Raw genomic sequence first — 72,089 nt, 5'->3', positions numbered from 1 at the left:
CTTCCCATCATGCCCACAGAGAGAGGACGGTTTATCTGTGGTCACTGATGCCCAACCTATCTCCCCACTGACCTCTGTTGGCAGCCGGCAGGGAAACTGCCATAAAGGCCAATAAAGCTCTAGCTGAGGAGGTCCTGCTGTAAAGGTGTGTGGTCTTACAGAAATATCAGTAATATCGCTGCCTGGGACCAAAGGGCAACAAATGAAGAAAAAAATGCATTGTGTGAATGAGCATACAGCGCAAAGAATTCCAGGAGTGTTTTTGCCTCAGCACATCAGTGTTATTTCAGAGATGATGTAATGTGAAGAAATATGTCTTTTGATGAAAAAAAAAATTGAAAAAAAAGTTGGGCATAATAGACTCAGCTGTCAACACAAATCCACAGCTGTCACCACAATATGGCTTCAAAGCAGCCTGAATACATTGCATATTGTCACCATATTACAAAGATGTGACAATCTGGGCCTTTTAACAAGAGAGACCAAGGAATCAGGGTTTTTTTTTTTTTGCTCTGTGAGACGTGTATATAACAGGCTGATATAAAACTTATCGCGGAACACCTTGAAACTTTCATTAGCAGAAGAAATGACACGGTTACATCCTATTATCAGGGACCTCGACCTTTATTGGACTGGGGTCACACCACTCTACATCGTCTCACCTCAGACTCAGTGACACAATTCTCCAATAACAGCCCATTAATTAGTTGAGCACATTACACTGTTCAGAGGTGGGACAGTTCTTTGCCTGGAGCTGGCCACCTCGTCTCAGGCGGATAGACACATGCAAATCTGTTTGTTTCATCAAGTGTGAATTCAATTTGCAACGTTCTTTTTAATCTAGAGCACCTTTGCCCCCAGCGCATAGGAGACCACAAAGCTCCCGTTTGGTAAAGTTTTGATGAAAGGAAGAAGAAGGGCAAAAGGAGAAATAGAGGAAGTCAAAAAGTGACAATGAAAGGCAAAGGTGGGCCTGTGTTATGGAGGGAGGAAGACTCAAGGTCCTGTAACCTTGAAGAGAGTCTACAAGAAATGTTGACAGGATTTTTCTTTCCCCGTCACCACCCATGGGAAACATTTGAACATTCAAATAGAACAGCAGATAATGCCCAAGACAAAATGACAAATAATGACAGATAGTAGAAGACTGAGACGGGAGGGGGGAACAGAAAAGACTGACGTTATCAGCATTTCTGTATCGGCGCACAGTGTTTGTAGTCTGTTTTGTCAGGGTGTTTCTCATGCTTGTCTGTAGAATGTGTTCTCTTTCCCCGGTGGACGCAGCCAGCTGAGAAAACAGGGATTTGCTACAAAGACAGAGCATCACTTTTTTGCTGGAGTGGGTAAAAGAGGGTATCACGGTCCCATGTGAAAAGTTTTTTTTTCCTGAAAGCATGAGAGGAGATGTGTGCTTGATTTGTTCACTGGCACATGTAAGAATGCTCACATATTCCCGACACATGCAAACATACTTTAAAGCATGCTTTTATTATTACACTCCTCCCACAAACCACTTTTTTCCCTCTAATTTATCCAGTCATGTAATCCCATACTGTACTACTGTCACCGTATTTGTGTATACACATGATCAATATGCACAACTCATACTCCAGACTGTTGTTTTGGTGATTTAGTGTGTTGGAATGTGTTTGGGAAGTGGAAAAAGAGGCAGATGAGGTTGTATCCTTGATGCTTCATTCTGGTCTGAGTAGGTGTAGGCCTGGATGTGTCATTGTGCGCCAGACAGTGTTGGCTATCAACACTGACTGCTGTCAAAGATGAGGCATGCAGCAGCACGATATAGTCTGTTATCACATGAATGTGAATCAGCCCCAAAAGCAACAGACTACAAATCAACAAGGCAACATTTTTCATTTTAGGAGGAGGGCAGCGGGATGAGTAAAAGGCCCCCAGGGCCAAATGGAGATTTTGTCTGTATATCTATTTTTTTGTGACAGGCTGAAGGTTTGTCATGAGAGCGACTGTAGTTTATGCAAAATGATATCACGGGCCGGCTTTTCATTATTCTTTTTTTTAAACAGTGTTTTAAGCTATTATCACGGGACTCTTCTTCTTCAGTTGGTTTTGGCAAAAGGACCTCAACAACGTGTTTTGAAACATGCTCTTTATTTCAAATTTAAATCCAGCTTGGCAAGTGCCACTACACAGACGACTACACTCTCCTTTGTGTTGCTGGGAACGAAATACACCCAAAAAAAACTAAAAATAAAAAAGAAGCAACTTCTCTTTTTTTCTTCTCTCCAATCCTTTTGACGAGGGAAGAAAGCAGGAGGAGTGGGAGGGGTGTAAGCTTGTTAGCAATATTTAGGGAAAAAAAATCAAACTTTTATTGGAAATGTCCAAAAACTGAAGCATCATAATCATGGATGAAGAAATGCTTATTCTGACTTTTCTCTTTCTTCTTCTTCTCTATCATCTCAAGCTTATGTGATAATTAGCTGGTGTTTGAATTTCCACTTTAGCTGCTGTAGTTTTGGTTTCCTCTCTTACACGCTAATGATGATGAAGATGAAAATACATTCGGTACAGTTTCTTGTAAACAATATTAGTTTGGTTTTTATTCTTTAAATTAACAAGGAAAATAAAGGTTTCTCTTTTTTACACATCTTGAGCTCACTTTGGTCCTTCCTATTTTGCTTTGGGTGTGAATGTTTGGATAGGCGTCCTTATCCTCCAGTGAGCAGTTATCTGCTTGAAAGCCCGGCCTGCATTCTTTTCTTTGGGCTTCTTAGCGAGAAAACTTAAATTGGATGAAAAAAAAGTCATCTTTACTTTGTCTGTGTAAAATAAAACTTTTTTTCTTTCAAATGAGAAGATGAAACACTGCAAATCCTTTGGGTTTTTTACTACTCTTTATTTTTACAATGGATATTCAGTGTGATGACCCCAATTTTTCCTCAGATTAACAGTGAAGCTCTGGGATCTGGCTTAGCTCCGTGTGGCGAACTGTTCAGATGACAAGTCCTCGCAGCCTAACGGGACGACTACTTGACACACACCACACCGCTGTACCGCAGCACCTCTGAGGGATGCAGTAATCCTACCGTATACCATTACACTGCACATAGACTAAACACAAAACCAGGTGAGAGAATGACAGAGTGGTGTGTGCATGTGAGTTCATAGCATGCATGTTTGTGTGCCAGAGCGTTCTTTCTTGTGTTCGTGTGTGTGATGTCAGTGTGTGTACATCCACATGTGCATGTGTGGGCCTGCTTGGCCAGCTCAGCCTGTGTCTCCAACACTACACGTTTGTGGTGAACAACATTGGATGTGTGTGAGAGCCTGCTCGCAGAACATAATGCAGAACAGCCTTGCCTCCCACTCCAACTTGAAACAAAAAAAAAGTCACAGCCAGGAGGCCACTTTGAAATACCAGGTGCTCATTTGGCAAATCCAGGCAACTGGGGTGTTTACATTTCAGCGACTGAGAGGGGAAAAAGACCAGATGCCCCCCTTGAGCAGCTCAGCAGCAGCGTCCATAGAGGCATCACTCACCTCACCGTGGGTGACAGACCTCTGCGTGTGTGTGTGTGTGAGTCACGGAAGGAGAAAGGGTATAGAGAGAGCAATGTGCAAAGTCATTAAGCACCATATGACGACCTGCAGCAGAGAGACATAAAATAATGCAACAATGCTGAAAATTGGCCACTCTGGAGAAGTTTGTTTGTTTGAACACCCATTCACTGGCCTTGCAAAACACGTGCACATCCACATCCCCTACACACGTGGCTGTTCTTCGGACTGTTTCTTTTTCCCCTCCTGTTACCCTGCTTTTATTCTCTCTGGCTCTTGAATGGCTCTATTGTCCTCTGTTGCTGTTGAAGCACTGTTTGCAAATAGCTCAAGTACTTCCTTATCAGTTAAAAAGGAAACAATGGGACATCAAAAAGCGAGCATGTAATGCTGGGATCCGGTGAATTGCAAGGCAATGAATCTCGTCCGCCACGCGCAGCACGTGCACGTGCAAATATGTGCGCACACAAACATCCGGCTACAGACCGTCTTGCCCTGGCTGGTGCTGCACACACTTTTATTGTTTCATTATGCCTACTATCAATTTACTGGCAGTAAATTTACTCTGTCTTGATAAAACATTGCCTGTCAATTTTCTTCACAGCACCTGCTCATAACAAATCACCGAGGCTCTCCTTCTGACTGATTGCTTCTTGGCAGAGCATTTTGTGTTGTCTGTTTGTATCAATGGCAGGCATAAGGCCGCTGAATGGTGGTTGTTGTGCGGGTAAGTGCTGCCAGTGACTGGTTTTTCATACATGTATCTGGGCTATAAAGACTGGTGGGATTGGAAATGTGGAGAAAGAAAAGGCTCTGTCTGCACGCATGTGTATTTCCACACATAAAAGAAGCGGAAGTTATGATATATTACATCAATTATATTCCTTCTAAATTAATTACTCTGTGCAATGTGAAACTAAATACCTTTATGCAGTCAGCTTCAAACATTTTCCATACCTGGTAAAATGTTTTCTTGGAGAGTCATACTATCATATTGTGGAGAAAGAAAGTGTGCTTGTTTGGGTTAATGTCAACCTGTGTGTCATGTAAATGTCACTGGGGATTGGAAAGTGGTTGAACTTGGCCACCTCCTGTGTGTTGCTGTCTGTCAAATGCTTGCTGGGTACAGTCGTGTGTGTGTGTGTGTGTGTGTGTGTGTGTGTGTGTGTGTGTGTGTGTGTGTGTGTGTGTGTGTGTGTGTGTGTGTGTGTGTGCAGGCACAACTGCATGCATTCATCCCTATTGCCATGTGCCATGTGCATACTGCACAGGCTTGCTTGTACATGGGTGCATGTTCTTGAATTACATATCCGCATTACCAAATTACTTTCTCTGCCAGGCATCTTGCTTTACTCCTCGGTCTGCCCCATTGGTTGCCACAGCATGAATACAGAACGTGAGAGTAAGACGCTACAGCATTATTCCAAGCATCATATTCACAGCAGTTTGCATTCAGCTTTTAGCTTTGGATTTATGTCCCATTTATCTTGCAGAAGCAAAGCAACTAAGAGCATAGAGCTTTAGAGCTGACTTTAGATTCTTGGGAGTTTGTGGTGTATACCTTTTAAAATATAAGAACATTCAGTCAGAGTCATCACCAGTCACTCTAAAATTAGGGGTTATTATAGTGATACCAGACAAAATACTATAGAGTGAAACCGATCCATCTGTTTCTATAACAGCAAAACGTGTTGTGACTCATAGGTGAGATGTTATGAACTCCAGCTGAGTAATGCTAGTTTTCCCAAATATTAACACTAGCATGATGTAATCAAGTGTAAGTGCACGGACAAGCCTTTACCCTGAGGCCAACGATGGAGCCGATGGAGGCCGGGACAACTGCAAAACAACTGGTTGGGTTTTTCCGTGTCATAACATCCTCTTTGAGGCGGTATTTACGCAAAAGCTGTAGCTTAGTTCGAAGAACATGTAACTTTATTGTCTTTGCAGAGAGAGAGAAAAAAAACTCGAGTTACCTGTGCATCTCTGAGCTCTGAATCAGTGGGGGTTTTTATCTTTAAAATACAGAGAGCTGTTGTGGATAATATGTGTATTGTTTAACAGAGACAACCTGATATTCACATCCACTACGTGCTGAAAATGATGCCTTTTTTGGGACCAGCCAAGCTATGAATGACTTTAGAACCTTTTTGGGAATTTTTTTACATTTCTAAACAATTCTGCCTCCCCCTCAGCTTTTTTTTCCTTTTAAATTTTACTCTGGCTTTGCATAACTACTTCTTTTTAATGAAAAGACTACAGTTCAATATGCTAAATACAAATTTTCCGTGTTGTGAAGGCACTGAATAAATTTCACAGCTCCCAAATGCACTGGGACTGAGTATTTCCTCCCACTAAATGAAGCCATTTCCATATACAGCTGTTTGCTTCCATGTGACGATAATAATTAAGGCTATTAACCTGCAATTTTTCCTTGTTCCCAGTGTTTATGGCGGTCATGAAAGAGTTACCGCTGTGCTTTCTGTGCGTGCTCGGTAGTGGTATATCATCTAGTGAGGAGGAAGAAGCAAATACACACATACACTATAAACATTAGACACTTAATGCCATGTCAGTGTATATGCAAAGGTATTAAGGTCTGAGCATGAATGCACAGACCACCACACACCCTCCCAAACTGACGTAATGAGGGCTTGACTTACAAACATTCACACAGACGCTACAGTATTCCACCATCTCGCCAGGTGCTCTTTTACTACATGCCTAAGAGCCAGCAGACCAAGCCAGTTGACCATCTGACTCCCTTTAGGCTCGCACTACCACCCTTACAAAGCAATTCGCTCTCATTTAGACATCTTTACCCTGCTTTCAGATGATTCACCAGAGCTCTCTTACACATACGAGCAAAGTCTTCGCAATTTACTCAGGGATACGGCTGACATTTCCTATCGGGTGCCCACATTTAGCAGTGGCGGTTAAGGCTCTCTGCTTCCCATTATGCATCCTTTGGGTTATGGTATGTCATATACAAGTGGTGTGATCATGCAGAGAGAGCGAGTGCAACCGGATGGGAGCCACATTGAATGGTAGCGAGAGCTAAACTGAAACCATGTGCTTTTGTGGTTAGAAGTTTTGTCATGACTAACTACCTCTGGGAGAGCAGACACAAAGCTGGACACAGAGGGGAAAAAAAAACCCTTTTTCATATGACTGACGGTAACTAGACAGGGACGATTTATTGTGATTTGCTGCTCATAAAAAGTTGACACCAAAAGCTACTGACCTCTGCTTCAGTCAACAAGCTAAAGTATTCGCTAAAAGAGAGGGCTGCAGCAGTTCCTATGCTATCACGGGCTTTGATGCGCTTTCAAATAGCGGAAATTTCCTCCAGGCCCGTTTAATGACTTCATTTTCAGGCTTTATTTCAGAGGAATTTTGATTGTGGCCTCCGATGACATACAGTAAGAGAACATCACACAGCATGTGCCACTGTTGCCAACCTTTCAGGTCATGGGCACGATGGATGATTGCGTTTTGCAGCTGGACATGCTAAAGTGTCAAGGGTCAAAGCGAGGACTGTGGGTATGGAGGAAAAATGGAGACCGCTGGGGGAGACGCTGTGTTGACATTGTGTTTGGACACTTTGAACATTGTTATCTCAGACAGTACGGGGCTATGGGCCAATCAATCATTCTGTTATTGGACCGGCTCTGGTGATTATTCATCCTGGACCTTTGATATCAGTCGATGTCAAACTGATCCCTCACGAGCTTCCTTTACTCGCTCACTGTCTGGACTTTGTCCTTGGGAATTTGTCACGGCTGTATTTCCTCAGAACATTTAGGTATTAAAGTGAATCGGGTGTTCATTTTCAGCCCAACGTGAGCGTAATCCACAGCTACGTTGGAAAGGTCCAGAATATTTATTCATCTAAAATGATTGTGTTGGCACAAGTTCCACTCAAGACAGTTCAAGCTCAGCCAAGGATGTAAGAAGACAGCATATTAATCTGTAATACACAGACAGACATGCCTCGGAAGCAGAGAGGGAATAGAACGCACTTTGAGAAGAATAAGCATTTACATTGTCAGTGATAGTAGCAACATCCAGAAGACATGTGTTGGAATTGTTCCACTGTCTTAATGGAAAAGCTTTGAAGCTGTTTCTCCTGGCCAGTGTACCTGCCTTGACCTCCTCCACCTGCTCTGGATACTCTGGCTAGAGAAAATACTGTAACACAGAGAAAACACACGTGTGGGAGTATGAATTAAAAAAAAAGAATAGTTTTAGAGTAATGTGTTCAGCTAATCAAAGGCACACTTCTCGAATTCACCACTATTATGTTTATTGCTGTGTGTTGTCTTGGTTACCCAGTTTTCTACATTTATTCTATAGTTTGGGGATTTGAATCTGCTGGTCATCGGGGTCTTTCTAAGTGCAGTTGGCTTACACTCCATATGTACACATAGGTTTTCTCTGGGTGAACATGAAGTTTGCATGTAATAAAATGTGCTATATAAACACAATTTCCATTTTTAAAAAAGCCAAAAACAGATCCCTGACCCACATGAAGTAATGTTAAGCAATAATAAAGTTTTTTAAGCTACAGCAGACGATTAAGGTAGTCATGTCACAGGCTTCATATATACAAACTCACACACAGTTTTTGTGATTGTAAACACAACTACGCTTTATTAGCTGCTTTTACAGCTGAGATTGGGATAGGTGTTTTTAGGGCAGAGTGTCTTGATTAACAGTTAAATTTTATTATCAATTTTTCGAACCATGTCAAACAAGTTTGTGTTCTCTGTGCATTGCTGCCATAGTGCTGAAGGGTTATTTCTTTTGCTTTTTCTCTGCACAGCGTATAATTAGCATGCTCAGGCAGTTTGTCAGCCGTGTATGCGTGCGCCTGCATGGCGTCATGATCCCCATACGTGTATTTGACTGTGCCCATCTAAAGAGACTCTCCCTCTATCTAAATGCCTTCCTGTCAGTGTCTCTGTCAGCGTACAAACAGCAAAATCAGGATGATGGCAGTTTGAGTCATAAATCTGCAGTCAGCTGAGACAGTGAAGCATATCTTTTCTCAGTTAGGTAAAGAAAGTGCCGAAAGGCGATAGATCACCAGAGACAGACAGTAGCTGATTGTGGCTGAGATTGGGCTCTCAGTCATGGTAAGGAAAGAGGAGAGAAGGTAGCAAAAAGGTGCCGATTTACAGACACAAGGATCTGGAACTGGTATCGAATGTGTGTTTGCTCCTGGTGTGTGCAGAAGAGTGTGGATGATGGTGGTCTTCGGGGAGTTCAGTTGGGACTATGTTTGTGATCCTGTGTTAAGTGCTGGGTCAGTGGTGAAGGCCTGGAGGATTAGACCCCCACCCTCAAAACTCTTGTGAACAGCCCTACAGTCTCCTACACACACACACACACACACACACACACACACACACACACACACACACACACATAACTCCTCTCTTCCTGGATTCCAGCTTTGAGCTTTTGTGAGATTCTCCAGAGCCACCAACACTACCAAGTCCTCCTCCTCCACCAGTACTACCAGTACACTTTGGCTGTTCACACACACATACATCAAAAGACACTCTAACATAACCAACAGCTCACCATTCCCCTAATATTGCCGGAGTAAAGCGATCCTCTCACACTCACATCGCATTAGTGCTGCTATTAGACCAGACCCAGACATAAGAGCTACAGTGTGTGTGTGTGTGTGTAGTGTGTGTCTGCATTAGTTTTATACATGCTAGAGGGGTGACCGTGCGTGTTTGTGCTTGCACCCATGCGTGTGATTTGTGAAGGAAGTTCATTGTGTATAATAAAAGGTCTTTTTTGCAATGCTTATGTGCATCTGTGCAGAGCTGCTTTAAAACAGAAAGTAGAGACACTGTTACCCTGGCACAAGATGAGTGGGAGGAAGGATGGATGAGGTTAGTGAGGGTCTGGCGAGGGCTCAGTAGGTGTAAGCTTGAGAAATTTCCATATGGCAGTAAAATGTCTGCCACTTTACTTACTGAGTTTCTAATGTGTGCCAGGTGCTGTTGTGACGCTCCCAGGACTTAGTGGACTGTTTCCTTCTTTGTTTGTGGAGAGTATGTCTGTATATGTATTTGTTTGAGGTTATATTTGGGAAGATAATGGACATGAAATTTCCCACTCGTGGGACTAATAAAGGTATCTTATCTTATCTTATCTTAACAATTTCATTTCAAAGAGGCAACATTGGAAAAACTGCGAAGTATCCTGCTATTATCCTGTCCTCAGTATATATATACATATATATATATATACATATCATAATAATAATATGGTAAATGGCCAGTATTTATATAGCGCTTTACTTAGTCCCTATGGACCCCAAAGCGCTTTACACTACATTCAGTCATCCACCCATTCACACACTGGTGATGGCAAGCTACATTGTAGCCACAGCTGCCCTGGGGCGCACTGACAGAGGCGAGGCTGCCGGACACTGGCGCCACCGGGCCCTCTGACCACCACCAGTAGGCAACGGGTGAAGTGTATATATATACATATATTAATGTGGAAAAAAACACCCCCTCCTCCAAAGTCTGTTGGTTTATATCAAGACTATATTTATGGTTTGACACATTTATCTTTATCTTTTTACATTGCCAAACACGAGGGTTCTCTAATACTTGCCCTGGCACTCTTTTGCTTATCGTAGACCACGATTTGTGCTCTGTGATCTTCAGAAAGAGAGAAAATCAACAGTGAAAAGTAGTACTTGTAAAATTCTTTAAAAATAAATGCAGCTAAACATTCATAATTTTGAAGTTATAGTTATGTTTTTCTTTCCTTTACAAAGTTGATCCTCATTTCCTGCAAAGAGAAGTTAGAAGCACATAAAAGTAACAAAGGTGGTAGTCATGAACTTGTGTGCTTCAAGTTGCCCATTAATAGCGAGCAGGCAGGAGAGTCTGGGCTTCAGTGGCTTTTGGTAATGAAAAGTCTTCTTTGAAGCCACCGCAGATCCTTCTACCCACGTTGCTAAACTTGTAAAATGATTTTCCTTTCAAATGGACTATGTCATTGTGAGGTATACAGGAATTCTTATTGGAAATGGACAAATTTTGTGTCAGTGAGCCCTAACCCATAACATAGGGAACTTTAAATGCCAAAGAAATTTTACTGCACAGAAATATGGAATATTTTCTTGCAAAAGTAAGTCTGACAGTACATGCTGGTTTAAAATTAACTTTCATATAGAGAGCATGAAGAGCATTTATTTTGCGTTGTGTGGATGTGTGGATCCCTATATGCTGAGTTGCTGTGTTACCAAAAGAGGAGAAACAAAAAATTATTAATAACTATCTGAAGGAAATATTGCAAAAGTCTCATATAGAGTTTTATTACTGTCTTACACGGAGTAAATGTAAGAGAGTATTCATACATAAATCCAACCCCTTTGTGAACTTTTTGTATTCTCATATAAACAACGTTTTTCTCATAATTCCTGAAAAAAAACCCTGAAAAACTGAAAATCAAAATTAAAAAAGTTAAACTTTAATTCAGTTTTACATGTTAGAACAATTCATTGAATAAATTATACATTAAAAACAAAATTACATTAAACAACAAAAGTAAAAGAGTGCTATGCTAACAGTGGTGTAAACTGCTGTTGTTTAGGTTTACAAGCTAAAGTTAAATTTTGAGAAAATGTCTAACTTCTAATTTCACAGAATATTGCATAATGATAAATGCTTAATTACCAAATAATTAAAATAAAATGTATTAGCTTTTAATGTATTCAACTGCTTGTTGATGACAACAGCAAACTTAAATTCCACAAATTCCAAAATATGTGGAAAATTAAGTCTTTAAATAAATAAATATACAAATAAATAGCAACAATCCCATCGACGCTGGCGACCTAACACACGCAGGAAAACATTGTCTCATCTGTCTGACTGCAGTTCTTAGGATATGGCAGACAATCGCTTTACAACTCTACACTAATGATGACAAACCCCTCATTTAGCTTCACTTTGGCTTCATTGTGTAGCAGCAAAAGCGCTATTAGTTCCGAGTAGAATAAACCAGTGTAAGCAAGATCACTCTCTTATCTCCAAAGACACGAGAGAAAACAGCGTGGTAACAACACTGTAGCTATTTAATCGCCCACTACATAACTGTTCAGTGGAGAACATTCTCTAACATCTCTGGCATCATATAATTATTACTAAGCATAAAATAACAAACAAGACACAGTTTTACTCACCTCTAAAGTAAGTACCAGTTTCCTATAATTAATCAATAAATCACAGTTTTTGTGCAAATGACCAAATGGCTATTTCCGTTAATTCAAAGTGCTGTAATGACCCCTAAAACTGACAAATGGGGCATAAAGGAAATCATTTCCCTGTGAGATAAAAAGCGATCTCACTTCCGAGTGGAACGTAAACTTATTTCAAACCCCTCTGTTTACTGGTGTTTGAAAATAAAACAACATGGTAGCAGCATGACAGAACGGCTGTAGATTCAGGGAGGTTGAGGAGAAAGGCTGGAAAAGCCCGCTCGTGACAGATGCCCTCTGCTTAACTTATCCAGGGGAGAGGAAAAGTAAATAGTAGCTCCGTGGTCCCGAAGGAAACAAAAACCGCTGCTGGCAACATTTTGCCCGACCAATTGACTTAAATGTCTCATTGAATTATAAACACAGAAAAGCGATTTACATACGGGGGCTGTTCAATGTTCAGCTCAAGTTAAGGGCTTCGTTTCTTTATAAGTTTTTCCATTTTTGTTATTATTTTAAATCTCAAAGAAAAGTCCGACGTTTCCTAAATCGAAAATTGGAGAAAAACTTTTATCACCTTTCCGACTTGAATATAATCACTAAATCGCTTTTTATTTATGTGTGTACTCTTTCAAATAAAAACCAAGATGTAATGTCCAAGGCACCGAATTTGAAAACAGGCGAGGTCCTTTTTAATATATCTGAGAAAAAAACAGTTAAAGTCCGACGGAAATTCCCCGGAATGCTTAAGTGCTCTGGAGTCAAATAATTGAGGAGAAAGAAGTTTTAATCAGACCCTATTCATCGAAACGGAAGCGACCCGCAAGGGGGCGCTGTGTGTCCATGCTTTTACATGCGCTCTAAGCCAAGTCAGTGACCCGCTGCAGAAAAAAGTAAACTAGAATTAAAAAAAACCCCATCAAGTTAACAAAGCTGCCATTGTATAGGACTGTTGAAGCTTCTTATAGGTAGTCACTACACAGTTAAACATCTGGCAGAGAAGCAGAGAAACCGTCTCCTGTGTTTGCTTTATTGTGGATGTGGCACAAACAAAGGCTGCTCCGGAGATAAGTGCAGAAAAATGCAGCGATGCATTCTTATTTGGAGCAGACACAGATTTTTATTTTAGAATAAATGTGGAAAGTAAATGATTGTCATGGTACAGTTTTTCAGTGCAGCTGCTTCAGCCGTAACCCCTCCTCTTGGTCCCCCCCCCCCCCCCCCCCCCAGGTCTCTCTCGCTCGCTCGCTCGCTCTCTCTCCTCTCCTTATTCATCCACCGCCTTGTGCTTCATTCCAGTGCACAAGCCGAGCGAAACAAGACGGTTTACGCGGCAGCCAAAGCCGATAAATTCGCTCAGGGAATAAATATCTATAAACCGCGGCTCTCTCCTTATAGGAATACCACTTGACGCACGTGAGCGTGCACGTATGGGACTATACAGCATGATCCTGACAGCACTGCCGCTATCTCTGCCTCTGCTCTGACTATAGAGAAAGTGCTTGGATCTCTCGGAGAAGGTTGGCATTTCCATTTTTTCTTTCTTTTTTGTTACCGAGTATCATCCAAACGCTGCTGGAAATATTCTCCGGATGGTGACCACGGGCTGGACTACCTGTTTTCAGTGCATTCGCTCAATGCGAGGGGAAGGGACCGTGAGACTTGCGCCTGTTGTCTTTTCCCTGGTTTAATAAGGCACTTTGGAAATCACTGAAAAGGGGAGAAGGGTTGAAATATTTTATATCAAAGGCGATATTTGATTTGAACTCTCACCTCTATGTGTTTTGGTGAATGGAGGTAACTCTGGTCCTGGAGGTTTGACACAGCGGGGACCGGGACGGGACTGGGTGCGTGGAGCGTCGGATCACCCAGGATTGTATTCCTTCCTCACTCTCTCTGCCGTGGGTCTATTTACATGTCCGACCTGACCGCTTTATGACAATGGATTACTTTCTGCTTTTATGCAGCCTCTTGCTGCCTGTGGTGTCTGCCGTGGAAGGTAAGAAATTTTAACTGTTCTAGAGGTTTCATGTTGCAGCTTTCCTGAAGCCTAATATTTCTCCACACCAAGCGAGTCCGCACCCGTGCCTCTTAAAGGCTGGGCACTGCACCCTAAAGCTCATGTAGCCGTACCCAAAAAATGATGATTCCATTTCTACCCCCCGAATTAATTTCATTTTGGAAGTGACCAGCCGTGGCTGATTTCGTTCTTTCTTTTTTAAGCATCTCTAATGAAATTACTGACTTTACAGGATTCAATTGTTGTGCGTCCACGAAAGCTCATCCATTTCAATGATCGTTGTGTATTCTTTTTTGGAGCACAAGATTGTGAGGGCTGCCAGTGCTTTCTTTGTCATTTAAGGACATTAGCTCCACACTGTATCTCACTGGGGAGTCGCGGCTTTCCCCCCACGCACACACACACAGCACTTTCCCCAGGTCAACTGCGTGCATTTTAAGGGATTGCTTCGGTGTGTGGCCTTCTGACATCTAGACTATGCGTATATTTATGTGCCCTTCAAAAGAAGGCGAGGGGATTGAATCATAACCCACATTTTGAATATTTTTTTTTATTAATCTGAAATATCTGAAACGCGACGTGTGATTTGGTAAAGTCATTTTTATAACTGATGAGTTGTCTCTTCTCTCATCTGTACAGTAATTATTATTTTAGTTTTATCAGATGTTTTTATTTTATTTATTGTTTTTTATTAACGTGATATGAATTTGGTAATCCTCAGTTATATATTTTTATCAGTTTCCTCTGACAGCTCATCTGTCTTAGCTCTGTGTGGATGTTTGCAGTGCGTAAAATCAATGAGAAATTCCATCTGTCGTTTTTCCCAGCGATGTAAACGACTGCCCCGCTCTTCTATTACGTCTTCCCCGTACTTTGTTTCACTCTGCGATGTTTGGGAATTTAAAAAAATGGACTAGTCGAAATAAGGTTGAAAGAGGCCTAAAGCTTGAGAGTATGAATGTCGGAGCCCAGGCGAGGCTCCCGGTTGGCTTGTGATGCCAGTAGGAAAGTAGGACAGTGGGCCACTGGCTCAGCAAACGCGTCTCGATCTCAGCTTATTTCTCCACCTGTCCACATAACGTCTGAAGTTTTTGTTTTTTCACTCTCAGAAACTGAGAAAAGGTTGTTGCTGATGGATATTTTTTCCCCAAGGTACATTTTACTTTCTGCCGATTTGTCACCGATTGTTTGAAATACAAGTGGCGCACCAGATTTACACTATGAATAAACTAGCCTGCTGTAGATACACAGGGCCTTTGATTTAAAAAAAAACTGACAGCAGGCTGCACGGAAAAAAGAGTTTAATTTTTTTTATTTTTTTATTTAACTGCAGTGGAAAGTCGCTTTGTCTGCTAAGCTAATACAAACACAAATTACTCTAAATGAAGATTGTTTTACAGCCTCTGAGATGGCTCTCAATCCATGTTGTCCGCAATTTAAGAAATTCTTATATCCCACACTTTCTTAAACTCTTCACAACCAATTATTCTGATTTCCACGTAGTAATATTTGCTCGGTCAGGACCTAGAGTCAAAACTCAGTTAATAAGAGTGACTTTAGTAACACTATGGTTACCGGTTAAGATGTATTTTGTTTGGTTTTATTCATTTATTTAATTAATTCTACACAAAAGAAGACCAAAGTAGGCTGTGATTTTTTTTTAAAAAAGAAATATTTTCAATGAAAATCTTTTATTAGAATAATCAAATTCTAATATCTATTTCCAAATCTTTAAAAAAGTCCCAAATATCTTTTTTTTCTTCTTCTAAGGAACCTTGAATGCCACTTAGTGGCCCCTGTACCTCACCGGACCCCAGTGAGGAACCACTGACTTAAAACATATGGCTTTGAATGGATGGGTGGATTCCTGTCGTGCAAAAGTTGTGGGGTAAAGAGGTAGACACCGGGAGTGAGCCGGGAAAGGGAGACAGAGTGAGAGAGGGCTTGGCCTTAACAAAAGCAGAAAGTTTTCCTTCGCACTGCTTGAAGTTGATGTATTTTGTTAGAACAATCTATTCCCTACCTAAGTGATGCCATAAACTCTGCTCTACTGACCTGGCTGGGGGTTTACCTAAGCTTGTAATACAGCCGGATGATTTATGGCTGCTGCTAGGACTTCTTTCTGGGATATATGGGTTTATGGCGAGTTAGGGAGCAACAAGCGGCCCGGTGGGGGGACGTTTGCCCAGGCTCACTGTGCGCCTCTCCGGTCCCGGGGTCACACTGCCCGCGGAAAAGGCTGTTAATTATTTCATGTTTTCTTTTTGACCCTTTGGTTTTACATTTGATATTTTAAAAAGCCATGTAGGATAAAAGTCACTCCCAAGGTCTTCAACAGTATAAATTCAGTTTATTTGTAATCGTGTAATTATGGGACAGTTAAACCCAGGGTTTCTGAGTTCTCCGTGGCAACATCAGCGCAAAACATTAATTTGACTCCTCATTCAGCATACCTCATTTAACTGATTGGGTGTTTGATGTGGCGCACATCAGGCACGTAAAAGCATGACGGTTGTTTTCTTGCTGGATTTGATACTTTTGGTAATTTTCTTAATGTGGCTGTACACGAAACCTTAACATAAGAGTTGTTTATGCTATTGAATTTTATGTAATCTTTGTTATGGGTTGGACTACTCAGATGGGTTAAGTGTCTTAATTGTATCTCAGTTAAATAAGAGATGAAACCATTAACCTGTGTTTATGTCGGGGTTGATTGATGCCCTGGCGTTTTGGGTCGTCCTCGGCGGATGCTACCGTGGCCTTGAACTTTGGGGTGCTTAGCAGTGTGCTGAGGAGACAAATTGCGTCGATAATTGTGCTATTTAGTGCGCAGATGTTTTGGGAGAACGAAGGCACAAAAAAGTATGAACGGGCTTCCTGGTGATATTCGGGACAGGCAAAACACCCCGCTAATACTGTACAAGTGTCTTAAGAGCAGGCCAGATTTTTTCTTATTCTTTCTTATTATATTTTTCTCTAAACTCAAACACTGGACCCACTGGAACTAAATTTTTACTCAATTTAAACCGTTTTGTATTGTTAGCTGAAGCCACATAAACAGCGACAGAGAGTTCCCCAGTCTTTTTTTTCCTATTTATGGCTGTGTGTTTCGACGACTGATTACGCACAAGCAAGGGCTTTGTAGCGCACATGTTTATGTTTTTATGTGGGTGAGATCACACCTCCACGGGAGCTTTCCTGTGCCTGTTTGCAGTTGGCACATTTCTCATCAAACTCTCTCCCGTGATTTATTCTCGCTCTTTTTTTCCAGCAGGGGAGTCCCCCTAGTCCTCATAAACATTTTTTATGTATATATATTTAATTATCATTTCCAGGTGGTGATTAATATATTAACAACGCATGCATAAAAAATATGCGTAAACTCTGTCCACACTGTAAACGCTCGAGTCTTATCGAACTTGATTTCCTTCTCCTCCTTTGGTCATGTGACTGCTTGATTGATATTTCTCACTTTACCCGTGTACAGATTTCAGGTGACCACATCTTGCTGAAACGCAACTAACCTTCGTAATAAAGAGAGTAATTGAGCCATTCTGGCCGGGACCAGCTGTCCCAAGGCCTACATACACCGGGCTTTATTTAAGGGCGCAGGGTCAGTCTGTGTGGCCTGAGCGGGACTCCCAGTGAAGCAGCTAAGTCAAACCTTTCCTCCGGAGCTCGTCTACATAACATTCAAAAGCAAATTTACTGAACAAATCTGTTTAAGGTCACTATTGAAGTAACAAAAGGATATATTAGTGACCCTATGGTGCCTATCACAGAGACCATTGAAGGGCTAAGTGGATGTGGCGCTAAAGAGGCGTGAAAGTGAATTTGCAAAATAAAAGCGTCAGTTCTGCTAATCAATCATTCTACAAGGGGACACGATCTATCTATCTTAATGCGATTATGAAAGATATATAAGATGAATAAAACACAGACGCACAGATGGACACCCTCAACACAGGGAATGCGTAAAGTCTCCATTAATGCGGTCTTATTGATCTAGCCATTCGCCCTTGCTCAGCCTTTCAAAACCACAGATTCAGATTTGATTCGGAACACTGGCTAAAGGTAATAAACAACGCATAAGGATAATTGTCGATATGTCCTGAATCAATTGGCCCGATGAAGGAAGACTGTATGTTGTGAAATATACTCCAAAATGCAATTCAAATAGTAGCAGTGCTATTGCTACTACTATTAGTACTAATAATAATAATTATAATTTATTATATATAAGTATACATTAAATATATAATTTATTATTATTGTTATTGTAATCTATCTATCTATCTATCTATCTATCTATCTATCTATCTATCTATCTATCTATCTATCTATCTATCTATCTATCTATCTATCTATCTATCTATCTATCTATCTATCTATCTATCTATCTATCTATTATTTTGGGGCTCTGTCTCTCATTGGTAATGTTCTCTTCAGAATTGCATGCTGCACGGCATGATGATCTCATCCTATTTACATTTTTTCAATGTTTTGAACAACAAACAAAAGAAATGATAAAGTCATAAGAGGCAGTTGTGCCAGTCAATCAGCCAACAGGGATCCCAGACCGTCTGCAGGTCGTATGCTAGGCTGGAGCCGCGTTGAACAGATGCATTCTGACATAGGTTCAGGCGCTTGGGAAGAAATGGCGCGTGGATGACGACATGTAGGGAGTTGGGATATGATGGTACAGGGGAGCAGTCTGGTGGTTTTCAGGGTGTGGGGTTGGATTTGGATCAGCAACCCAGAGGGCAACAGAGCTGACAGACTTTACAGATGCAGCGGGCCTGCAGGAGCACTCATGCACACCGAAGGACGGTTCATGGCTCTGGCGGCGGCATGGAAAGATTCACCGAGCTGGAATTTCACATGCAGACAAGCGGCAGCCATGTCAGGCCTGCATGAGCCTTCATACACCAGGAAGTGAATGAACGAGGATTACTAGTCAAAATAAGGCAGCAAGGATGCAAATAGGGATATAGTCAAAACAGGATATTTTTTTCTGAGGAACTACAGTGAAGAACAATTAATGAATATGAACCTCAATGTGACACATCAGAGTGTGACCAAGTAAATTTTCCTATGTTTGCTTAGGGCTTTAGAACATGGAGGCAGGCAGCAGCTTAGCTTCAGCTTCAACAAAACTTTACCATTTCAGACATATAAGTAAAACAATTACAGAAATATAATAGTTTCTCTAGGTTGTGACTACTTTGCCTTAAAATATAGTTACAATAATCCCACTAAGCAGTGTTTATCATATCAGCGACTATGTTTATATCCACCTCAGATTCACCAAATATTTATATTGGACATGTACACGGCACTGTTAATGAATGACAGTGCCATTAGTCGAGTTTATATAACATTCTTGTGATTACAAGAATGTTATATAGACACATGCACTATTAAGTGAAGTAAAGCACGTAAAATATTTTACCGCACAGAAACCATGACGAATATAATCACACGAATAAACGGCGTGTATGATGTTTAACTGGGTTTATCCTTCTCACATTACTGCCGTGAGGACTTGTTGTTACGTTAATGTAAACAAGCACTTGTAAGTATTCAGAATTGATGGTAGTTTTACAAGAGGTTGTTCCAGATCTTTTTTTTATGCCAAACAAAATGTGTGCGCACAGTTTTTGTGTATGGATTTCCTTGCATATGGCACTGTGTGCGCAGTCTTTCCTGGTCTCCAACAGAGTGGCCTTGTGGGATGGCAGGTCTTTGACACTCAGTGTGGAGAGCAAGCAGGGGAGGGTGAATGTGTCTGGGCCAGCCCACCACACAGACACACTGCTGCTGTCTATATTTAGCCAAGCAGAACACGAGAGAAAGGAAAAGAGACACACACAGACACAGGGAACGAAAAGGAGAGCAAGGAGAGATTTTTCACTTATGGGCGAGGGGCAAGATGGGCTGTTGATCTAAGCGAGAGGAGTGTATTTGGGAGATTACAGGGGTTGGGGAGGGTCTGTGTGTGCACTGCTGGAGGTACAGTTTGTCCATGTGTGCAGTCTCAACTAACTTTTTTGTTTTTTAAGAAATGTTTTGACTGCATTGAGAGATGGAGGCACTCAAGCTCAACGTCCAGCAATGCTGATATTTTTTTGAATGAGAACCTAGTTTTTAAAAACAACTGTCAAACATTAAAAATAAGATCTCTACTATATTTATATTATTTCAAACGTTTATATAACCTGATGACTTTTGTCCTGCAAACTCCCTGCATATTAACCCTTTAATGTGTAAGCTGATGGTTGATTCATTGGTTCAGTTTTAAATATATAAAACTAAAGCGCCAAATCACAACAACAGTTTTCTCAAGGTGCTTTGACTCTGCAGCAGTACAGAGAAAACCCTATAAATCAGATGAGGAAGCACATGAGTGGGATATTCCCCCCGCTGTGTTTAACTGACTTATGATAATGACTTGAATACTGTTAGAAAAACGTTAACTTAATAATAATAATGGCTTTCTGAGATGACATTTTATAGGCTCTGTCTGCTACTCAAATGACCATGTGTCAGAATGTTCATATTATAGGTGAGTTAGTATCTGCTGTGCTTTCCACCCACGCTCAGCCCACATTGTGTGATCCCTATCGAGAGGTCATGAGGGGGTCTTTTTGTATGATTTTGATGTGGGGCTCTCTGCCTAAGGCTAGTCTTGTTCAGTAGCTGAACAATCAAAGCCCAGAGCTTGTCCTATTCCAGTGGGGAAAACAAAGTATATCATAAAAGAGGATGTGCATATTTGTAAAGAAACTTTGGCAACTTTTCTAAGGCTCACATGTAAAAACTCACAAGCAGAGCAGATTTAGGGCACAGTGGGTGACTGATGTGTGCATGACTCCATTTTGTCCCATATGGCTAATCTGTAGATTAGTGGTGTTTGCATTTAAGACTCAGTCTGCTTATGAGAGACGACAAATAGTAAACATGAAAAGCTAACGTGCCTCTTGCCTCTCAGAGAGTCGAAAAAGACCGGGTCAGCGGGAGGTTTGAAAGGTGGAGTTTAAAGGAGCGGACTTCTCCTCGCAGCAGTTTGATCCACCTCAGGGCATCCTCCTACCATTTCTTTACGAGCTACAGGCTCTTGTAACAAATTTTTGCCAATGGAGCAGAAAAGAGATCTTTGATATTTGTCTTTGAAAATGGCTAGTTACATCTGTCGGGAGAGTGGACACAGCTGTAAAACAGCGTGCCTTCAGGGGGAATAAAGGCCACATTACCTGGTTTCAGCCTTTGCTGGCCTTGTTAAATGTAAGAAGGAAACAGAGATGCAGGAAGCGGGGAGGGAGATTTCTTTGTTGAGTTTAACCATAGCTGGGTGGTTAATGGTAAGACATTTTGTGGCAGACAGCCTAGCTCCAGGCCCTTATTCCTTTTCAAGAGCAGGGAAACAGCTTTTGCTAATTTTCAAATAGCCATCCTGAGCAAGCCTATGTGTGATGATAGGCACTGCTTCAAAGGAACAGCTGTAGTCAGAACTGATGTGATGGGCTCAAATGTCCACTGTAATTAACCATAATGCATGTGTGAGAACAGGAGTGTATATTTTACTTGGTAAGAGGTCTGCGCAGGAGTGCTCCTGCTCACACTGAGTACAGTGTTGCAGTAGAACTCTATTACAACTTATTGTGCCCCACTTCTCATCCTGGGTGTCAAAAACACTAACCGCCCACACTTCATCTACACTTCAGAAGACCCAGGAAGACTCCCCACCTCTATTAAATATTTCTCCCCTTTTTTTCTCTCGTCTTCTGGAGAATGGCGGCGGGTTTAACTAGACCCCTGCTCTCTTATCAACAGCTCATCCAATTCACTCTGAACATCTTAAACACGCTCTCCAGCACGGCTCGCACAGGGTGGGTGAAACCAACACATTTGGGTGACAGAAGCAGCAATAACATGTGACCCGATGTCCATATTTTTACATACCGTAATCTCCACACTTCCACACTGCAGCTTCCCTTCAGACACTGCCGGCTGTGGGGAGCATTTACTTAACCTCGGCTCACAGTGAAACAGAGTTTCAGTGACACCGTGACTTTTATGTTCCAAGTGAGTGCAATATTTAGAGGACGCTGAAGAAAAGGTAAAAAAAAAAAGCCACAACGACTGTTATAAAAGTAAACGTTTCATGAGGGCAATCTTACAAATGTAGAGGCGTCACTTTTGGCGTGTTGTTACTCAGATTGCCCTAACACCTGCCCATTTGGTAGAAGTGTAGATCACATATGGCTATAAAGTGATGTTTGTTGCTGAACCAGAGGCCACCCTGTGGTTTTGATATCAGCTTCAGTCATCTCACAAAGTTGGTGTTTCACTGTTAAAGAAACTTGTTTATTCCGGTTTCTTTTTTTCTCACAGTAAGACGAGCTTAATTGGTTTAATCTTGTATTGCACACAGGAACTGATTTCATTGCATCCACGTATTATCTGTGAGTAAGTCCTGCAAACTGATATCACTGCAAAATCAAATGGAGATGAAAGTTGAAATATGCCATACAATGAGTACAACATATAGAGGATGCTGAAGCAAATGTAAAATAAATAAATAAATAAAAGAATCAAACGAACAAACAAGCCTCAGTGACTGTTATAAAAATAAACATTTCAGGGCAATCTTGCAAATGTGGAGGTGTCGCTGCTGCCATGTTGTTACTGAGATTGTCCTAACACCTCTGCACTTGGTAGAAGTGTAGATGACATAGAGCTATAAACGATGCTTGTTGCTGTGGATGTGGCATAAGAAGGAAACAGAGGCCACCCTGTGGCTTTGATATCAGCTTCACTCATCTCACAAAGCTGGTGTTTCACTGTTAGAAGAAAGTTTATTTCTAAGTTTGCTAATTTGGGACAATTTTAAACACTTTTCTGTGTCTTTGTACCACCGTGCCTGTTTGTCATGGTGCTTGCCGACTGTGACTTTAAAAGGGATTTGACAAGTGCTGTGAAACACTAATTGCAATGAGCCAGATGAAAGCACCACACAATATAGGCTGACCCCCTCCCTCTGTGCCAAGTCAGGCCATAAACAGCTTCCCCTTCCCCTCTTACACCTTATGGAAATCCCTTGTGACCTTTCTCTCTCTCTCTCACACACACACACACACATTGAAAACACGAGCGGTGACAGTTTCTTAATCACGCGGCTGGACACACATGTGCACATAAATCCCACAAAATCTTGATCCTTACGCCTGCTTCTTAGGGTCAGAGCCCACATCTACATTCATTCACTCCTGTGCTAATGAATCAATCGAGTGGCTCCATTCATTTCATTTCTGTCAGACCCAATCGATCAGCCTCTTTCTTCCTGTCCTAACAGAGCAGCGGGGGACCTCAGAGATTGAGGGGAGTAAAAAAAAGGGTTTGCTTGAAACATCCAGACAGTTGAAAGACTCCTCATTTCTTTTTCTCTTTCGTTTCCTAGAAATGTAGTTTGAGAGCGTTCAGCTGTGTATGTACTTTATGTATGTGAACTAAATTAAAGAGAAGGGATTAAAAAGAATTAAGCTAAAAATTATACACGATATTCAGCGTTCATCTTACCGTTAGCGGGAATCACAGTTTAGCACAGTGGATTCTGTTGATGCTGAAATGGAATAGCAGATAGAAGGTAGCAATGATGCATAAACTAGCCCACACTCCTCTGGAGTTTGAGCCTCTAACTTGGCTAGGGGAGCAATGTGTTTGATGAGTCCAACTCTCGCCACGCTCCACTCCCCCACTGAGTCAAAGTCAGAAAGGTTATAATTTTTTTTCCAAGCCCCTCAAAGTTTAAGCAGTTTGTGTGTGTGTGTACAAGGCCATGCAGAGAAAGGAGAGGCAGGCCAGAAGAGAGGGTTCAGAGGGTTTTCATTTTCAAAACCCACTTAGTTCTGTTTATTGGGCTGCCAGTTCATTTCAAAAGGTGTTGAGCGAAGCAACTATGCAGACCAGAGGTTGTTGGGAGCCAAGGTCGCCTCAACTGAGTTTGGGGAGGGGGAGGATGGCCGAGGATGGTAGTGGACAGGTAGGTAGCAGAAGACCGGGAGGAAGGAGTGTGACGAGCTGAGCTTCAGAGGAGGAGTAGTATCTGAGAGATCCATTTGAGCACAACAAAGATCATCCCATCATTTGGAATTCTGCCACTAACCTATCATCAAAGCTTTCACTACACGATGGTATTTCCTCTCAGGTAGAAGATTACACCAGGGAAGATCCACTGCTTCCCATTAGTGCCTTTCAATAACTCTGCACCTTGAACACATGCACATAGTCCCACTTGAAGGAACCAGCCTTTAACAGGCGTGCTCGTGATTTTTTTAATGAATGTTGCAAACGACCAGTAGTAATCAACCGAAGCATTGTACGACAATTTCGAAATGCATTCACTGAAATTATCAGAATGGGGGTCAAAAACACATGAAAAAAATTAGGTCAATAATATGTAAGGGAAGAAGCTCCATCCACCCATCCATCCATCCATTCATCCATCCATCCATCCATCTATTTTCTTCCCCTTATCCAGTTCAGGGTCACAGTTGAGCTTATGCCTATCCCAGCTGTCACTGGGCAAAAGGCGACAACTCCATAGAAGGTTTCTAAACATCTGGTTGAAACTGGCATTGATGGCCTGTTTAGCCTTACTTATATTCTAGATTGTTCCATGTTCATTGTTATCCTACCATACAGCTTGTCTTCTTTCTTCTAAGCAATTTAGAGAATAAAACCATAAGTTTTAAGGCATGATCTCTGAGTTACACTGTTATTTAGCCCTTTTTTCTTTATTTCATGCTTTTTTTTCTGTGGTTCTTCCCTCTGCCCCTTTTCAGTTACCTCTTCTGTGACTGCAGCTTATCACACTTGCAGTAGGCCCTAATTACAGTATTATTTTCCTCCGCCTGTTATCTCACGGCCTTGTGATATCAAAATCCCAACAGCGACAGTAAGCAGCGGGGAGACAGTTGCTATTTACTACTTGGAGACCTATTGTTGTTGCCTACTGTGTGATAAGGTCTTGATTGTCAAGATGACTTCCCCCATTGTCTGTAGGGAGAGAAAGATACAGTGGAAAGGTGTGGTGAATGTACACCACCTCTGCTCATTCCACCGACTGAAACAGTCCTGTATGTCACAAAAACCAAATGGTGTTCCATATACAGAAAATAGAAACAAAAAAAAGGTTCAAAGCCTAACGCTTACATGACAGCTTGTCGCTTTTCGTGACACACTGCTTTTTTTCCTTCTTCCACAAAACACGTTCTTCGCCTGTCAGCTTTAACAATATAAAAGATTAGGACAGAAAGAACGACTGCAAAAAAAAGGAAAAAAGAAAGACAATAGCATCTCACTTGGCTGTAACTTAATATGTTGCTTTAGGTGGCAGAGGGTTTCTAAGTGTGAGTTGCAGGAGGTGTCTGGGGTTTAAATACCAAGGCAAACAGCTTAAGAGTGTGAAAACAATTGGCAAAGACATGAAAGTGTAAGCAAGAACACACACACAGGGGTCAGATAACCTCTGGCCAGATGGGTATGGTCAAGTGAACACAGGAGAAAGGTTGTCGGGTGGGGGGTTGCGCTGTTTATGGCACCGATGTCAGAAAAGGGGACTCAAAAGCATGACCCTGTGTGCCAAATTTGGCCTCTGTAAATCCCCCAGGGTGCAGGAACTAAAAGGGTGGTGATGATTGGGGATTCAATTTGGCTTGCTATCAATCAATGCCACCAAGATAGACAGGATTGCTGCCGATAGCCCGTCCTTGCAACCAGATTGGGTTTGTGCCTCTTGGGATTCACGCCCTTTTTTCACGCTTTGTTAATTAAGCGCCCAAGCTGCCCCTGCACTTACTTATTTATGAATCTTGGCTTCGACCGGTACTGGAAACCACTTGGTCTCCCCTAATTAGTCTCTCACTAATGGCCAGGCTTCCAGACAATTTCAAACCGCTGACCCCCATTTTGTTTATGCACACACCAAACCATACGACCTTGACGTTACACAACCCATGTTTTCTGGTGTTGTGTTTCTGTGGTGCTGAATAAAGTGCCCCACATGGGATAATGAGGCGACACTTAAAAAAATCAATTTCCTTCTCCATCTGTCTAAGTAATTCCTCACCTGTTCATTAACCCAAGAATAGAGTACTCTGGATGTGTTGAGCCTTGACAAGAAGAGAACCCGACGAAAGAAAACAAGAAGCTTCATGCTGGTGAAATAGTAACACTTTCCCAGTACGCTCAGGGAAAGAGGGGCTTAACTCTGGCATGATTAATTGTCATTATTAATTATTATTGTCTTGGGTTGTTGCAAACAGCACGCTGCTGACTTTATATCGCTTTATTGATCAAAGTAAGCCAACGGCATGACATCACTTCTCTAAACACCATCGTGCAATTACTTTAACTACTTACTTTTAACTCGGCGAACACCCGAGCATTTTTCCCTTTGGTTTTAATGGCACAGTCACTGTTCAGGGTCAGCAGGCTCATCCACTGTGGCCTTGTGTGGTGTGGTTTGCATCACATAAACACTGGTCCCAAGTCAAATTTACTGGCGAGCAGTCCTGGAGATTCATTTGCATTCTTCCCTCTTTGGCTGGTTCAGGGTCAGGCATGATGACTAATCAGGTCAGGACTGATCCACACCCTGCGGTCGGAGCACTACCAACCCCACCTAGCTCACTTGGACCACCAAGTGTATTTGTGCTGAAGGTAGAGGGAACACACACAAGCTGGATGGAAACGAGCTGATATTTTTGGTGCATCTCATTTCCCATGTCTCCAGTTGTGGAGAAAAACAAACTTTTACCTCGTTCTTGTTTATTCCCTTCAGATTTTATCGCCAAAGGCCACAACAGAACTGAACCCAGCCGAACACATGCGCTAATGGGTGAGCTTAGGCATAAACAGTGGGATTGTTATTTTTTTAACTAGCTAACTTTGCCACAGGCTGTGTTATAAGTATAACAATAATGCAGGTGGGAATGTGAGGGAAACTTTTGGGTTAGTTATGAAAAAAGTTAACTGTTGCTTGACTTGGACAGCCCAGGTGAGAAACAAGCTTTCTGTTGTTCGTGTGCATCTGAAAGCAATTACATTCACAAATTTGTGTGTTTAAAGAAGCACAGGGAAAAGTAATAATTTCATTTAATCTGTTGCTCTCCTTATTATGTGGTAATTAACAATAACCTTAACAAGAACCCATACCGCTACCCTAACTTTACCCTAACCTCAAAAGACGTCCTCACCTCAATGTTAACAACGTCAGTTATAACGACTTTGATTTTAGGCCGCATAACAGCGACACATTCCCAAAATATGAGTAAACCACAGTGACGCACACGCACGTTACACTGAAACCCATGTTTTCGATACAGGAAAAACAGTGTGTGCTAGCTCTGTGTGCTGTGTGTCAGCACATTAATAAATGGGTTCCTGGTGGCCTTGTGACTAGAGCTTCTGTGTGTATGTGTAGGTGGTGGTAGTGTGGGGTAATTGGTGACACCGTGCTCCCTCCAAACTGCCAGGCTTAGTTACACATCAATGAAGGGTGAATAATACATTAGCTAGGGTAGTGCATGTCCCTCCTACACATCCCAAGAGAAGAGGGGGTGGGGGCAAGGTAGGCAGATGACAAAATGAAAAATATCTTAAATTGGGGTGAAAAAAAGCTAGAAAAGGTATTTAACCCTAAGCTCTCCATCCCCTGACATATCTCATTTGTCATCTACACATCTTCAGCCAGACCATTTAAGCTCAGCTTGCCTTGAACATACCTATTTTAGCTAGTGTCCTTACCTTCCTTGTCCTGATGTACAGTCAGTCTTTTTCTTTTGCATTGGAGCTGCTTTCAGAAGAAAGAGGAAACGAGCCGTAAGCAAGCTTGGGATCAGTCGGGCTTGCTTGTAGTGTGTCACGGTGCTTGAGTGTTGATGCAAGTGGTTCTGTTGTCATGTTACAGTGAATCCAAAATCTTGTTGTGCCTTTGTTGACCTGCTCTGTGTGTCTGCAATTTGGGACTTCTGTATTTGCCATTCTGTCTCTTTCTGCGCTAGTGTATATGCATATAAATGTGTGTGTGTGTGTGTGTGTTACTAAGTGCAATATGATTTATTCCTTCTTTCTCTGGTGTTGCTGTCTGGGCTCCTCTGTGTGTCATGCCAATACACACAGGTCTTTATGTAATTGAAGAGCGCCTCTGAAAGCCCCCCGCCATATGGACCCCAACAGCCTTGGATGGCAGTCTGTCTGTCCATCCCTCAATTTCTTTTAATTGCCCAGCGCCAGGATTCTGTGCTTTGACTGTCTATTGAGTGGTTCCTCAATAGGTTAAATACATTAATATGTAATAAGGTTTGGGACCTCGACAATCCCAGACCATGAGATTGACCAGATAATGCTGAGCGGGGCTGAGGACAAGGAGTGCAAATACTAAAAGTTTTAGTCTGGCTTTAACTTTTCCTACCCTATTAACTCAACTTAAGCTATCCTTTTTGATTATTAGTATTATAGATAATCGGACATACGCTTTTATGATTTGTCATAAAACAATGCTGCTAGTAGTAAACATATGAATCTGAATCAAATACATCGTGGTGGAAGTAGAACAACATTTTACACTACTTGCAATATAAATGTTAAGGTTCTTTGTCTGTACTAGTTTTAAAGTTAAAGTCACAGATTTTCGTATACTTTGATTATTGATTATACTTTGACTCATACATGAAATAAAATTATTAAAAGTCATTATATTTCATGTATGAGTCAAACCAGCTCTCCTACTCTGAGCCTTCTGCAAATTTCCATGGCATCAGACTTTGATATATAGTTAGTTAGTTACAGTTATATAACTTTTTTTTCTGTTGCTATATTTACAGGAGGACGCTTGGCTAATATGTAATTGTAACATTATGAAAGGTTGAGCGGATATTAACACTAACACGGCCGTGTTTTTTCAGATGGCTCATTACTGGTGCTTTTAGCTGCTAAAGAGGCAAAGTCCATTTGCGCGGAAGAGGTCTAACAAGTCAAGTTATTACAGTGGCCAAGTGTGAGATTAATTAACTTAGTGGCGATTAAGAATAAGGGGCCAGAAAGAATCTCAGTGGCAGCAAGGTGGGAGGGAGTGAGACGGAGACAGAGACAGAGAGAGAGCTTTCCACCCCAAAACATATGAATGTGACTAATCTCACAGATAGCTATTTGTAAGAATGTCCTTAAATAATAACAATCGCCCTCTCCTTTACCTTTTATGCTAAGTTATAGGTGCCAAGAAACAAACAAACACATGTATATCCACTATCACAAGCTTCCCAAAGTGACATAAAGTCTGGATTCTGAAATAAATGTGTAAAGCCTTTTCAGCAAAAAGTCTGCTGTTGTTTGCCATCAGAGATCAGTAACAGTTGTGATATGATAAAGATTGTCCAGAATGCAGTTGTCTCACGCAGGAGAGCAATGCCGTCGTCCCGGCTTTGCAAAGGTGAAGCATGAATTGCTCTCACACTGGCTAGTTTGTGATATCTATCAAACCAAGCCTGTCTCGCAGAAGTGCGTAAAATGACTGCCCGCCTTATCTTGAAAAAATGGTCAAATTACAAAGAAGTCGCTGCCTTCTGTGCTACCAGCATTTTATTTGATTGTAATATCTACTGACTGTAACATAAGAGATTTCGAGGTGTTTTTGGCCACTTGTGTGTATTTTTGCAAGACCAGGTGGAGCAGGAGGGAAGAATGAGAAAGAAAGAGAGTGGCAGCGATACGTGTAAAGACGAGGGAATGGTGATGGGAAAAAAAGACAAAGCTGGAAGAAGAGAAAGGATTTGTGAGGGGGAGAAAAGGGACAAAACAATGCAGCTGACCTACCCAGTTTACCTTGCCCAGTGTTGTATATCCTTTGCGTGAGTGCATGTGGGTCATTGTTTCTGTTTTTATTTCCAGTGCTGCGTGATACATTAGAGCTTCCTGATTTTTTGGTTTTTTTTGTCGTAAGGAACCACTCCCGAGCTAGTGTTTGAGGGTACAAAGAAAAAGAGAGAAGAGAAAGCGCATACTTTTGTGCGATCTTTGTGTTTATGAATTTGTGTGGTTGTTACAGAAAGGGTGTGTGTGTGAGATTGTGCCAGTCACTGGTCTCCAGAGACCTTACCCGGCAGGTTGCATTCCTGGCATTAACTGCCCTAACCTCTCTTTTGTTTCTGGTATCTTCGACCTGAATGGCTAATGACTGGGCTACCTGGTAAACTTTAACAAAACGTACGCATACTGATGACAGAGTCTCCCACAAGCCAGTGTCTTCATGTCACCTGGTTCCGTCATCCTTCAAAAAAAAAGTTGTGGTGAGGGATGAAAGGGTATAATTACTCATCTCGCCATTATTCATCTTTTCCATTTTCATTTTTATTCACAGGTAAATGAGGGCATACCTGGCAAATTAACATGACTGGCGGTGATAACTGACTTGATAATTATCTAGCAACATCTTCATAAATCATCAGCGGGTGCTCGATGAGCCGAAAGACAGCCTTTGGGTAGACTAGCTGGAAATCCCTGCTAATAGGGTAGTCCCCGGCTCTATTTTGGTTTTGTTATTTTGTTTATCCTGTCTGCGAAAGTTTCCGAGGAGAAGCAGAAAAGAAACAAGCAAACCTCAAAAGCTGGTTGGTTTCGACCGCCGCAGTGTTTTTTAAACTGTTTTAAAGTAATTGGAAGCCACTGGCATGTGGAAAATGCGAACCGCTTTGGGGCTTTGCCCCTTACTGCAGACACACAGGCAGCTGTTCCGGGTGTAACAGGAAGTAGCCATCTTTAATTAGATTCAACACAATCACTACATGCTGCGCAGGAAAGTGCAGTGTAAGGTGACCTGATACGTTGGCAGATGACTGCATTAGCAATGACTGTATTAACAGAAACAACGATAGAGGGACACAGTGTGTGTGTGCTTGTGTGTCTGTCAGAGAGTTAGTGAGAGAGAGAGAGGCCATGTATTTGTGAGAGAGACTCAGTGGCTGTTGATACAGAATGGCAAAGCTGGCTGCTAAGCCCTTTTCTTGTGGTGCTCAGCCATTCAAAAAGCCACGGCTTTTATTCAAAGCCCGGTTCCAGCTCTTTCTAGGCTACACCCCCAGTGAACAAACAGGATTTGTGTGTGTGTATGTGTGCATTTGTGTGCATGTGTATAAGTCTTAATAACATGTCTCATTTTCTGTTTGTATGTGTTGCCGATAATGTGTATGCATTAGTATTATGTAAGTGTATGGTTTGTGTTCCCCTGTGTTTGAGTTTGTTGAGTCAGCCACTGCTGACACACAAAATTGCCTGAAAACTGCTATTAAGAGCTGTGAGGGAACTGCTCGCACACAATCCGACTGCACAGGCAGCACAATAGCCCATCTCCTATTGAACAAAAGGTGTGTGCATGTGTGCACGCTCTTGTGTATGTTTATGCTTCCAGCACCCCCGTGACAGTCAGATAATCAACAGCTTCCACCTATACAAGCAAATGCACATTCATTCATACAGGTGTATTTCAAACACTCTGCTCTGCACCAATGAAATGCTTCCCCTCAAATCCACACATAGATTCCCCAAGGGCACGTTGCTGCTATCGCTGTTTGGTATTTGGCTTCGGAAACCGGGCTGCTATCATCTGTACAGACTGATACCAGGGCAGCTATCAAGCTGTTATGAATGAATGCCTTGGTTAGCAAAGGGCAGCGGAGCAGAGGAAGGCCAGGGAGGAGAGAGCAGAACAGAGAAGTACAGCAGCAAAGTACTAGACAATGGCTCCCTGGGCAGCAGTAGGGCAATGAGCCCATCAGGCTGCATGTTAAACACAGACACTCAAGGCAGGCACACAAACATACAGAAGACACTGCAGTTGTGTACATGCACACAGTCACATACTGTCTCTGAAGGCGACAGCGTGTTAGCATGCCAGCGACACAGTGGCAAAGAAAGACGTGCCGGGGCTGTGGGGAATACAAGAGAGCGTGCAGCAGCTCTCCATCCTCTCCTCTCCGTCCGCCCCCCACCCCCTTTGTTACCTTACTGGCCCCTCTTTGCCTTTCATTCCCATCTTTTTCCTCTTTGCACCCCCTCGCTTTGTCTGTACGTTGAATATCTCTTCCTTTCTCTGCATTCCCATCCCTCTCTCCCCCCTCCTTCCCTCCCCCAGTTTTCCCTGACTCCTGCCTCCCTCCTTTCCTCATTCTCTCTGTCTGATTTTTGCTGAATTCTATTAAGACTTTTAAGCAATGCCAGTATGAATGAATGTGCATTGAGTTATTTTTTTGTAATCAAAAACGGCCACACCCAAAGCAGCAAACCGTGTTCCCTCCGATTCTGCTTCCTCACTTCACCTAATTCTCCTTTGCATATCTCACATAAAACAGTGTTCAGTAGTTCTTTTCTTTGTACTTTGTGTGGAGGACTGGGAGGTGCTAAGAATTCAATACACATCTTTTTTTCTCTTTAATTTTCCACTGATCATCCCTCCTTTGCTCCCTTTTGTATCTGGCATATATGTTCCAACATTTCAGTATTGCTGCAAAAACTACTACTTTTTGCTTTGATCTGGGGTGAATTACAGTTTTTGAACAAATGTTGTGGTGCTGAGGGATTGATTAGATCAAATATAAGACTGAACTGATGGCTGAGAAAGCCCCAGATATGCTATGCTAAGTGGAAGTAGCAGAGAGCCCTGACTCTCGCCTGTCACAATTAGCCTAGACCACTAATGCCCAAAATCCACCAGAGCTTCAGCTCACAGATAGACACTCATAGGCAGGTAGTGCAAAAAGATGAATGTCTGATTTTTATACCTAAACCAAAAAAAAGAAGCTTTATTTATGTGTATATATATATATATATATATATATATATATAATCTGCTGTTTACTTTATACAATTCAAAATATTGTGGTAAATTATTTGTAAAATAATGATTTTAGTCTGTACTGTTTGCAGAACTGCACAACAGCTGCCGAGGTGCCCTTGAGCAAGGCTTTGAACCCTTTTGCAAAAAGGAAGCCTTGGTGAAAAAAATCTGTGTATTACACAGTAGAAGTTGAAGTGAAAAATAATTGAGGTGCACATGCTAGAAGATCTGTATCTGTATCAAAAGAAGTCTTTTTATAGAAGTTTGACATGCGTTGCTGCTCGTGTTCATGCACATGAGTATGCAGTGTATTTGTTTTACAGTCTAGTAAATCAATCTAATTCGGGTTGCAGTTGTGCTATATAGCGTTTTGAATATGAATCGTATACCAGGTATTGCTGCCCCCTCAGAGGGAGTGTGGGGTAAATACTAAATGAAATCAACAGCTGTAGCGACGCACACACACTCCATCATACACAACCACGCAGATGCAAAAAGACAAATTACTCCGCTCCAGCGGCCTCACTCGCATAAAAACAACGAAAAGCGCACATCCAAATGCCCACAGAGTTTGATAAGGAGAGCCACATTTCCATATGCACGCCTTTGAGGTAAAAGCAAACCTGCTACTCGCTAACTTGTATTTTTAAGTTGCAGCCGGCTGAGTCATTTGCCAGGAAATCTGATGATGGCATCTAAGCGTCTCACGCAGAGGCACACGCTGCGCAGTTCACCCAGTGCTCGCATTAATTCAGCCATCTAATTCAGGACTAGAGGGCTCTGCTTAAACACTGTTAATTGTCAGCATTTTTTTTAAAGTCTTAGAGTTAAATTTAAAATGTTGTAAAATCTAGAAGGAGAGTGGGGCGATTAATTTCCAGGAAGGGCTGTAAGCAAAAAAAATACTTCATCTATGGCAAAGTTTGAGGCAATAGTTTCCATGTTGGGTGATGTAAACACCAATCATTTCTACAGAAATCTGGTTTTGCGCCCATTTCCTGCTGGTTTTTAAACAAAGCCAGACCTGATGCCCTTAAAGTAATCATTTGCAAACGAAGCACACGCCCTTTCCAGAGCAGGTTGTAAATGATAAATATTACACCAAACCTTAAAAATGATGATTACAACAAAACATTACTGAAGCCTTAATTATCTATTTGCCTCTTGACATTTTTGCCAAAGTACGTGATAGTTTAACTGTAAATGTAAAAAGTGCTGTTCTGTTTCAGCTGATCTGAGCATGGTACATGATGTAATGCTTTTTTTTCAATAATGAGTAAGAAAAATCACAGAGAGCTATATTCAGATTTCAAAAGACAAGGCCAGACATCTCCGTGTGGTAAATCCACAGTGGCTGGAATGACTCCTCCGCGGGAATATTTCAGTAGGGGATGAATTCGAGTAAGTTTTGTGTCACACAGGATGCATCACTGTGAAAACACCCTGAAAACTGCGCTATTGCCTCTGCAGTGTTGTGGAAGCTTGTATCTGCTCATATACTGCTCCATACAGTAGTATATGAATATGACTAGGCAGTGTTTATATTCAGTGGTAAGGCAGAGCGAGAGGAAGAAAGCAATAAGCGGATGTTATGAAACAAAAGCAGTATGGGAAATGGAAGTTGTAAGCATAAGCTACAAAGCCAAGTAATGTGATATGTGATCTTATTGTGACTACTCATATTTTCAGAACAATAAAAAGAATAATTGATCAGGTCGAGGCGCCGTAACAAAGCCGAGGTCGCTCTCCTAATGAAATGCTGATACACTCACTATGAAGGACCTCCATTAAATCTTAGCAGCATTGGATTTTGAAGGCAATCCGAAGTGCTTGTGTCAGCCAATAAAACAAGCGCTAATGACTCACCCCCAACTGTGAATGTGCGTGTTTGAGTGGGTACGTATTATGTTGTCAGTACTGCTGATGAAGGTGCTGCGACTTATTCAAAAGCAGGCAAAACACAGAGCCGTCCAATAAAACCACGGCACAGTGTCGGCTCCTGCGAGTGCTGGGTCTCAGGCTCGGGTTGGTTAAGGTGAGGAGAGGGGGATTTCAAGCATTCCCAGAAAACCAGTTATATTAACAGTTAACTGGGTTGTGTAGTAATTAACTCAGTCAGAATGCCACACAACTATGCAGTAAGCTAAACAGAAATTCTGTGAGTCAAACTAAGGCCCGACGTACACACATGCACTTATTCACTCAAACACGCACACGTACTGACAAACATGTGTTCCCACCCGTAAAGGCACACCTGGTTTTGTAGACAGCTGCCCTGAGGGCTACCTGTTCGTCAGATCCTCTGCGGTTAGTAATTAGAAGTAAAAGGGGGGAGGGAGGGGTGAAGAGAGGGAAGGAGACAGATGAGAGAAGGACAGAAGGAATGAGTGAGTGAGAGAGAGAAAGACAGCGAAGGAGGGGTGGGGGTGGGTTAAGACAAAGAAGCCGGTTCCACTGACAGGACAGGAACTAGATGAGACTTCTGAATGAGGCTATACCCCTCCTCAGTTTGAAGCAGGCACACACACGCACACACACACACACACACACACACACACACACACACACACACACATATAGGCCTATGTATTGGCTCAGCTTCGCTAGCTTGCATCCTCCTTGCTGCGATCAAAGCCCTTTCTTTTTCCATTTCAACCACTTTGCTCAGCTCTGCTCTCTAAAAGCATCTCCCAGCAAAAAGAAAAAAAAAGCTGTTTGTTTTTTGTTTATTTATCACAAAAGTGTCGACAGGTAAGAGATGCTTGACAGACATTGCCTCCGGAGACAAGGTGGGATAAGCAGACAGACGTTCAACCCCCCCTCCTCCCAATGCACAAAAAGGTATTCAGCCTTGAGATATCCCTTGATGAAGGGAAGGTAACCGAGGGCAAGGTCGCAGCCACGTATTCATAGAGCAAAGATTTAATTTAATTTGACGTTTCCAGTGATGAAAAAACTATATTTAATAAATAAATAAGAGAAAACGACAGAGAGGTAAAGACAACTTACTCATGAAGCTCCAGCAGCATTCCCTGTTAGCATACAGGCAGGACACACCTCTTTTGTGACAGCCATTGTGTGATGACTGACTGCAGTAGTAGGATGAAGTATGTGTGTGTGTCTGTGTGTGTATTTGTGCTAATGGGAGGTGGGGGGGTTGTTGTCATGGGAGGCGAGTCCCTTCAGGAATTCCACAGAGGAATCAACTCCTTGGCTTGTCCATGTTGCAGCAACCAATTACCGTGACTGTGTGTGTGTGTGTGTGTGTGTGTGTGTGTGTGTGTGTGTGTGTGTGTGTGTGTGTGTGTGCGTGCACACAGGGGGAGTGGGGGTGTGGGGATGCTGAAGGGGAGGTCTAGCTATAAAATGGAGGGGACTTCTCCTAATCATCGCCCTCTGGCCTCGCACAAAGGCAAAAAAGACTGCTCGGACGATTTGAATTTGAATAGCATCTCTCCTCCCGCTTTCCTTTTTTTCCTGCCCCGCTTCCTCTTTCTCTGCCTCAGCCTCGCACTGGATGACAAAAGTGGAGCCAACAAAGATAGCGCACAAATCAATCAGGCTAATAGCGCTAATAAGTTGAGTGTGGGGTCCTCGCTCTCAGTGTTGACACTTTCCACTGTTTCAGTGGCTAAACAGAGGCTCAAGTGTTTGGCAACCAGACGGCATAGTATTTTAATGGAGTGGCTACCCCATGCCAGGTTGCCATGTGCTTGGTCTCTTCGACTGCAAAAAAAAAAGATACAAAAAAACAACAACAAAAGCAACTCAGAGGAGAGGTGGGGAGAAGATAATTAACTACTGAAGAAGCCCCGAGCAAAGGATTATGGGAAGGGAGTCATTAGGGTTTGGAGTTGAGTTTATTTTTATGTTATTATGGGTTTTCCTGGACGCAAAATCTTGCTTTTGTCACGTTTCATTAACACACAAGTTAGTGGTAATTTCTAAGGTGAAGCCGTTTTGTTTTGCACTAATAGCAGAGAACTTAGTCGGCTTGATTGTCAAGGTGGGAAAAGAACATTTCATTAAAAATATTAGTTTGGTGACTGCTGTCTGAATTTTGAAGAATCACACATACCAAAGACATCCACACTCAGAAGCTCAAAGCAAGACCTGAGCTAAATCACTCACCTGTGTGCTCCCTGTGACCTGCAGCCTTCACCCTGAAAACGACTGCGCATTCCTCCCTCTCAATAATAGCCTTTCTTCTCTTTTCCTGCTCTTCTCCTTCTCTTTTTTCTTTCTTTTAAGAAGTCTGCTTGTTTGAACAAAGAAATATTTTAAGAGGCTTGTAACTCTGTGTATGCGTGTGCGCGTGTGCGTGCTCGTACGTTGGATGCGGCCATAAGGACGAACGCTTCAGTGCCCTCCCCTGTTATTAGGCCTGCCCTGTCATTACAGGATTAGAGTGTAGGGGTTTGGCTTTGCATGCGTGTCTGTACGCATGTGTGTGTGCGTGTGTGTGTGTGTTTGTGTGTGTGTGTGTGTGTGTGTGTGTGTGTGTGTGCATTTATTTGCCAGAGTGCGATCTCTCCAAGCCTGTTTGTATTCCTACAATTTTTCTCACACAGTCAGAGGACACAGAGAAAACAAATGTCACAGCCGTTTTTTTCCCCCCATGGTTTTTATGATAATCCCCGGTGCATTTGACCTCTACCATAAATAACACTTTACTAAAGCAATCCTTAGGTTACTCAAACAGTGACTCGCTAATTGAAAAGTCTTTGTGAGCAACAGGGGGTTGAAAAACACCCCCCTGAACAGCGCATGTCACATCACTGTGCAGCAAGAACACAGGAGCACGGCTGCAGATATTGGCGTCGAAGGCAGAGAAAAGAGAAGGAGATTTTAAAAAAACAATTTTTTTTAGTTGAAGTAGGAGAGAAAAGTGGGACAAGTAGAAGAAACATAACAAACTGGGAGAGTTGGTTGAGAAAGAGATTGAAAAAAGGAGAAAGTGTGAGAAAAGTGAAGCCTTGTGCCTCTCTGTTTGTGACCCATCGATGCCTCGCTCTCACCACGTGTGTGATTTACAGCAGCCAATTTGCATGTTCGTTTGCCTGATTTCCTTTGTTTGCTCCCTTCAATTTTCCCCTATCTCAATTTACAAGATTTGAAAGAGTAAAATGAAATGCATAGAAGGCAAACCAGTGCACTCAGTGTGTTTAGAAATCATCTCAGAGTCTAATTGAGATTTGTTTTTTTTCTTAACCGACTTGTCCTTCTGGTTTTCTTTCCATTTATTTTTCTTTTGTCTCACTCGGGCCCTTAAGTCGTGCTGCCATTATAGTCTTCTAAGCTTTCAGGGCTTGTTTCCTTTACAGAATACCTTTCGCTCTATAATCTAGTTCCTTCTGCCTCCTTCTTGTCCTTTATTATCTGTACGAGTCTGCTTTGCACACTTTATTAGATTTTTTTTGTCCGTGTATTAGATAATTTTAAGATGCTTGGACTTTCAGTCCAGGCTTTATTCTTACAATGTGCTTGTAATGCCAGGTGTGTTATTTAAAATCACAGCAATATAGTGGACAGAGCATGGCAGGCACCCATACACACACACACACACACACACACACACACACATCCTGACACACATACACTGACAGAGAGGGAGCGGCCGGGTTAGGTCAGGGTCATTCACCACTTTTGCTCTGGCCCATTGACTCAGGATTGGTGCTCCACTTTGGGCACAATGCAGGACTTTGCACCAAATACACACACATACAATTGTCCTCTGACACAGACTTGCAAGCACACAGTTATGCACGCACACAAAACACAACCCCGGCCAGATCAAACAATGCAGATGCAGCGAGAAAGGAGGGTTTCAGCGATGAGTGTGCGGTCTCGAATCATCTGCTGTCCCAACCACTGAGTCAGGCTGGACAGGTGTGTCTGTTTGCACTTTGCATATCTATCTCTCTTTCACGTCACGTCCCTTCTGCTTCATCCCCGCATCCCATTCCTTCCCTCCCCGTTCATCTTTGCGTTTTGCCGTGCTGTCATTTTCAGCGAGGCCAGCTCTAATGACAAGCGAGCGCATCAAACACAAGGCCGACTTGTAATAATAAGTACCAGGCGGCAAACATATATAATTTTCACCTCACCGGCTTACCTACCTGCACGGCTGTCAGTAACAGGTCCCAAATCACACACTGTCACAGTATGAGTCACAGGAAGTCCTGCAGCTAGTGAGTGCTGGCCCATTCTCTGAGAAAACACAAGCAGGCCCTCAGTTGCTCACATGTGGCTACATCTGGTTACAAAGGGAGCTCTTAGCAAACACCACGTTCATGAGTTCCCTGCTTTAACACTGGAAACACATTGAGAATATTGCAAACCCGCTAAGCAAAAGGAATCACTTATGATAAAGGCTTTGATTTGGCTCATGGTGACAGTTTTAGACCTTTTTCAGTCAAAGTCTGCAGGGGTGAAAATGAGTGGGACTTCCCCGTTGTAAGAGCATAACACTTGGACAAAGTTAGATATAATTCACAAGGGGCTTGAAGTTCTTTTTGTTTGCCTGAATGTAGCAGTTGCTTGATGTGTGGTAAAAATCCTTGAGTTATAGTATTGTACTTATACCTAGGACCTATTTACAATTAGTTAGCAAGCCAAAAAAAAGAAGTCTGCAAAGACTTGGAAAATCTCAAACTTCATTTGATGACCAAGCACTCACTGGCTGCACCGTTTCATCATCTTTCACTATCTTGTAGAACAGCACAGCGGTTGAGATAATAACGGTGGCTGCACATCATGCCTTGAGCGCCAGGTAGTAAAAGACTCGACATTTATAGTCTTCCTTCCCCGCTCTCGCAAAGCTCCCATCTCTGCCAGTAGAAACAAGAAAGTGGAAAGTGGAGAGCAAAAACGGTTTTGCAGGGGAGATCTCTGTCCACTTCAACTTGCGCGAGCCATTTGTTGATGTTTTTGTGTGTGAAATCCCCCGTGTGTGGCATATAGATACGTGTAAGAATGTTCTAAACTGAAGTGCCTTCAAGTATTGACGCAAAACGAATCCTATTGAAGTTTACCGACCTGTGTTCCACTCGAGAGCTCCTCTTTTGTGACACCGAAATTTATTGCCCCTGCTCTCCATTCAAGTATTCTGTTGGGTTGTATATCTTGAGTTTTACAACTGTGTCTATATCTTATCAAGTGTGTGTCTGTGTGTCACGTGTTCTGTGGGAAGCGGAACTGTTTCGCAGTGAGAGCTTTGTTTAAGGGAAACACCTAATTGGGACTAATTAGCTTAATGAGGAGCAACAGTAAAATATCACACAATACCTCACTGATCACCTATCGGGACCTTTGTCTGTCTCGTGTTTCATCTATAATACATTCACTCACACACACCCACACATACTCACTTGCACATAAAGTACTCCTTTGTCTAAATCAATTCAGTTAGTTGTGAGCTTGTGTGTCCTTTATTCACACAGTTTTCTGAAAGCAGCTTTGGTCAGAGCCTCGTATCTGTTCCTTGGATCATTTTGCAAGTTTTATGAGATTGTTGTAAAACAACTGAAAGTTCTACTGATCTCTTTTTTTCTTCCTTGTTTGATTGTGTTGTTTTCTTTCTGCTTCCATTTTTCAGAGACGTTGATGGACACAAAGTGGGCCACGACAGAACTGGCTTGGACTGCACATCCTGAGACTGGGGTGAGTTTACTGGGCATAGTGTGCATTGTGTTGTGTTAATAATGAGCAATACTCCAGGCTATGTTTTACCATTTGATGAAATTAAAATATTTTAGGCAGCAAAACAAATGATGCACTGACATCTAATTCACCTGACTGACCTGATTGACTCCCTCTTGCCTCCTCTTGAAAAATGCAAAAAAAAAAAAGCATTGGTGTTGTCATGAAGTTCCCTTTTAAACGCTGATAAATGTCTCAGCACCCAAATCTACCTTACACAAAGTGTCCATGACAGCCTCACATGGCTTTCCCATGTGGTCTCCACAATGAGGCAAAAAGAGCCTCGACCCCTCCTCGGATATACTTCAAAGACTGCCAGCACTCCTCCCTTGCCTTTGTGTGGTCCTCTGACTTGGCCCTTGTCTTTTGAACGATGGGCCCCCTTTTTTTTAGTATATTTTTGCTCTTACCACAACACACTTGTCAGAGGATTCTTCCCCAGCTGTTCAAAGTCACCCACCCTCCTTATGCTCCTTTTCGCCTAGCCATTAAACATTCACTGTGCCAGACACACACTAGCCACCTCAGCTGTAAACAATCAGGAGGACAAACCCTCTCACAGCCTGGCATGTCCCATTTCTGTTCCCCCTTCCCTCCAAACACACACACACCTCTTCATCCTGTTACGCTACAATGCAGCGGTGATGCTCCCACGAGGTCCAGGCAGACATGGTTTAGGAACCTAAAAAACATGCCTCTCTGTTTCTGTTCCAACAATCCTACAACAGATGCTCCTTCTCAGTAGATGTACATACAGTAGCTGCCCTTTTGCAATCCAGATTTCCCACATTACCTGCCAAAAGGGTGGAGATGAATTTGTCCCCTTGGCCCTTTTTTTTTTTTGGGTGGGTGTGTGTTTGCAGCAGAATGTGCCACAGACAGCATTTGTTGTCCCTGAGTTATTTTTCCACCCTTTGTGTGTTTGTGTGCGCGTTTTCCCTCCTTTTATTTTTTCCCTCCCTCCCTCACTTTCACTCTCAGTCCCTCGCTCTCGCAAAATCAATCGTCCGTGTTGCCTTGTTCCTTTCTTCACGCAGACTTTTATTGTATACGTGTTTGTTTGCTCTCGCAGTCTTGCGGTGGGAACGACCCAACCTGTTTTTGTTGTGTGTGACGAGTGTTTAAGAGAAACCGATGCCGTGGATAAGAGGACAAACAAAGCAGCCTGCGGGGAAAGGGACGAGAGAGAAAGAGAGAGAGAGAGAGAGAGACAGGGTTTCAGGAAAATCCAGAGCAATGTCCGTGCGTCAAGAAGGAAAGAGTGTATGAGACAAGAAAATCAGTTCCTCAAAAAGCAAATCTAACACTACACATTCTCTCATTCATGCCAAACACGAATCATATCGTCTCCATCTTTTTAAATAACATTGCAAAACACATGCAAATGAAGCTACAAACATAAAGCTACACAGAAGCTGTGTTTGTAAGCGCTGATAATCGTAAGGAAGTGTCTTTACATGCTCCAACACTAGGTTGTTGTGTTTTACACACATTCTTTTAGTATATTCTTTCACGTCTCTGTTTGCTATGGTATGTGCATTTCTCAGTCTGTCTGCATCTGTCTTTATAGACTGTAGCATCTCTGTATGAGGCATGGATGCATGCAGCTCAGCACCAGTTTGGTTGATGCGTTTGGATTTCCAGCATTCATTATGCCTCCATGTGTGACGTGTGAATATTTGTCTATAAATCATGCCGTTTATGTTCCAAACCAGATGGGCGAAGAAGGGGGAATTCCGCTGAGTAGCTCTCCTCAGACCCGGAATGATACCCACAGGGCTTTCCCTAAGCATACGTTGACAACAATATATGAAGTTAGCGAGCCTACAGAGATAATAAGTATTGTCGGTATATGACTGTCTCCTTCACAAGACCACCTTCCCTGCACAAAACGTGTCATAAACAAGCTGGAACAGTATTAAATTAGCCTTAGTGGGATTATTGAACCGGCTAAACAAACAACAAAATAAAAACACACTAATTGGTTGCATTGAGCTTGTTGGAACTTTCAGCATTTCAGGCAATGCCTAAAGCTAATAATAATAGTTTATCCATGTTGCCATGAAGGTTTCTTAGAGTAAATGTTCTCTTTTAATTCATCCAAGGTCGAAGGATGAAAAAACATGATAAAACTGGCAAAAAAAACAGCTTTAAATGATGATTTTGAGAATTATTGTTGCACCAAAATGTGCAATGTTTAAGGCCCGTGCGTTGCCGTCTGGAGGTGAAAGTTAAAGCTTTGATTGGAAAGGACAAAGAGAAAACAGAGAGGCTCGCCAATCTTGCATAACAATTCATCTTGTTGAAAATCGACGCCAAGAAACTTGACCCTTTTTTGCACAACATGCTTAATTCATTCAGGCTTGGTAAGCAGGCTCTCAGATTGTTTGCCCACTGGTGCATGTCTGACGGGGGGTTGGTTGACCCCTTTCTAACTGCACGCATACACAAACAGACCCACACCTATACATATATATATACTCTCAAACAAACACACAGAGTGAGCACAAATTTGGCCAGACAAGCTCGCATGAGCAAATTTATACAAACGCACAGCCACAAAACACTTGGCCGCATTGCTCTTTTGCGCAGGGTGATTTATTACACTAAACTAAATACCCATTGACACTTCATGCTTTTAGCCATTCCATTGACCTGGCTGGTGATTATCGATTCCCTCTGGTCGCTTCCTCCTTCTCTCCCGCTCTTGTGAGGCCATCATTTTAATGCCACAGCCAAACTACACCCATTCTTCCCCCTGTGTCCCTTATGGCCTCCACGGTCTTGGATGAATAGCCTTGTCTCCACCACATCCATATCACAGCCTTAATTAAGATGCTTCAAGCTCAGAAGGAAACGACTGGCTCTGAAGAGGAAAAGCGGTATCTATTTACTCGAGTGTTGAGGAAGGCAAATGCTTTGAGGTACAATCCAGCCCCAAGAACATAACTGTAGAGATTTAATTTTACTATAGATATCTCATATAGCAATGTCTCAGGTTCAGGTAGCGAGTTCACCACCAGTTACGCTAAATATGCACTATGCATTTGGTGTATAGTTTTAGCAGTCATCTCAAGGCGCTTGAGGATATTGCAAGGTAACGACCCTACAGTAATACAGAGAAAACCCCCAAAATCAAACAAATTCTGAGCAAGCACTTGGCAACAGTAGGAAGGAAAAACTAGCTTTTGGCAGGAAAAAATGTCTGGTAGAAGCAGAGATTAATAATGATCAATACCTAAATGCAAAGTGGTGTGTTAGCTTTTGACTGCCCTGCGACTTATTGGTAAATGGTTTATATATAGTCACTCAAAGCACTTTATAGAACTTGCCCCATCCATACATCACTTTTTTCAATGTCTCACATTCTCACACATTCACACTCCAGTGAATGCATCAGAGCAACTTAGGATTCAGGATCTTGCCCAAGGATACTTTGGTATGCAGACTGGTGCAGCTGGCAATCAAACCACCAACCTTCTGATTAGTAGGTGACCCGCTCTACCTCATAAGCTACAGCCACCCATTATTCCCTTCTCTAGTATTATTTTCCTCCCCTGTTCCCTCTACATTTAATGCTCTAAAGCACTGGCATGTCTTTTGCATAGCACTGTTAACTACTGTTGTATTTAAACGTGTCTAAAAATACTTTGACTCAAATGTTTGTCTGATAAAAGAAAGGGGAGCAGATCCCTCAGCGTGCGCACACACGCACGCAAACACACACGCACGCAAACACACACGCACACACTTAGATATATTATACACACAGGAATTGCTGTTTGAAGTGAAATGATTTAATCGCGGTGTCCTCATTCGAGATTGAAAAAAAGAAGAAGAAGAAAAAAAGACATAACATTAACGCGTCTCACAGCAAAGCTTTTACAGTCTGGTTTGCTTGCACTCATTTAATGAAGCTGGTAATCAAAGTTTAGAAAATTTAATCCCATTTTATCCCGAGTAATTCACCCCCTGGGTACTGTAGTAGCATTGAAAGATGTAGAGTGTAAAAACAGAAAAGCATGAAGGTTAACTGCCGCCTTTTCCCCGCTTTTATTAGAGGACGTTGCAGTCATTGCTCGGTAATTGAAGCGTAATTGGTTGTGAAGCAGTGTGGCTGGTTCTTCCAAACAGATATGAGGTAAACATGCTTTGGTGGCTCTGTGGCGAGGAGGTGACAGGTTCCTGTAATTGTGATGAATTTGCAGTCCTTGTGCCTGGCTTTTCGCCACACTAATCAGGAATGAAAGGTGCATCATGGCAAAAGCAAGGGAATGGAAGTAAAAGAATTACAGCTAAACTGAAAAAGTCCAATTCTCGCTCCCTCATGACTTGTGTCCTGGTACTTTAATCACTTGCTTTTTATGCCACTTGATTTAATGTAGCTCATCTAGGTTCGATGGAAGATGCCCCGCAGCAACTCAATATCTATCAGACATTTACAGCTGCTAATTTTTCATGTTCTTCATCTGATTTCTTTTCAGTGGGAAGAGGTCAGTGGCTACGACGATGCCATGAACCCCATCCGGACGTATCAAGTCTGCAATGTACGTGAGCTCAACCAAAATAACTGGCTACGTAGCGACTTCATCCCGCGAAAAGATGTACTGCGCGTATATGTGGAGATGAAATTCACAGTGCGTGACTGCAACAGCATTCCCAACATCCCTGGTTCCTGCAAAGAAACATTTAACCTCTTCTACTATGAGTCTGACTCGGATTCAGCTACGGCTACCAGCCCTTTCTGGATGGAGAACCCTTATGCGAAGGTTGACACCATCGCCCCAGATGAGAGTTTTTCCATGCTCGAGTCTGGACGGGTAAACACGAAAGTCAGAAGTTTTGGCCCGCTGTCCAAAGCTGGCTTCTACTTGGCCTTCCAGGATCTCGGTGCTTGCATGTCGCTCATCTCAGTCAGAGTGTTTTATAAGAAGTGCTCCACCACAATCGCCAACTTCGCCGTATTTCCCGAAACGGCAACGGGGGCTGAAGCGACATCGCTGGTGATAGCCCCAGGAACTTGTGTCCCCAATGCCTTGGAGGTGTCTGTGCCGCTGAAGCTTTATTGCAACGGAGATGGGGAGTGGATGGTTCCTGTAGGAGCCTGTACCTGCATGGCTGGTTTTGAACCGGCCATGAAGGACACCCAGTGTCAAGGTGAGTGTTTTCACAATATATAATTTAGGTCAGTTTATGACGTGTTGTGGCGGATTAAGTGGATTAGACATTCTTCAACAGGTTGCTCAAGGTTCAAACCCACAACAGAATAGTGTGCTACTTCATCTTATGTTACAGTCCTCAGATTTCAGGATGGAGCCTTCTTACGAAGATCATATGAGAAGACATTTACGTTTACATTTTGGGAACATGGAATGGTATTAGACTAGTGGTCCTAGTCTTCACAAAGACTTAACTGCTGTGGAAAAAAACACACTGATTGCCTGAGAGATTAATTGGACATTATTTTGGCTACAGGATACACTGTTTTATGCTGGATTGTTCACTCAACACATCGTAATGAATAATTTATTTTATCTTGTTTTCTTTTGACATGTTAATCCAGTGATTACAAGCTATAATAATACAGACTAGCAGGGCTACGCACTCCCGTGACCTCAGTTTTGCCTTGAGGTTGGTTGCAAAATGAATGCGCAGTGTGTTGTCTCTTTATGAAAGCGAGTGGCTAATGGCTTCAGGTCTGATGGAAAACATGACAGGTTCACAGAGGTGAAAGAGAAAGGTAAATTTAAACAGCAAGGTCCCGACTGAAATGGAGTGCAGGTGACAGCATGAGAATAATGAAGGATAAATGGAAAAATTTGTGCTTGTGTGTACGTGGGTGTAAAATTAGGCCTGGGCGTGAAGAAAGTGTGTGAAGAGTGAAAGAGCGATCTGGTGAGGTTATTGATCACGTGAATGCAAGGTGCCCCGTGCGTGTTCGCTGGGCTTCGACTTCGGCGGTGATCCCTGCCTGTCTGGGTCCTTCTTCCTATAATAGAAGAAAGCGATGACGCTGCACAGGCCTTATATTTTGTATCCACTCCACTCCAGGAGTGGGTGGATACTGAATATGCGCTCACCTTTAGAAGGAGAGTGTTTGCACGAGACAAAGGGGAGAGTGTAGTATATCTAAAGTGAACGTGGTTAAAAACTCATTTGTTTGTTTCTGGCACCTCAAGGTTGAAGCTCTGGTGACTGGCCGCTGATAAAATGCTCTCTAATCACTAGAAACCACAAGGGATAAATCTCGCTTTCTTGTTCTCGTTAGGTCCTCTCTCCTTTTCCTTCCTCTCCTTCTATATTATTCCATGCTCATTTCTCATCACCCTTTTTCCGTGCTTTTTCTGTCCTCCTAGCATACAGTATCTCTTGCAGCTCTTCATTTCTCTCTGCGCCAGTCTTTACTTCTCCAATTCCTTCCTTATCTGAAGGCCGTTGTGCTCATTAATAAGCCACTAGAGTTACAGTAAGGATGTCAGTATTAATATTAATCGATGAGCCTTTTTTGCCTTCCCACTCATTAGCTGCACATTTTTTACCCCCAATATTCTTTACTTTTTCATGCCTCAGACTTTCCAATTTCAGCATACATTTTAATCAGTTCCTTAAGCTCTATGTTCTGCATGAGAGGATAAGACACAGGGGAGCGAGGAAGAGGGGAGGTGGGGGTCCTACAGGATTAGCATTTTCTATGCCTCCACCTCTTCCACCTCTCCCTCCCTTTTCGCTCTACCCCCTTGTCTGTCTTTCTTCCTCATTCTTTAATGGTTCCTCTAAGGGAAAATAGATAAAAGGAACAGGATGACCCCTTTACTCGCTGGAAGTGATTGATCAGCGCTTTCAACCTTTTGGTGTAAAAAAAGAGGCTTCCTTTAACGGGAATGCTTCTTCAACATCTTTGCTAACAGTTAAAAATTTTTTTTTTCTTGCCCTGTGAGCTCAGAATTAGCTTGCAATTTGTTCTGTGTTAGGTGAAAAAATATGAACAAATTTGTTTAAAGAAACTGTTCTGACACCTAAATTCAAGGTCAGTTCTTTATCTGTTTATCAAACCAAACTTCCTGTTAGCCAGCAGTGTGGATAACTCTGACAAATTGGTGGGAGAACAAATATACTCAGTGCTAATGTACACGGTGCAGCCAGCTGGTGGTTTTGAGCTAATATTGAACTTTCAGAAGCAGGAAAACAGCAGGAGCAGTAAGTGGTCTGCTGTAAATTTGACCTCTGACCTCAGTCGTTTTCAAAGGGGAGCATAAATCCAACATGGAATCTGTGACGATAATTATCATTCGGGGGGGAGGACAAACATTGCAGTTTGTCCTTGACGTTGACGAGCTAATGCGCTAGTGGGTCAGCTAATCAACTGGCCCTTGTAAACTTTGCCTCTCTTACCTGCTCCTGCCTCTCTTTTTTTATTAGGCATGGCGGCAAACTCATTCATCTTTTAACAAGACAGTTTATGAAAGATATGGAGCCTACCCAAGCGTCCTGAATCACAATGTTGCCGTTACAGTTTCCCTGCACGTCTGTAACTTATCACACGAGTTATAAACGTCCAAACAGCAGCTATAAATGGAGATATGGCATTTTCAAATCCTAGCAGTGTTTTCATGTTACTGACTTGCCTTCAAGAACCAGTTTAGGTAAAGTTATGCTGAAAGTAGTTTCCTGTATAGAAGTAGTCTCAGTAGAAATACAGAGAAAAAACAATTTTTAAAAAAAAGAAACTTTGACATGGTCTCTGTCTGTATACAAAGATTTATGTTTGCACGTTTGCATTTCCTGATTTCCTCACTTTGCAAATTCTGAATACATCGTCCACTAAGTAAATGTTATTTGTACATTCAAAAATAATTAATCAATATAACATAAGCACATCAGTCAGATTTTCATGTTTTTGACACTGCGTTTTTAGGAGACCTGGGATGCCAATGTTACCTCTAAAGCACTTCTGTTGCTTCTGTTGTTTAAGTGTGCTGTAGGCTATAAATAAAATGAACATGGCAGTCAACACAAACCGACATGTTTGATGTATAGTTTTTTCTTCACTTCCAAAAACATAATTTATGTAACACAATTCAGTGGGCTACATACTGAAATTAGAAACAAAGTATCAATCCTATTGTGCTAGTATTGATCCGAGACTACTACAAATACTATAGTACTTTTTCCACTAAAAATGAGTAGAATTACAGGCTATTGGCATGGATTGGCAAAAGTAAAATTTGTCTTTTCATTCCAGAGTAAGACACTTTCTAAAATGATAGTGGTAAAATCAGTTTGTTTGTGTTTTTTTTAAGCTGTTGGTCATGCTTTCTTCATCATTCCCTCTTTTGCCATCAGCTTGCAGCCCTGGCACCTTCAAGTCCAAACAGGGGGACAGTTTGTGCTTGCCCTGCCCAGCCAACAGCCGTGCCAGCTCGGGAGCAGCCAGTGTTTGCTCCTGTCGAAACGGTTATTACCGCGCAGACACAGATTCTCCCGACTCCCCCTGCACTAGTAAGTAATGCTTCCTTCAGCCATCTGTATAACTCAGTACGTTTTAATGCTGACAACCTTACATCTAGTCTATTTTTCCCATCAGAACTGGGCCAAATGTGTTGTAATCATAAAGTTAAAGTTATTGTGTATTAAACGTCTTTGGATATTTCCATCAACTGCTGATAAAAGCTCCTAGCACAATGCTCCTGCCACGCCACACAGACAGCAAACAAGTCTGCTTGCTTTCCCAGCGTTATCCACAACTTTATCATCCAACCCCTCCCCTTCCCACCAACCTGCACTCACAACGTCTCTGCCCCACTACGGCCGGAAAGTGAAACCCACTTGTTTTTTTGTGAGCTTTATCTTTTTTTTTTTTTTTACTGTTGGCTCTATTAAAAGCAAACAGACACTGAGGGGTGAATTTATTCAGAAGTGAAGAAAGAAGATCCTTTTTTCTGTTGCTGGGGTGTGGGGCTGATTCTCCCACAGTGCAGTGAGAGATAAGGCTCCGGTAATTGGATAAGAATTGCCAAGACTCTGCCAATAGTTTGTCTTGCTCGTTGCCCCCAAGCACTCTGTACACACAGACACACAGTGGAAATAAGCATGCAATTCAAATTTGAACTCCTGTCCTCTTTTTTTCTTTTTTTTAATGAAGAACTGCTGGAACAGTCTCTTGTTACAGTGAAAGAAAAGAAAATGGTCTAGTTAATGCATAAGAAATGTACTAATACCGCAGCGCAGTTATGGAATAATGAATGCATGTGTGTGTAATGATATATAAACTGTGCTTTCCAGTATGAATCTTTTGTCTATTGTCCTGATGTCTCTGTGCTGTCACCAGGACAAATTTCTTTACACCCATTGTGCACGGAGATTGAATGCATTCTCATTGCGACCTATTTTCTTCATCCCATCCTTCCTTTTGCAGCCGTTCCGTCTGCCCCACGCAGCGTCATCTCCAGCGTCAACGAAACCTCGCTCGTGCTGGAGTGGAGCGAGCCTCGTGACCTGGGCGGCCGCGATGATGTCCTCTACAACGTCATCTGTAAGAAGTGCCTCCCCGACCGGGGAATGTGTTCGCGCTGCGACGACAACGTGGACATCTCACCGCGCCACCTGGGATTGACCCAGCGGCGTGTGGCGGTCCGGAACCTGCAAGCCCACACACAGTACAGCTTCGAGATCCAGGCGGTCAACGGCGTTTCCAACAAGAGCCCCTATACGCCCCAGTTCTCCGCCGTGAACATCACCACAAATCAGGCCGGTAGGTGCAGCTTCAGCACTGTGGCTACCTGGCAAAGATCAGCATTGATGTTTCGGGCGATGCCAACTTTCAAAGGCTGGGAAAAGACACAAAAGGATGTCAGAGAATACGCTCTGCGCCTAAAAAGCAGAGATCAATTTCTTGTATGTATGTAGGAGTGTGCTACATATTTTTCCTTTGAACAGGGATTGAGAAGGAAGACATTCTTCTGAATGAGCTTAGAAAGCGACCTTTTTTTCACACGCCCACAGCATGCTCTGTGCTAACACCACTGCAAATAGCAATAGCGAGGCAGTGTATATTCAAAGTGTGGAACCTTTAGTATTCTGGCTGCCCACTGGTTCCAACCCACCGATCCTTCAGCTCTCAGCAAAAACAGTAACTAGGCCAATGTAGCAATCAGAGCTGAGATGATTTTTTTTAAACCCATCTGGTATATATAGATATACAGAGTAATAGAACCCGCTATTGATAAGACAAGTGATGAAAATAAATCAATAAATGGAGGGAGACTGTAGACCAGGGACGTCAGAATAATTGTATATCGTGCATTGGACCAGTAACACTCCACCTGTCAGTGAAAAAGGATAAGTATCCTAAGATACCTTAATATAAGAAAAAGAAGTGCAGTTTCAACAGTATGTCTCAGTTTTTCCACATGATAAAGAAAAGCTGCTGTAGTAAATGAAAGAAAGCTTTCAGCATTATTCTTTGGGCTAAAATTATAAGGAATAAATGTTTTAAATCACAGAAAAAAATCCGAAAGGTTTAGAAAGTTTCCATTAATTCACATTTTTTGTGGACATACTGTAAAAAACAAGAACTCTTCTTTTTTTAAATGGTTTGTTTATTACTTAACTACTTTGGTGCAATATGAACGGTCTTTATCAGAAGGAAAAACTCCAAATACATTTAAAGTCCAGAATGTACGCCCTCCTTGGATTGGAGTCTTTGGCCACTGAGCCTTATGTTTGACACTATAGCTGGGGGACTATTATGATCATTTTTTCAGTTACCTAGGAAATCTCACTATTCTCAGTGATGTACTTTTACTCACTCCAGTTTTTCTTTTTACTTGTAAATTGAACTCTTTGCTGCTGTGTTAAGTTTGCTCTTTCGGCTAGCCTAGTAAACACCAAGGATTATTCCTTGGCTCCTCCTCCCCCACCCTTTTTCCTTCTCTCCATGGCCTTGTCCTCCTCACCTTTGACCTTGTGTGCCTACTCCTAAAAGATTCTTTAGGAATGCCTTCTTTTTGTGAGTCTGGAACCCAAAGGCCCCACCAGCCCCACATGAGGGCCTCATTGTTTCATGGGGAGGTTTGGCGCTGGGCTGACAGGGACAAGTGTCCACCCTTGGGTGCTTGGGGTCAGGTGGGTGCGGAGGGAGCAGTGAAGAGAAAGAACAGGGCAAGAGTGCATCATCTGTGATCAGATTATCCATTTGTGTAGTCCCAAGACCATCCCTGCATGTGCAGTCACCTTTTAAGAATCAAAATAAATACTGGGTTGGTGATAAGCCCCTGGGGCCACCTCCATGGTTACTCCCAACGTCTCCTCCTGGAGGAGGGCCCCTAATCCCTTGGCTAGAGTAACCAGGGGATCTGCCTAGGAAGCATTGTCTTCTGGGGGAATAAGAGAGACAAGGAGAAATGGAATAGATGGGACTTACAAGGAAGGGGAAAACTCAGGAAAGGGGAGGTGCAGACACCAGAAAGAAAGACAGAGCAACAGAAGGTTGTCTGGTCTCCAAGACAAGCAGCGAGGTTAGAAAGGAAATGGAATGGGGACGATGAAAGAATGTAAAAATGGGATGTAAAAGTTTTTAACAAAGCCAGCGAAAACTGGTGTGTGGTATGGGGGAATGAGAAACACTGATCCAGGGATTTTCCTAAAATGAGTGCGGTACAGTATCGAATAATATTATTGTGCAACACTTGACTTCCTTCACTTCACTTTCCTTATTGACCAGAAGTGATTATCAGCACATCTGTCTTGGTTAGACAGGACATCTTGTGAAGAAGTCATAAAACTCTGGAGGAAGGGGGGGTGGATGGAGGGCCGTAGCAGTGAAAGATAAGCAAAAGAGTTGAAAAGTCCACTGAAAAAGCAGGAAGTGTATTATTTATATTCAAGTAAAGGTAATAGTGGAGATAGACAGTGGAAGGTGTGAAGTAAAGTTAAAAGGGTAGACCGAGTGGAGGAGGGAGTAAAGGAAAGAGCGGCATGGGTTTACTGTTAATGCGGCACGTGTAAACTAAGTATGGGAAACTCCAGTGATTACATGTTTCATAAAATAATTAGATTGTATGGTGTGTGCACATTTTTGTATTTGTATATTATATTCATGCGCAGCACTTAAAGAACAAGATCTTTTTCTACAGCCGAGAAAAAAAAGGAAAGCACAGCTCCTCTCAAACATTTCAACGAGATTGTGGAGTAACAGCTCAGCAGCAGTGAAGCAAGTGCACAGACACATACGTGCAAAACTCTGTATGTGCGGCTGTTCCTTAGCTCGCTCGCCGTTAATATATGACAGAGGGAACTGCATGGACCTTATCCATCAGTTTCTAAAGTTTGATTCTCTTGCTACAGGAGAATTAGACATAACCTCTCGTTCCCCTAGGACTCTGGGAGGGAGAATTTGAGCATTAGTCGGGAATGGCTCTGCATACTAACTAGTGGCCAAAGCTTTTCACAAAGCTCACAGCTAAGACTTTGTATTTGGGCTTCTGTGGACAGACAAAGGGCACAGAACTTCAAAAGACATAACACGAAAAACAATAAATAAAGCGGATTTCCCTTTATTTATTTTCCCCCTGTGAAGCTCCCTCTGCAGTGCCCACAGTTCACCTGATGGCGGCCACAGCGAGCACCATGAGCCTGTCCTGGCTGCCTCCAGAGAAGCCCAACGGAATCATTCTGGATTATGAGATTAAGTACCATGAGAAGGTAAGCGCCGATGTTAGAGAACGCCTGTAATTCAATCCAATTTCAGTGACTCGCATGGTTTCTGTATCATCTGTGTTTCTGTAAATGTGGAAAACAATGGCTCTGCTGATAAACACATGTTGGCCGTGAGGCTTCCTTTTCTTCTTATTCCACTCTTTCCATCTCTTTCTATCCTTCCAATCCCTTCCCTGTTGTACTCTTCCCTTTTCTTCTTTTCCCTCCCATCCTCTGTCAATCCATGCCTTAAAAAGTTTCTAAAACCCCAGAAAGTTTAGAGTTTTCCTTGGGGAAAGAGCACAGTCCTCACTATATGCTGTCTTCTGCTGTCAGATTAACATACCAGCTATGATATGGCACTCCTTTTCTCTCTCTCTCTCTCTTGGTCTTGTCTTTTTTATATATTTTTTGTCAACCTACATCAAAACTTTTAGAGAAGGAACAATGAGGAGCAGGGGTGCGTTGTTTAATCCCTGTATTTGTATGTGCAGGATCAGGGTGAGGCCATTGCCCATACCATGACTGCCCAACGGAGCAACGCCCGCATTGAAGGTCTTAAGGCTGGTACGCCTTACGTGGTGCAGGTCCGCGCTCGAACAGTCGCTGGTTACGGTCGCTACAGCAGCCCAGCCGACTTCAGCACCAACCTCCAAAGTACGTTACACCCCGCCTGCGTTACTACCCGGGGATATACTGGGATATGTCTGTACAAATAGTGCAATGCAAAGCTTATAGATGTGTTGGATTTTTTCAAGCGTTTATAGTGTAAGAAGCCAATATGCGAGAAACGAAAAAAACTGAAATTCTTGTAACGGACTTATGATTTGATGAAAATGTACCTATGGTCAGCCAGTCTGTGTATCAGCCATACCCTTCCTCTACTTTATAAAGGATGTGCAGATTCTTCTGTATACAGATTAATAAACCTCGTACTTTTGTACTGAGCTGGATTGCAGCTAGTTTGGTCGATGCTTGCGGCAACTGACTAACTAACTGATCACCTTCTCTCTTTAATCTTGTAAAGCTGACCCCCCAAAGTCGCTGCAGGAACAGCTGCCGCTCATCGTTGGATCAGCCACCGCCACCTTAGTCTTCATCATTGCAGTTGTGGTCATCGCTATTGTCTGCCTGAGGTGAGAATCCTGCTACTAAAACAGCAAGGCTTACAGAAGCATTGGTGCCAAACTGTTGTTTTTCCCGTCAATTTGAAAAAAACAAAACAAAACACCGAGATAGCTTCAAATGTCAGCTTTGTTTGCTTGTCCTCCAAACTGCCCCGGAACAGTCTCAGCGGATTGCTTTGCCACCTGTGAGCCCACTGAATGCCAGATTAGCCTTCTGAATCTGTGAATAGTAAACAGCTTTGGCCAAAATGCTACTTTGCTCAGTGGAAACAGCATGGTGGAGCAGCTGTTGGGCCTGATAGGCCTGCCCTCACGGCCCAGCACTCAGAATCAACTGTGCGTTTGCCCGACCACAAAGAACCCAGATGCGCCCCTGTCTGCTGAGCCCAATTGACTGGGAAGCTGCAAGTGGCTGCTCTTACCTTTCAGAAAGTCTGACACTACATCAGCTGGGTCTAACCGCACTCGTTTATCCTTTATACCATTCATTTGTCAAGCAGAAAATGCCGTGCGAGGGTGTCTATATGTGCGAGAGGCTGGCACCCACTGCTGACTGGTGCCCACTTGGGTTCTCTCTGCAAGCCAGTTCAGGCAGCTGCTGACAAGCGTGGGCATCGGTCATGCTAGACTGAATAATAATCTCCCTGGATCCCCCTCCTTTTCTTTCTCCCTCCTGCCTCTTCGCTCTCCCTAATTTTCACACCGCTACATTGTGTCTCTCTCTCTCTCAGGGTCTTGGCTTAGCCACTGCTCTGACTGCTACAGAAGAAGGGAGAAAAATAGAAATGATACAAAATACACAGCTTCGGCATATACCAGAAGAAAATTAGAATTTAAAATAAAATGCAAATTACCATCGGGTATTTTTTGCCCCGGTTACTGGTTAGACAACAAAGGAAGCACATTAACATGTGATTTCAACAACCCAGCTCCGTATCCGAGCCTACACCCCATCCCCGCTGGGTGCGAAAGGGACAGATGCATGGAGGTGAAGCTGGAGGAACTGAGTGGCTATAAGAGGACAAGAGTAAATAAGTTCATAAAAACAGAAAAGGGAGACTGACAACCAGAGAGCAAGATTGAATTGAAATGTGCAGTGTGATGTCTGCGGGGCGAGGAAAGCGAGACAGCTGAGCTTGCTGTTTGAGTCCGCTTTTGTCACGGCTGCTCATTTTTTTTTTTTTTTTGGGGGGGGGGGGGGGGGGGGTACTGAGAGTGAATGGCTTTCACTTGCCGCTTCAGACAATAGTATGATATCCTTTTGTTTACACTTGCGCTACAGTCCCCGAGTATGAATCATTTTTACCACTAGGCATTGATACAATCTTTATCAGTGTATCCCTTGCTTCCAGCGCACAAAAAGACTACACATATTTACCATGCCACATCACAGTGCGACTGCATCTCACGCTACAACTAGGCGTTATTAGGGATCTGTTTTCTCCCCGTGCCTTTGTTCCTCAGCAGTGTTTGTGTCCCACTGTGCAGGGACCACGTGACTCAGTTTGTGTTTTCATCTTTCTCAACAGAAAGCAGAGAAACGGTTCAGAGTCAGAGTACACAGAGAAACTGCAGCAGTACAGTAAGTCTCTCCGCTAAGCTCGCTTGCCTGTTCCAACGGCAGCATGTCTGTGCTTCTCGCTGTCGTCAGAAGTGATCAGACAGATATCACATTGAATATTTATTGCTTGGCAACGGAGATTCACTTTCCTGTTCTTGCCACTGAATCCCCAATAGTAACGCCGGGAATGAAGGTCTACATTGACCCCTTCACCTACGAGGACCCCAATGAGGCAGTGCGCGAGTTTGCCAAGGAGATCGATGTGTCCTGCGTGAAGATCGAGGAGGTCATTGGCGCAGGTAACCCACCAAAGCTCCTGAGCTACAGGGGGAAGACTGCTAGTCACCTCCAGGCCATACCATTAGAGGACTTCACACCAAGCGGTACTTTCACTCAATTCATCGCTAGCCCTCTTCTTGCTCGCCTCCCTACCGCATACCGTCACCTCTTAGGAACGTTTTTGTGTTTTTTGTTTTTTTAGCCTTCCAGATGTCCAGCACTGTGTTAGTGTGACTCACAGTTCTAGCACCCCCCACGTTTACCACGCCGTGTGCGTTTAAACTAGTTTTAATACCCATTGTATGGTAGATTATTTTTTCACCCATGTCCTAAAAGGCAAAAATTACCCCAATCCTGCAATGGGAGCAATGCAATAAATATGGCACAAGAGTTATTGATAACTGATTAAATTTTTGTAAAAGCACAGCCCCATACAGACAGGATTGATTTCTCTAGGGGAGAGTTTAATCCCATCTGATTGCATGTATTTTCCAGTATAAGCTACAAACCTGTTTTTTTGCACACTTATTGAACTTTCGTGTGCACAGATAAACACTGAGCGTTAAGGTTTTGAGTTTCAGCAGCTGCCATCATTGAAATAATGCAGGATGTTGTAATTCTAGTGGTAATTATATCTGGCTACTGGCAGGAATGCTGTAGGATACCTTATCTACCTCTTAAAGTGGGCTTGTTTTCTACTTCTTTCATACCTCATTGCACTACTCTGCACTTCAAAACTGATGCAAAGGAAATTGAAATTTTAAAAGAAGGAAGACTGAAGGTAATGTGAAAATGTACTGTAGTTGCTGTAGCTCACAAACTTGTGTATGTTGTGAAATATCGAGAGATTTACTGGCCAGCGATTGCCTTAATGAGCACTGTGTGAACCTGCGAGGGCGTGATTGTAATGGATATGTACTTTAGAGGACTTAAAGTCCAGCTCTTTGGCTCTGTGTCTGGTTTTGTGTGTGTAAGCTTGGGGAATTCCTGTCTCTAAGAGCCATGGCTAATATTTATCTGTTGTACTCTTCTAGAGGTTTAAATCTGTCTGGTTGGGGTGTAAAATATATTAAATTGCTCCAAGTCCAGGATTGGCTGCCTGTAACCCTGCCCACTTTTTTATATCCGGAGAACCTCTTAATTAAAAAGAGGATTTTTACTGGATCGTTATGTTTGACCTTTTTTTCCCTGGTACTCACACCCTATCCACTATGTGGTTGTAACCCCCTTGTTTTAGAAACCCTCCCTCACATGATGTTGTAGACAGTGAAATATTTTATGTCTTTGATATATTTGACAGTTATATCTCTGCCTAAAAGCTACAGGACTGTGCCATGTGAGGTTCAGATATTTTAGCATATGTTTCTGAGCCAAAAAAGGAAGACGTTGTGATGGCAGAGATGGGAATCGCTTGCTTCTGCTACTACCATTACTACTACTACTACTACTACTACTACTACTACGACAGCTCTTCTACTGCTGAGGCAACTTCTTGAAACCCTCGCTCCCCAGCATTCGCCTTTAAAGTGACAAACCCTCAACCCCTGTCTTCCCTGTCCCCTTCCTCTCCTCTCCCCCTTCCTCAATCCATCCCTCCATGCCCCTCAACCCTTTGCCCCCGCCTTCCCTGACCTCCCCCTCTTTGTTACCTTTGCACCTGTGTTGACACGCATCACTTTCATCACCTGATTTTTCTTGGCTTCTTGCACACGCTTGGTGTAGAGTGTAAACATAAAGCGTCCACAACCCCCAAGCTTCTGTCTCCACCCATCTCTTCCTCCTGTGCTCACTTCTCCGGCCCCTCTGAAGCTTAGCACCCCCCCCCCCCCCCCAAACCCTTGACCCCCCTTTCCCCGTAATCACCCTAAGTCTGGCCTATAATGTCACCCAACTTTACCCTAAAAATGTTATGCTTTTTTTTCCCAGTCCTGTGTCATTTCACATTGTGCCATTATGCCTTTCACTCACCATTTGTTTTTCTTTTAGTATGTAAGTTAACAGTATAAAGTCACTGTATGCCTCCCCTTATATCACAATCCCTTAAGACTGGCCTAGAGTCTTGGCTTCTCTTGCAGTCCCACACCCCCTTGTCCCACTCTGCCCCCAGCTACCCTTCCCTGGCTCCTTGGTTCTAACCAGTTAACTGTCCCCTCTTCCCTCTTTCCCCCCACTCTCCTCCACTCTTCCGTCATGCCTCTCTTCCCTCCCTCTCTCTCTCTCTGTCTGTCTTTCCATCTCTCCTCTTTTGCTGTTTTTCTGGCTGTCTCACCTGGGCTCTCGCAGGAGAGTTTGGGGAGGTGTGTCGCGGTCGCCTAAAGCTGCCCGGGCGCCGGGAGATCATCGTAGCCATCAAGACTCTCAAGGTGGGCTACACCGACAGGCAGAGGCGAGACTTCCTATCTGAAGCTTCCATCATGGGCCAGTTCGACCACCCCAACATTATCCGCCTGGAAGGTGTGGTCACCAAAAGTCGTCCGGTGATGATTGTGACCGAGTTTATGGAGAATGGAGCACTGGACTCTTTTCTGAGGGTGAGAAAAAACTAATTAAAAAAACAAGCACACACCAGAATAGCCTTAAAATTAGTTACTCTGTATAAAATGTGATTTTATGAGTGATGCAACACTACTGGGTAAATAAGCCCATCCAAAGCCGCTGGATTTTTGTTTGCAGTTATCTCACTGTCTTTGCAACCTTAAAAGGTCTTCTTAAGTGCAGCTGCAGAGCTCACTATGGATATCTTACAAATCCTGTATTCTGGCAGTTGGTGACATTTACAGAGCTCAGTCTCCAATGAATCTCTGCCTCAAAGTCACATCATACACTGTCTGCCAGAGAAAAGAGGGGGGGCTGATACAGAGATAATGGAGAATGGAAGAATATAGAATGGGCATGTAGAAAAGAGAAGGAGATTACGGCGTGAGATGATGAGAGATTAAAGATATAGGTAAGAGGACATAAAAAAGTGTAGAAGACACTGAATATAGAGAGCTAAACCATGAAATAACCATGAGCTAAACCATGAAAGAAGAGGCACACAGGCTGTTTTCTCCTTTGAAAATGGATCCTTGATCTGCAATGCAGTTCATACGTGTCACTCTCTCCTCCTTTGCTAGCTCAATGATGGGCAGTTCACAGTGATCCAGCTGGTAGGCATGCTCCGTGGGATCGCAGCAGGCATGAAGTACCTGTCAGACATGAACTACGTGCACAGAGACTTGGCTGCCCGTAACATCTTGGTTAACAGTAATCTGGTGTGTAAGGTATCTGACTTCGGCCTGTCTCGTTTCCTTGAGGATGACCCCACAGATCCAACCTACACCAGCTCACTGGTGAGTTAGTGGATATATTACATTTGACTGCTTTGTCTGTATTCCTGTGTTTAAAAAGGCTACATATGTTGTTCCAACATCAACCCATTATTGTTGTTTTCTTTTAATCATCGTGTCCAATAAATGCCCGGTCTGTTCCCACAAGATCAGAGGTTTTTCTTGTCACTGTGGCACAGACACGTGGACAAATTAAGAACAGTTAAGGGTATAGAAGTCTATATTAAAGGGTGTGGAATGATCCAGTTAATGACATTAATGAATACGTGAAATTTAAAGATCACAAGAGTACCTCCAATCGCACGCAGGTGTTACACATGATTTGTTTTAGAGTCCCAGAAACGTTACAAAATCGGTTGTTGACAAATTGCTGGAGTCTCTAATATTCTTCAACTGGCAAAGCAGTTTGGGATTTATGTCTGAAAGGGTATACTGAGGATAATAGACTTATGAATATGAACGATGGTATAAAGACAGCTTTGTTTTTTTCTTCTCAGCTCTGATTCGGCCCGATATGAAAGACGCTGACCATTTTTTACATCCATGTATAGTAAAGCAAAGAAGGAGATAAAGCACAGAACAATGTCAGGAGGCGTGCAGAAGGTCAATTCTCCTTATGGCAGGAAGCAGTTGTGTTCATTTTTGTGCTCTTTACTCCAAGAGACACTCCTAGTATGAGTCAGCAACTGTCTATCGGGTACATAGTTGAATGAAAAGGATTAACAATGACACTGAAAAATGCACTGTGCTGCACATTTCATATCCTTAAAGTTTCACCTCTCTGCACGTGTCATTTGTCTGTAAACGTCTGACTAACCCTGTGTGAATGCGGTGTTTGGGTTCTATGGCATGCACCCATCTGTTGTGCATCAACGTTTCCCTTGGATAGTTTTTTTCTCACCCTCTCTTTCCCTCTTGTATGTGTGTGACTCTGTGTTTGCGCTCCATCTCTCCAGTATTTCATGCTCACCTACTCATTCGCATATCCACAGGGAGGGAAGATCCCCATTCGCTGGACCGCTCCAGAGGCAATCGCCTACAGGAAGTTCACCTCTGCCAGCGACGTCTGGAGCTACGGCATCGTCATGTGGGAAGTTATGTCGTATGGCGAGCGGCCGTACTGGGACATGAGCAATCAAGATGTAAGATCACAAGAGAATTTATGCTTATATATAAGAAACCACCTTCTTCTTCCATTTATGTGGAAGAGCCATTCTTTTTCTCACCACACATCCACCCACAGCTCCAACTTTTGCTTGCCCTTGTTTCTGTGAATAACCAAAGCCATTTTTTCCTTCTTTATCCCCGGTTTTTATAATTCCCACCATTTACTCTCTTCTGCCGTGCTGTTTTCCATCGACCGCCTCTCTCGCATTGTCCGCCCTCCCTCTGCGCTACACTCTGTGATTAGAAGTGATTGGGATTTCTCTGTTGTCCTTCCCCAGGTGATAAATGCCGTGGAGCAGGACTATCGACTGCCCCCACCCATGGACTGCCCGACGGCTCTGCACCAGCTCATGTTGGACTGCTGGGTGAAAGAAAGGAACCTACGACCTAAATTCACCCAGATCGTGGCCACGTTGGATAAGCTTATTCGCAATGCTGCCAGTCTCAAAGTAGTCACCAACAGCACACAGTCCTCGGGGTAAGCCTTAATATAAAAAGCACATTGGTCACGTTAAAGTCAAAATTAGTATGAAGGCCATGTCAAGTGGAGATTTGCAGTAAATGCTTGTTTATGCTGAGGAACGTGTTATCATAGAAGGGGACTTTAAATGTGAGGGTGTTTTTCTAAATGCCCCTGAGGGCTCTTGTTAAGTGTAATGCTCTGTGTATTAATAATGCATAATTATGGTCATAGCATAAATGGATATTAGTAATGACTACCTTTCCTGAGTCATATGGCGGATTAGGCTTGCTTGGCTTTTGCGGTGTAATATAATAACAAGAACCTTCAGTCAGTTAAGTTTATTGATTTAAGAAACTCAGTCAGTAAAGAGAGTGCTGGTCAGGCAATTTCATTAGCACCAAGGGAAGAGAACTCTGCAAGTATTGCTAAGTTTAAATAGTGGATATGAATGTTCCTGAATAATCTGCAACAGGCTTCTTTTTTATTGTTCCGATATCATCTCATTCAACTCTTTAGTTTGCACAAGCTCAGGGTAAGCTGTTATACAAATCCAAATTACCATTGCTCAATTCGAGCCTTAAAGCAGCTTTATCGCCAGCTGGGAGCACGACGTGTCACATCTACATTTAGCTGAACTATCTTTCCGTCCAATTGGTTTCTTGGAAAGAATTTGGAGGAACGAGTTGGCACAAAGCTGATGGGGCTGACCTACCTATCTGTCTCTGCATCGGGGTCTTTCTGTCTTGAGGGAGGGACAGAGACAATCCTGGGTTGTGCTCAAGGGGGAAACCAGGGTCTCGGTTGGCCACAGGAGCGACGCTCTTAGAAGATTAAGCTTGCGGTTAATTAGCCCGATTAAGGCGATGCAAAAAAGAGATGAGAGTGCCTTTTAATTAGCCACTAACGAGATTTTAAATGGGCCAGCAGAGAGGTGGCCTCCTGCCGATAGACCTAACAAGGGAGGAGTAAAAGATGTTACAGTCGTCCTGGTCGGCACTGAAGGGTGGCTGGAGGTTAGCTAACGCTGTCTGACATTAAAGACTTTGACTGCGGGAGTTGCACATGCCTGACCTGACTGAATATTTGCCCGCGTGAGCTTCTGTGATTTCTATCCTTTGCTGCAGCTCAATCGGTCAGAACAAGCAAAGAAAGAAACATCAAACTTTTTAAAACAATGACTGCATAAAAGGCCAAACCACTGACTAATGCAGCAGCCATTTTTTTATGACATCAAGTTCGGCTCGTAGTGGACTCACTAGCTAGCTCACAGCACTATCCAGCCTTCCTGCTGCATTGTGCTTGTGGCTAACATGTGGCCAGCATAAGTCTGGACCCCTTTTGAAGCCAATTTTATGGGAGGACCAACAATACTCCATTAAGAGAAGCCAGAGTCGTGCGTTAACGACAGCCCGAGGGCTTGGATGCCCAAGCACAGGCCTTATTAAAAATCACTCCATCTACACCACTCAATGGAGCCTCTGTATCACTGTTATTAACTCCCCTCCTCCTCCTCCGTGTGCTTTCTCCTTCCCCTCTCGTTCTCTCTCCATTCCTTTTAATTGTTAATGAATCTAATGCCATCAAAAAGGATGACAGGGATCAACGGAGCAGAAAGGAGTGGAGACAGTGGTGCTCTTTCTTGTTTTTTCCCTTCACATCCCAGGACATTCTCTCCACCTCCACCTCCTCTGTCGTTCATCTGCTGCGCTTCGCTCTGAGTTGTTGCGCCGTTTTATTAAAACTCCCAAGGTGGCCTCTCTATCTGCAGCGTTGATCAGCGCAGGAGGTTAGGTTCTTTTTTTCCCCTAAAGAAGCCCTTTTGGGGCTGTCAACAGGTGCGCAGCAACACGCAGAGCGCCCTCCGACACGTTTTCAAGACGTTTGAGGGAAGCGTTGCGCAACTAATCACATTCATGCGCTGTCAAACACACATGAACTATGAGTTTGTGAGTCATTTCTTCCAGAGTCCCCAACATTGCAAGTCGGCGCTAATGCGAAACCGCGCACACATGTGAGTGACATCTGTGTTTACATTTCAGTGTTTTTCCCTCTTTTCCTGAAAGCAATTTTTAAAAAATATTTCCACCTTTGCGGACTCGTGTTGCACACAGTGTATCATTTTATGCATTGGTAATTATGCACTGAAAGGCATATGGCTCCCAGCCCGTCGTTTAAGCTCGTGTTCTCACAGCCGGACGAAATTTGATTTGAACTGACCTGCAAAACCGCAAAGAGTCCAATCTTTCCAGATCAGATTTAAAGCACGTTTGTAGATGGTTTAATAGTGCAATCAGTACAACCACACAGATTGAATTTCAAGTTGTTGTTGATCTTTTGTTTTTTTCCTCCTTTCATCAGTCCCCAAACAATACACCGACATCTCTTTGCAACAAAAAGAACGAGACGCAAAACACAAAGACAGAGCTTTTCAGATATTTCCAGGTTTTCATTTCTTGAGGTTTTCATAAAGAAGGCACTTTTCTGCATTGTTATTAACATTATCACCATCACCGATGCTGCCAGGCAGATGCATTCCTGACTAAAACGATCTCCACTTGGTTTCTTTAACACTTGTTGCTGGTTTAAGCTAGATTTGAAGCTCTGTGTGTGAATACACGTGACCTCCCCTCACCAGCTGTTGCGCCAACATCCACCACCCAAGCCTCCAGCCAGTCTCTCCACAGTCACAACTTGCTCCTCACCCACCCTGTACATTCCCTGGGTCCTCGCCCCGCCCCTCCACTCGCCCCTGCACACAACTCAGTACAGAGGAGAGGAGAGGAGGAGGGGGGGGAGAACAGAGGAGGAGAGAAATGGAGAGGTGGCGCTCAGCGGGGGGCGTTTGGGGGTGAGGTTGGCCGGTAGAGGCACACAGAGTGACGACCTTAACCCTCTCTCTCTCTCTGTTTCTCTTTCTCTCCTCCCTCCCTTCCCCCCTGTCCCCTAATGTAGGGTTTCTCAGCCCTTGCTTGACCGCTGTGTGCCAGACTATACCACTTTCACCACTGTGGGGGACTGGCTGGATGCCATCAAGATGAGCCGCTACCGTGACAACTTTGTCAACGCAGGATTTGCTTCCTTTGACCTGGTGGCCCAGATGACAGCAGAGTGAGTGGAGCTACTCAGGTCTACAACGCCTGAGCGGGACTGAGATTCAGAGTCAAATTAAAAACACTTAAATATGATGATGAGATGCGGAAAACAGGTCTCTGAACCAACTCAGATATCACAGAATAAGAAAAAGAATACATTTATATTTGTTTTCCAGTAGGTATGCTCACATACTTTGATATATGCTGAACACTAGTTTAATAATTGAAGATGTCAGAGATAACAAAGTGATTATATTTGGTTGATCAGAAGTTGCTTGCTCAGAAACTGATACTTTGTCGCCCGTTTTAGAAGCAAACAAATCACCGTTACACAATTGCACAGCACCGCAGCCTACAATTTTTAAGCTAACTCCTGCGGCTGTTTCCTTTACTGCAATTTGGTTCAGCTTTGATCATGTTTACAAACAGGAAATGATGCAATGGAAACCATGGAAATTGCAGGCCAGTGATGATTAAATAAATGAATTAGGATTATAATGATAAATAAATCATTCTCATTAGGTGCATAATAGACAGTGGAGGTGGGAGTAATTTGTTTCAATTTGGCTAGGCTGACAGGTGTGGTGTACTGTGGCTCTCTGTTGCCCTTAATGGCCAGTAATTCCTCTAATGGTGCCCATTTATTATCATTTCATCCTCCGTCACTGTGCTGATGGGGTTGGCAAAATATGGGGGGTGGGGGAGAATTTGTTTGTGTGAAGTTGTGGCGACTCGAATGTGACGAGAGGACAGATGTGCGCTGCGAAATTGTGTACCTGCGATTATGTACATATCTGGTTAAGTGATAGACTTCACTGTATACCTTTGTTTTTGAAGCAGAGAAACTCATAAAGTGAGAAAGCGTGTTGTCTGTAGGTTATATTAGATCAGAAGGGACAGGACGCGTACAGAGGCAGAGCACTCGTGGTCAGCTGGTCAGCTGATGGTCTGCTCTCTCCTCAGCTATTATCTGGAGAAGTCAACTAAGTGTATGTATAGACATATTTATACTAGTATGAAATTACTGACATTGAAAATATCCTTCACACCATTACACCACAACCAGTCTGAATCATCGACATAAGGCCGGATGGATCCATGTTTTCATGTTGTTTTAAGTTCTGACCCTTCGAAATGTCGCAGCAGAAACTGACACTCATTACCCAGGCACCTGCTATGGTCCAGTTTTACTTAACCTCTGCGTACTGTAGCCCCTGTTTCCTGTTCTTAGGGGTGACACCCAGTGTGGTCTTCTGTTTCAAGGTTCAACTTGTTGTGCATTTGGAGATGCTCTTCTGCATACTTTTGTTGTAACAAGTAGGTATTTGAGTAACTGATGCCTTCCCATCAGCTCAATGCACTCGCAGGAGGCATTTTTAACTCAGAGAACAGCCACTCGCTGGAAAAATTCTCTTTTTTAAACCATCCTCTGTAAACCCTAAAGATGGCTGTACGGGGAAAATCTCAGCAGATCAGCAGTTTCCAGCCCGTCTGACTTTGCCACGTTCAAAGTCACTTGACAACCGAGCTTTGCAATGGAGACGCTCTGTTTGAACTGCAGCAGGTTGACTCGACCATATGCACACGTCTAAATGCATTGAGTTGCTGCCACGTGATTGGGTGGTTGAAAGATGGACCTACCTGCTGAAAGTAGCATGTAGTTATACAGAGAAAGGCTGTTGTTGATGAAGAAAACCTTTTGCTTCCGTGTTCCCGTGTTTTTTTTCTCGCCAAGTGACAGACGGGTATAGACTCTGTGAAGTCTGCCACCTGCCAGACAGTAGCGAAGTTTGCACTTTAATCATTAACTGTCATTACTGCTGCTCGCCTCACATCCTCATGCCCACCTGCTGGGTAACAAAGGTATCATGCATTAAGACTAACACTCAGATGAGTGCTCCCATTTTGTTACCTCACTCTCAGAATCCATTTTATGGTCCATCGCCAAGGTGAGGCCTATGTTGCGTTCCCACCTGGTCGAGTATGTGTTCACTTGTGGTGAACAGTGAAATTTGCACTTCAGCTTCATGTGATGTTTTCCTTCTTTTATTTCTTTTCTTTTCTTTTCTTTTCTTTTCACGACTGAGCCACCTGTTCTCATTTTTCCTTTTTTTTTTTTTGTTTCCTTTTTGTTCTTCGCTCACAGGGACCTGCTGCGGATAGGGGTTACATTGGCTGGCCATCAGAAGAAAATTCTTGGTAGCATTCAGGACATGAGACTACAGATGAACCAAACACTTCCTGTCCAGGTGTGAGTGAGAAGACACGCAAACCGATGCAGTCGAAGGACAGCCAGACGGAAAAAGGGGGAGAAACTGTGCCAGAGATTGCCACTGGAAAACCCTAGCTGCCTGACCCATCTCTGCCAATTAGACACTACGAAACTGGCTTGCAGTGCCTCTGAATATTTTTTCTTTCTTTATTTCATTACCACTTACATTTCCTGTTTCTGCATTTTTTGTTAGTTTTCTGTTTTTTCTCCCCCCATCCAATCGGAGCTTGTGTGTTTTTGAAAGAGGAGAAATAGTAAACCCCCGTATATCCTTACGCGTGCCTCACCAGCTCTGGAGTGAGTTGATGTTTGCATGCATGTGCATTGTAGTGGAGTTGGCCTTAGTCCTGTCACTTAAATGTCACACTCTTATCCTCACACAAGAGCCCCTCCCCTTGATTCCTGTTCCCAGCTCTGCTGGATGATCTATGTAGGAAAGAAGGAAGACCCTTGTATAAAAAAAAGTGAAAACGTTTTTACATATAACGAAAATCAACGCAAAAAAAAAAAGTGTTTCAGACCACGAGAGAGCGAGAGGACAGTTTCCTTGTTTTGTTTTTTCCTTGCTAGAAGTTGTTTTATTGTGCATGTGTGTTGTTCTCCATCTTCATATTGAAGGTGTGTTATCTAAAAGGGCACTTGCTGGAAAAGGGTGGGGTGGTGGAGGAGGGCAATACGATGGGCTGCGGTCTAAAGGTCGAAGGAGTGACGGAGGTCAATAAAGGTCAAAGGGAGGCGGCCATATTTCTGGACACCTGTTTTGGTTGCTGGATCCTCGGTAGCTCAGAGACGACCTCTTCACTCTGACCTGAAGTGACTCAGGATAGTTTCCCAGTGTGGGAACACCTGCTCATCAACTGCATTTTACAACTGGTATTTTGCTTTTCTACTTTCCTTTGTCTGCACCATATTTTCTGTTTGTCAGATTTTTTTATTTTAATGTTTTTCTTTCTTGATCATATTTTGGGAGATTTGTGGTTTCAAAACGACTGGTCAGACTGAAGTACCCCCGCTGGATACGCGGTGACGACTGGGGGGGAGACGAGGACTGTGGCAACAAAATAGAAAGACCCTTTTGGCCTTTTGTGTGCATTTTTGTATGTGAGCGTGCGTGCATGTGGGTTTGTATGTGTGATCAAGTGCGACTGGATGTGCGGGTGTGGCGAGTTGCACACAAATATACTGTACAATACGGCTTCCGCTATTTGCCACCATGGAGAATTTACGCATGAACTGAACTGTGATAAGGAGCAAATATATCTGAAACACTTATGCTATATTCTGTGGACAACTGTTAAAAACATTCTTTTTTTTATTGAATCCAAAAAAATGGACTTTGGACGTAAACATATATATATATGAAATTATATATATATATATATATGCATCATGCAGAAACTGAAGACAAACCATGATGGACACTTTAATTTCTACTTTCTATTGTGTGGGTTTTAGAAATAATCAGAATCCTTGTTTTAATTTCTTGGCGTCCTGCCCTATGTATTTATTTGTACCTCACCCACCAACCCACACACCCCTCCCCAACACCCAGAAGGACTTTAGGCCGTTTGGGGACTTGGAACAATCAGAAGGAAGAGAAACTCCCAAGAGGATTCACCTATTGAATTGATGATTATTAAAACAAGAGAAATTGCATAATAATTGGATATTGTATTTTTGTTGTTGTTCTAAACAGCCTGTACATGTTTTGTAACAAAAAATAAGATAAATAACAAGAGAAAAAAATGGTGTTTTGACAAAACGGACGTGCTGTTGTGAAATGTTTGATTTTGAGCGAAGAAAAGGACAAAGGAAGAAGTGGGGAAAGTCAGGAAGTAGGGTAGAAGAGTTGAACACCATTTGTCTGGGTTTCCTCTGAATGGTCAACTCACTTCACTGTAGGTGTGTTAAAGTTTTTGTGTGCCATTTAAACTCGATATTAAGCTTCCCTGAATCCATTCTCATTCGCAACATGAAGAGCGTTTGTGAAGCTGTACTTAATCGTCTTCCAGGCACATTATTTTCACTCCTGAAAGTCACTTAAATGCAGACCAACACATCTTACCAAGGACTGTTATTATTAGGGAGCAGGTCCAGAGGCATTGTTGTGTCAGACTAGTCATTTCCACCCCAAGAGGTGGAACTCCATCATGTGACCTGCACTTTCCTACAAAACGATACTCACGTGAGAGACATCAGAGGAGAACCCTGCTGGTCACTGTTGGTTAAAATAATGCAGGTGGCCCATCGGGTCTCACAAGGATATAAGCATGCGGCTGACACAGACATCCAGGGCAAGATGACCCATCATTAGAGCTCTTCATTCCCTCTGTGGCCTGTAATCATCCTGTTTCAGCTCATGCCGCTAGTGCACGGTTAGTACAGTGCAGGATCAACAGCCCAGACACGCAGTCAAAATCTGCAGCTCCTTTCATCGTAGCTGAAAGCCACAATTCTGAGACTGCACCATCTGCACTCCTCACAGAGAGGTATTTCAAGTTAGCTGAATAGGGATCCGCAAGGTACATCACCGGTGTCACCTTCCAGAGGTGATCAGCACATTATGACAATATTATTCCGTAGATATGTAAGGACAGCATGATGTTAGTGACTGTGGAGCGTGCCAACCCCTCATAAGTTCTTTCAAATGAAGAGGACGTTATGCAAAGCACACAATGCGTTCCCACCTTTGCGTGTTCTCATTCCACATACATGTGTTGTCACTACTGCTAGTACACTCTATTAAGGGCTTACTAACATGTAACAGTTGTAGGAGAAACTCAAATAGGAATTCTGCAGTTAAGTCAGACTTCATTGAGGTCGCCAAGGCATATTTGACATGATGGCTCACAACCAGGCGTGTCAGTCCCGGCGACAACATTTGCTAACATGAGTAGAATCTGTTGGCAGGCTTTAATTTTTTTCCACAAGTATATTGTTTCCTCTTATGATGCAAAACACTGTTTTGTTGGAAAAGAGCGATAGACATTGAGATATGACAGAAGCAGAAATAACAGACTCGTAGTCTCACTTTTTTCATTTGTCAAAGTTTCTTACCATACACTTCCTTCACTGGGCTCAGTGACTCAGCTTAACCCCACTGTTGTCAACTTGGATGCGGTGCCAAACGAGACACAGCTGACGGGCAAAAAAAGCTGGAAAACAGGGAATAAAGGGGCTCAACGAAATCAGAAGGCAGACATGCCTAATCATGAAAAATGACAGTTTTGGAGCTCGCATGAACTCTTGATGAGGTGCACATGGTGTTCCGGACCCTGGAGCTGGGTTCACCAAAGTTAACCGGCCATGAGTGATGAGCTCAAATGGCAGCGTTGCACATTTTTAAAAGATTAAACCGTCACCACATCAACGCAAACAATTAATCTTTAAGTGTATTTTTCACACATTTGGGAGAGTGTTTCGTATTTAACATCGCTGAGAGGAAATAGCTTTCTCTCCTGTGTTCTTTGTTCATTTATCAGACTATATGATGCTGAAATTGAGATAAACTGGTACTTTTAGTCTGTGTGAGCATGTGTGTGTGTGTTTGTGTGTGAGACCATATGTTAGAAAAGTATTGCCGTTTTCATCATCAGAGATCGGGCTTTGTCCGCTATCTCCTTGTGTGCCACATGGATTTAAACTATCCAGACATTCCTGCCTTTCTTTACATTTTACATCATCCACCACAGCACATTCACCCGCCCTCTCCCAACCCCGCCCCTACCCCCGCCCCTCACTTATATATCTTTAGCTTTTTTTTCTTCAGTTGTGTTTTAAATAAATATTTACAGTACTGTCTTTTCTTCTGTCTTCTCTTCTCACTACGCATATGTCTTCTCGCCACTTTTAAACACCCTCGTAAAAGTAAGCGACATGTTTCAGAGAGTACTGTACATGTTTAGTGAAATGGGGGTAGGTGGGGGTGAATGAAGAACTGATAGACTCAATTGTTGATTCCTCTTTGAAAAGGATTGAGATGTATTTAATGATGCAGACATAAACAAGAAATTACTAAAAGGTGATGATGCATTCTTGTAGAAATATTTTTAAAAGACCCTTTTGCATTAAATTATTTAAGAAATGAAGCCTTTGTGTTGTGTTTTGAATTGATAATTTATGCCTGTGGACTTGGACGTGTATCATGTTCTTATTTTATGCCATGCCAGTTCGTAATCACTCACTTGTTTTGCAGTCAAATTATTGCCCGTTACAAACATTTAATGTTACTGTGACAAACCCAGGGCCTTAAAGTAATGACAATAGCATGTCTTCTTGGGTAAAGCAACATCAAAGCCTTCATCAGGACAGAAAGAAAAACATATTAATAACTAAAAATTACAAAAATAAAAGACAAATCAGGTTTAGCTTAACCAGGGGTAGGCAACTCCAGGCCTCGAGTTCTGGTGTCCTGCAGGTTTTAGATGTGCCCTTGATCCTTGCAGCTGATTCAGATGGCTAAATTCCCTCCTCAACATGTCATGAGGTTCTCCAGAGGCCTGGGAATGAACTAATCATTTGATTCAGGTGTGCTGACCCAGGGTGATATCTAAAACCTGCAGGACACTGGCACTCGAGGCCTGGAGCTGCCCCTGAGCTAAGATCCCACTCTGTGGGCAATTTAGAATAACCAGTTAACTTAACCCCACTAATTCCATGTCTTGGGACTGCGGGACAAGCCAGAGTGCTCAGAGAGAACCCATGCAAACATGAGGAGAGTATGCAAACCGTGCACAGAAAGTCCTTGGCCAAGTGGTGGAATTGAACTCCAGACCTTCACGCTGTGGGGCAACAAGGTAACTCATCATACCGCGTGCTGCCTTCTTAACTCCAACTGAAGCAATAAGGCTTAAGGATGTTTCAGACAGGCTTAAGCTGCATTACTGCTCTTCCCACAGAAAAAAAAAACAAACCAAACCTGAAGATAACAAAATCTTTAAGACACTAATAAATAGAAACTGATCTATGGAAGACGTTACCTGGAGTTCATCTGTTTCTGCTGCACCTGTAGTTCCATGATGGCATTTACAAAGCCAGTTGGTCCGTAATGTGCCTGAGTATAAAAAAGGAACATCTTAGAGAGGCAGAGATTCCAGAAATAAAGATGGGCAGAGGTTCACCAGTCTTGCAAAAAACTGCACCTACCCAATGAATAAAAGGAATATCTCCTCATCTACAGTTCATAATATTGTTTCTAAAAATACAGAATCTGGAGAAACCTCTGTGCACAGGAAATCAATACTGAATGCCCTTAATCTCGACTCCCTCAGACACAGCTGCATCAAAGTGAATCAAATGATTCTGTCATAGAAATCACTGTCTGGGAACACAGTTCACTGTGCTATCCACAACGCTTGCTGAAAGCTCAATCATGCAAAGCAGCCATATGTGAACATGATCGAGAAATGCTGCTGTCTTTTCAGGGCCAAAGCTCATTTAAAATGGACTGAGACAAATTGGAAAACTGTTCTGTGGTCAGCGGAGTTGAAATTTGAAATTCTTTGTCAAAAACATGGACGCCATTTCCACCAGATTAAAGAGAAGAGAGACCATCCGGCTTGTTATCAGCCCTCAGTTCAAAGTCTACGTTTCAGCTGAGGGCTGATGGTGTGAGAGTGCATCAGCACCTGTTGAACTGGCAGCTCGCACATCTGGAAAGACACTGAAAGGTAAACGCAGGTTTTGGAGCAACATATGCTCCCATCTAGACGGTG

The 72,089-nt window shown here is 42.9% G+C and overlaps 1 protein-coding gene across 6 annotated transcripts; it reads left to right on the top strand.

Moving 5' to 3' along the window:
• The first annotated feature begins 13,060 nt into the window (after window positions 1–13,060).
• Window positions 13,061–70,463, top strand: ephb3b (eph receptor B3b). 6 transcript variants are annotated; one of them, XM_080290266.1, is made up of 16 exons: window positions 13,061–13,775; window positions 40,286–40,350; window positions 44,874–45,546; window positions 48,733–48,888; window positions 49,805–50,140; window positions 52,967–53,091; window positions 53,580–53,742; window positions 54,113–54,221; window positions 55,742–55,794; window positions 55,950–56,156; window positions 58,336–58,583; window positions 59,169–59,384; window positions 60,374–60,523; window positions 60,827–61,026; window positions 63,964–64,119; window positions 66,250–70,463. In XM_080290266.1, exons 1-16 carry the CDS (start codon window positions 13,712–13,714, stop codon window positions 66,356–66,358), a joined length of 3,030 nt encoding a protein of 1,009 aa, XP_080146392.1. In that variant the 5' UTR covers window positions 13,061–13,711; the 3' UTR covers window positions 66,359–70,463. The 6 variants fall into 6 exon arrangements, with proteins under 6 accessions (XP_080146392.1, XP_026049767.1, XP_026049766.1 ...); XM_026193982.2 differs by having other exon boundaries at window positions 55,950–56,072; window positions 66,250–68,141; XM_026193981.2 differs by having other exon boundaries at window positions 55,938–56,072; window positions 66,250–68,141.
• Window positions 70,464–72,089: the final 1,626 nt, after the last annotated feature.

Source organism: Astatotilapia calliptera, chromosome 15, assembly GCF_964374335.1.
Source record: "Astatotilapia calliptera chromosome 15, fAstCal68.1, whole genome shotgun sequence".
NCBI classification, from domain to species: domain Eukaryota; kingdom Metazoa; phylum Chordata; class Actinopteri; order Cichliformes; family Cichlidae; genus Astatotilapia; species Astatotilapia calliptera.
The sequence above is the reverse complement of the archived record's forward strand: the minus strand, read 5'-3'. Positions and strand labels throughout refer to the sequence as shown.

What these genes read in the sequence shown, in the direction of transcription:
- ephb3b (XM_026193977.2), top strand. Translation starts at nt 13,712, where the DNA reads ATGACAATGGATTACTTTCTGCTTTTATGCAGCCTCTTGCTGCCTGTG. An exon ending in TGTGGTGTCTGCCGTGGAAG is followed by an intron (nt 13,776 to 40,285) that starts GTAAGAAATTTT and finishes TCCATTTTTCAG; the next exon opens with AGACGTTGATGGACACAAAG. An exon ending in GTGGCCCAGATGACAGCAGA is followed by an intron (nt 64,120 to 66,249) that starts GTGAGTGGAGCT and finishes CTTCGCTCACAG; the next exon opens with GGACCTGCTGCGGATAGGGG.